The 72,089-nt window shown below is 38.6% G+C and overlaps 1 protein-coding gene and 2 long non-coding RNA genes across 4 annotated transcripts; all 3 read right to left on the bottom strand.

Annotated features, from left to right (window-relative positions):
* Positions 1-23,062: 23,062 nt before the first annotated feature.
* On the bottom strand, positions 23,063-24,637 carry LOC129354927 (uncharacterized). Its single transcript, XR_008605213.1, has 3 exons — positions 24,544-24,637; positions 23,603-23,658; positions 23,063-23,129 (listed from the first exon to the last, which is right to left on the bottom strand). It is a non-coding gene; the product is annotated as an uncharacterized LOC129354927 (long non-coding RNA).
* A 9,546-nt stretch (positions 24,638-34,183) lies between these two features.
* Positions 34,184-56,210, bottom strand: LOC129354925 (uncharacterized). 2 transcript variants are annotated; one of them, XR_008605212.1, is made up of 3 exons: positions 45,210-45,320; positions 44,276-44,331; positions 34,184-34,789 (listed from the first exon to the last, which is right to left on the bottom strand). XR_008605212.1 is itself a non-coding variant. In XM_055024478.1 (2 exons), exons 1-2 carry the CDS (start codon positions 56,084-56,086, stop codon positions 44,294-44,296), a joined length of 975 nt encoding a protein of 324 aa, XP_054880453.1. In that variant the 5' UTR covers positions 56,087-56,210; the 3' UTR covers positions 44,276-44,293. The 2 variants fall into 2 exon arrangements, 1 of the variants encoding a protein (XP_054880453.1); XM_055024478.1 differs by lacking the exons at positions 34,184-34,789; positions 45,210-45,320 and adding an exon at positions 55,150-56,210.
* A 1,080-nt stretch (positions 56,211-57,290) lies between these two features.
* LOC129354910 (uncharacterized) lies at positions 57,291-58,883 on the bottom strand. Its single transcript, XR_008605208.1, has 3 exons — positions 58,774-58,883; positions 57,829-57,884; positions 57,291-57,352 (listed from the first exon to the last, which is right to left on the bottom strand). It is a non-coding gene; the product is annotated as an uncharacterized LOC129354910 (long non-coding RNA).
* Between the last annotated feature and the right edge of the window lie 13,206 nt (positions 58,884-72,089).

Below are 72,089 nucleotides of genomic sequence, written 5' to 3'. Positions count from 1 at the left end.
GTGAACCAGTAGTGGAGCTCACTGTGCTAATTTGTGTTGACCATTTATTACAGAAAATTCAACCAACTGGCCTCCTTTGTGTGTATGACGGGACGGGCATAAGGGGAAGCTGTTACACATAACAAAACGTACATACAACAAGCTGTGGAGCTTGTTTTAACCTACTAGCTATTGCTTGGATTAATGCCACAAAATAATTATACATATTAACTTATTGAATTTTTGGAGTACAACTTCTTATCGCACTCTGACATAAAAACAATCTAATTAACGGACTACTTTAAAAAAAAACCTGTTAAATATGCTATAACAAGGTTAGCACGCTTTGACGGTTAACCTGCAGCTAGCTCATGTTGCTAAAACAACGAACTATGTACATAACACCACACGATCAAAAAGCATTCAAAACGAAGGAATCTAAACAAAATCAAAAAAGGTGAACCTACCTTTTACTGACTCTTAACGCAGTAGCAAAGGTTGGACCTTGGATTTAAGGTCATATTTAACTGGGAGTTGGAGCACGCTGTTATTCTACGGAGAATTGTCTCCAACTGCTCCGGTATCTCATAATTATGACTTTGAATCTCATATTTATGACTTTGAATCTCATAATTATGACTTTGAATCTCATAATTATGACTCTTAATCTCATAATTATGACTTTGAATCTCATAATTATGACTTTGAAAGTCGAAATTATGACTTTGAATCTCATAATTATGACTTTGAAAGTCGAAATTATGACTTTGAATTCATAATTATGACTTTGAAAGTCGAAATTATGACTTTGAATCTCATAATTATGACTTTGAATCTAATTATGACTTTGAACGTCGAAATTATGACTTTGAATCTCATAATTATGACTTCGAATCTCATAATTATGACTCTTAATCTCATAATTATGACTTTGAATCTCATAATTATGACTGAATCTCATAATTATTACTTTGAATCTCATAATTATGACTCTGAATCTCATAATTATGACTTTGAATCTCATAATTATGACTCTTAATCTCATAATTATGACTTTGAATCTAATAATTATGACTTTGAACGTCGAAATTATGACTTTGAATCTCATAATTATGACTTCGAATCTCATAATTATGACTCTTAATCTCATAATTATGACTTTGAATCTCATAATTATGACTGAATCTCATAATTATTACTTTGAATCTCATAATTATGACTCTGAATCTCATAATTATGACTCTGAATCTCATAATTATGACTTTGAATCTCATGATTATGACTTTGAATGTCATAATTATGACTCTGAATCTCATAATTATGACTCTGAATCTCATAATTATGACTTTGAAAGTCGAAATTATGACTTTGAATCTCATAATTATGACTTTGAATCTAATAATTATGACTTTGAATCTCATGATTATGACTTTGAATGTCATAATTATGACTCTGAATCTCATAATTATGACTCTGAATCTCATAATTATGACTTTGAAAGTCGAAATTATGACTTTGAATCTCAATTATGACTTTGAATCTAATAATTATGACTTTGAACGTCGAAATTATGACTTTGAATCTCATAATTATGACTTCGAATCTCATAATTATGACTCTTAATCTCATAATTATGACTTTGAATCTCATAATTATGACTTTGAAAGTCGAAATTATGACTTTGAATCTCATAATTATGACTTTGAAAGTCGAAATTATGACTTTGAATCTCATAATTATGACTTTGAAAGTCAAAATTATGACTTTGAATCTCATAATTATGACTTTCAAAGTCGAAATTATGACTTTGAATCTCATAATTATGACTTTGAATCTAATAATTATGACTTTGAACGTCGAAATTATGACTTTGAATCTCATAATTATGACTTCGAATCTCATAATTATGACTCTTAATCTCATAATTATGACTTTGAATCTCATAATTATGACTTTGAATCTCATAATTATGACTCTGAATCTCATAATTATGACTCTGAATCTCATAATTACGACTTTGAATCTCATGATTATGACTTTGAATGTCATAATTATGACTCTGAATCTCATAATTATGACTCTGAATCTCATAATTATGACCTTGAAAGTCGAAATTATGACTTTGAATCTCATAATTATGACTTTGAATCTCATAATTATGACTTTGAATCTAATAATTATGACTTTGAACGTCGAAATTATGACTTTGAATCTCATAATTATGACTTCGAATCTCATAATTATGACTCTTAATCTCATAATTATGACTGAATCTCATAATTATGACTTTGAATCTCATAATTGTGACTCTGAATCTCATAATTATGACTCTGAATCTCATAATTATGACTTTGAATCTCATGATTATGACTTTGAATGTCATAATTATGACTCTGAATCTCATAATTATGACTCTGAATCTCATAATTATGACTGAATCTCATGATTATGACTTTGAATTTCAGAATTGACTTTGAAAGTCAAATTTATGACTTTGAATCTCATAATTATGACTTTGAATCTCATAATTATAACTGAATCTCATAATTATGACTTTGAATCTCATAATTATGACTGAATCTCATAATTATGACTTTGAATCTCATAATTATGACTCTGGATCTCATAATTATGACTCTGAATCTCATGATTATGACTTTGAATCTCATAATTATGACTTTGAATCTCATAATTATGATTCTGAATCTCATAATTATGACTTTGAATCTCATAATTATGACTTTGGAAGTCAAAATTATGACTTTGAATATCATAATTATGACTTTGAATCTCATAATTATGACTGAATCTCATAATTATGACTTTGAATCTCATAATTATGACTCTGGATCTCATAATTATGACTCTGAATCTCATGATTATGACTTTGAATCTCATAATTATGACTTTGAATCATAATTATGACTGAATCTCATAATTATGACTTTGAATCTCATAATTATGACTTTGAAAGTCAAAATCATGACTTTGAATCTTATAATTATGACTGAATCTCATAATTATGACTTCAAATCTCATAACTATGACTTTGAATCTCATAATTATGACTTTGAAAGTCGAAATTATGACTTCCTGTTGGTCTTCTTTTTCCTTGGCGGAAATGGGCTTCCATATAAATTACTTTTTTTTTTTACCCATATCTTTGTTTTTGCTTCCTAAATTTTCAGCTGAATCCTGTTTTTTTTTTAAATCTTCCTGCATAAAATTTTACAGTAAGCAGCTGGTTGTGTCTTTCATTTAACTGATTGTAACATTAAAATCCAAATAGAGCTAAACTACATTGCATAGCCTCTATGAAAATGATTCATACAAATAGTCTTGGCAATAATTCTCATTTGTCTGCAGTTCACCGACTATCAGAGCTACGTTTTCAGAAATTATGACTATGACCACGATGGCTATATATCACAAGAAGACTTTGAGTATTGCAGCTAATTTCCCATTTCTGGACTCATTTTGTGTTTTGGATAAAGATCAGTGAGTGTGAAAAATAACTGACGCATCTGTCTGCTGTCATAGCAAATCAATTTAACTAATTTATGAACCATTTGGTGGATTATGGAAAACGTGTGGCGATTGGTCTATGCTTTACTTACAGTCTGCAGTAATGTTCAAGAAAGATGGAAGGTTTGCTTTTTAAAAATGAATTGATGATTGGGATTTCATCCCCTCAGTTTGCATTTCCTCATCACCAAACTCAAAGTAATGTTGATTTTGTGGGATTAAACAATTTGTCTGAGACATTCTTCTTTGAGAAAATGGCAAATTTGATGTGTGTTTGCAATCATTTACTAACTGGTAAACTCAGCTGGATTGAAGTTTTATTCATCAGACACAAAGTGACACTTCAACTAGAAACTAGACAGAATGAGAACAGCCTAGAAATCACAAAGGCACAACCCAATGTACGCACTTTTTATCTAAAAAATCTTTTTGTACTGTGGGAGGAAGCCGGAGTACCCGGAGAGAACCCACTCATGCTCATGGAGATCAAGAGGTCTTGGGTTTGAACCCAGGCCAGGATTCAAACCCAAGACCTCTGTTTCGCAAGTTTTTTCACTTTTCATCAAAATGAAAAGTGAAAAAACAAGATGCTACATACTTAAATCAGGCAGTCAAGATAATCGACAACATGCCTTCTTACTTCTCTTCACTGCCTTCTTATCATCCCAAATTTCCACAGGTGGTGGGGGAGGTAGAGGTGAAAACCTCCTAATCTTCAAAGCTTCCCCAGCCGGGGAAGTTTGTTTTGGAAGAAAACTAAAAGAATCCTTTTGAGTCCAATCTTCTAGGGCTCTTTTTGATGGAGGAGAAGCTTTCTGCTCTTTAGGCTTCTCTTTGTTTACATCTTCCACATCGATGTCTTTTACGTCCTCCTTTGTTGAAGATGTCGGCTCTTCTGGCTTTTCCTTGTTTAGTTCAGAGACTCCTGGCTGAGGAGTCTCTTCCACGCCGATGTCTTTTACGTCCTCTTTTGTTGCAGACGTCGGCTCTTCCGGCTTTTCCTTGTTTAGTTCAGAGACTCCTGGCTGAGGAGTCTCTTCCACACTGATATCTTTCACTTCATCTTTTCTTGAAGAGGTCGGCTCTTCCAGCTTTTCTTTGTTTAGATCAGAGACTCCTAGCTGAGGAGTCTCTTCCACACTGATGATTTTCGCTTCATCTTTGGTTGAAGCGACGCAAACTTCTCCAGCCGGAGAAGTTTGCGTCGCAGGTGGAGGAGGCCTGAAAAGATAGGCATCTATCACATCATAATCATCCATCCATTGTGCAGAGGGATGATTATCCTCTGAGCAATCCTCTCCAGCCGGAGAAGGATTGAAGAGAAAAGAATTGAAATCATCCGGCCACTCTTCCTGGTAGGGAAGTCTATCCTCGTCACTCTCTTCTCCAGCCGGAGAAGGATTGAAGAGGAAGGAATCAAGACATCCAGGTCCTCATCCTTAGATGGCATTCCAAATTGTAGGTTTGGCAGGATAACATTCAATGTTTTCCTGATGGCTGTGCTGGCCAAATAACCAAGCCCAAAAGACACAGGAAAGAAAAATGTCGTTCCAATCGCTTTCAGATCCAAAGACATGGCTAAACAGAATTGCAACTGAAAACTGAGGTTTTGAGATGCAAGTTTTTATAGCCTCAGAGGTTCTTAGATCTATGACATAGTACTATGTCATAGATCTAAGTCATTGATGAGGTCATAGCTACAATGAGCTCACTGTAGTTCTGGACAATGTCTTGCTTCTGATCGTTGCTATAGCAACAGTCAGATCAGTTCTGCATGATTGAAACTATTAACCCTTTGCAACTGCTTGACTTCATCATTGGAGGCGCCATGACGGACGTCGGCAGTGAAGGATGGGAGAACTGAACAGAGTGACTTCAGTTATTTATCCAAGTTGTTTTTACCAGTTTCTTGGTGGCTTCTTCTTGTTGGAGTGGAGATAACTTGTCTGTGAACGTAACAAACCTGATTGGGGATCATAGACGGTGATATTTACAAAAGTTGGAAATTGCTAGCTTCCAAACCGACCCATACTTCCTCCATCCTGATGTGTTCAAATTATTGATTTGTCCTGAATTCACACCAATTTATTTATATCACTATGTCATAAATAGAGTTTCCCCTTACACTGGAGCAACATTAAAAACAATCAAAAAAATCACCAGAGAGGAGCATTTGAAAGGCCAAAAGGTTATTTTATGCAATTGCTTGGCTGCTAGATTGTGGGATGTGTTGCCTCTATTTTTATGCTGCTTAGATTGTATTGATTCCTGCATTTTCTTTCAGTATAAAACAAATCATACAACTCTGCATTGATCTAAAGAAGCAAAACTGTCACAGAATGGTGGTGGTGGAGGGGGTGAGGCAGACGCTGGAGACCCAGGTAGGTGAATGGTGAGTAATTTAATGAAAATAATCCACAAAAACACAGTCAACAGAGTCCGCGGCCAGGCAGCACGGCTGAGCGGAAGCCAGGGCTCAACGCCGGTAGCAACTGGTCATACAGGCGGCTAAACACAAAACGGCAGACAGAGGCAAAAGTACAACAACGACAAGGACCCGACGAGGAACAAAGGACACAGGAGGGACTAAATACACTGAGGGCAATCAGGGGAACAAGACACACCTGGGAACAATCAAGGGGAAGACAGGACAACGAGGAGACTCAGGACACAGAAAACTCGGAATTAAAACACAGAAAAAACACAGAACCTGACAGTACCCCCCCTTAAAGGGCGGCTACCAGACGCCCAAAAACAAAATTCAAAAACCAGGTTGGGCGGAGGAGGGCCAGAGTCCAGAAAACAAAACTACCCACAAAAGGTGGGGAAACACAAGGAGGGGCCAAGAGTCCAAAACTAAACAGAAAGAGGGCAGAGGCGTCGAGGGGGGTCCGGAGGGCGTCCTTGGCGCCCGCGGCAGACCCCACAGGGGAAGTCCGGAGGGCGTCCTCGGCGCCCGCGGCAGACCCCACGGGCGAGGTCCGGAGGGCGTCCATGGTGCCGAGGAACACTAGGGGGCACTGGAGGAACACTAGGGGGCACTGGAGGAACACTAGGGGGCACTGGAGGAACACTAGGGGGCACTGGAGGAACACTGGGAGGCTCGGGAGGAGCACTGGAGGCTCGGGAGGAGCACTGGGAGGCTCGGGAGGAGCACTGGGAGTCTCGGGAGGAGCAGGAGCCGGAGCGGAATCCGGCGGAGCAGGAGCAGGAGCCGGAGCCGGAGCGGAATCCGGCGGAGCAGGAGCCGGAGCCGGAGCGGGATCCGGCGGAGCAGGAGCAGGAGCCGGAGCGGGATCCGGCGGAGCAGGAGCCGGAGCGGAATCCGGCGGAGCAGGAGCAGGAGCCGGAGCCGGAGCGGAATCCGGCGGAGCAGGAGCCGGAGCCGGAGCGGGATCCGGCGGAGCAGGAGCAGGAGCCGGAGCGGGATCCGGCGGAGCAGGAGCCGGAGCGGGATCCGGCGGAGCAGGAGCAGGAGCCGGAGCGGGATCCGGCGGAGCAGGAGCAGGAGCCGGAGCGGGGTCCGGCGGAGCAGGAGCCGAAGCCGGAGCGGGATCCGGCGGAGCAGGAGCCGAAGCCGGAGCGGAGTCCGGCCGAGCAGGAGCCGAAGCCGGAGCGGAGTCCGGCCGAGCAGGAGCCGAAGCCGGAGCGGAGTCCGGCCGAGCAGGAGCCGAAGCCGGAGCGGAGTCCGGCCGAGCAGGAGCCGAAGCCGGAGCGGAGTCCGGCCGAGCAGGAGCCGAAGCCGGAGCGGAGTCCGGCCGAGCAGGAGCCGAAGCCGGAGCGGAGTCCGGCCGAGCAGGAACGGCAGCCGGAGCGGGGTCCGGCGGAGCAGGAACGGCAGCCGGAGCGGGGTCCGGCGGAGCAGGAACGGCAGCCGGAGCGGGGTCCGGCGGAGCAGGAACGGCAGCCGGAGCGGGGTCCGGCGAAGCGGCACGAGGAGCAGAGGGTGGAGCTGGGGCTGGGCTGCCGGAGCGGATGTCTGGCCTGGGAGGCAGAGGTTTAGCATCCCAGGCCGCAAAGGCTGTCCGGCGTATCTCCTCTGCCTCCCGCTGCAGCTCCACCAGCGCGGGGTGCGGGAGACGAGGAACCCAATAGTCCAATAGCAGGCCCAGGCGTATCGCGAACCCTGGCCGTCTCAGGGCGAACGTGGACGTGCTCTTTGACTCCTCATACTCCTGGATAGTACGGAGTAGCTCCTCTAAACCCTCTGGGTCCATGCTGAATTCAGCTAGCCTCACCTTATTCTTGGTCGGGTCCTTCTGTCACAGAATGGTGGTGGTGGAGGGGGTGAGGCAGACGCTGGAAACCCAGGTAGGTGAATGGTGAGTAATTTAATGAAAATAATCCACAAAAACACAGTCAACAGAGTCCGCGGCCAGGCAGCACGGCTGAGCGGAAGCCAGGGCTCAACGCCGGTAGCAACTGGTCATACAGGCGGCTAAACACAAAACGGCAGACAGAGGCAAAAGTACGACAACGACAAGGACCCGACGAGGAACAAAGGACACAGGAGGGACTAAATACACTGAGGGCAATCAGGGGAACAAGACACACCTGGGAACAATCAAGGGGAAGACAGGACAACGAGGAGACTCAGGACACAGAAAACTCGGAATTAAAACACAGAAAAACACAGAACCTGACAAAAACGAAGCAAGCAGAAAAAAAGACTCCCTGTCCCCAAAACAATGAATATTTATCAATTTAAAAGCTAAACACATTTAAACCCACCTGTGTCCCTTGTTTCTGGTCAGGTCCCCGTCTGGTCACGTCTAGTCGGGTCCTTTCCTCCGTCCAGTCTGTGTGTTGTTTTTGAGGTTCACCAGTTGCCACCAGCAACCTGGACTTTTAGAGTTATTTGTGTGCCAATCAGCATTAAAACCATAATTTATGTCATTGCAACCTGGGTCCGCTGCATTTTTCCTCACCACCTTCATCGCACCTCATAACATTAACATTGTGAATAGGAAATAAGTTTCTTTGCCTGGTAGAAAATAGGTGAACTGAACCTTTTATGAGTTGTGTTTAGAAATGTGTCGTCATTTATGGGGTGATTAACAGACTTTTCAACAATCTAAGTTGTCTTGCCAAGAGTTAAAACAGTCACATTTCCTTCTCTGTTACATTTATATTTACGATTTCACTATTTTACTGGAATAAAATTCCTATTGAATGAGTAGCTTGGGATTCCCAAATACAAAGTAGAAAACGGCGCATAGAAATCCAGCTTAAGTTTGAATGTCTGAGGCTTAAAGCTGAGCACATCCTTAAATTCAGTTCTGCTGGAGAAAGAAACGTCACAGTTTTTATGTTTTCTGTCCTGTGAAACCATTAGCACACAATGAATCTCTTCATCAACTGATGTACTTTCTACAGTCATATGAAAAAGTTTGGGCGCCCTATTAATCTAAATTATTTTCATCTCTAAATTTTGGATGTTTGCAATAACTATTTCAGTTTGATATACCAATAACTTATGGACACAGTAACATTTCAATATTGAAATGAGGTTTATTGGACTAAAACTAAATGTGCAGTACACATAAACACAAAATTTGACAGGTGCAAAACTATGGGCACCTCAACAGAAAAGCAACATTAATATTTAGTAGATCCTCCTTTTGCAACAATAACAGCCTCTAGTCGCTTCCGGTAGCTTCTAATGAGTTCCTGGATCCTGGATGAAGGTATTTGTGACCACTCTTCTTTGCAAAACAATTCCAGTTCAGTTAAGTTTGATGGTCGCCGAGCATGGACAGCCCGCTTCAAATCATCCCACAGATGTTCAACAATATTCAGGTCTGGGGATTGGGATGGTCATTCCAGAACATTGTAATTGTTCCTCTGCATGAATGCCTAAGTAGATTTGGAGCGGTGTTTTGGATCATTGTCTTGCTGAAATATCCATCCCCGGCGTAGCTTCAACTTCATAACTGATTCTTGAACATTAGTCTCAAGAATCTGTTGATATTGAGTGGAATCCATGCAAAACTCAACTTTAACAATATTCCCAGCAGCATTGGCCACACAGCCCCAAAGCATGATGAAACCTCCACCAAATTTCACAGTGGGTAGGAAGTGTTTTTCTTGGAACGCTGTGTTTTTCTGCCGCCATGCATAACGCCTTTTTTTATGACCAAACCACTCAATCTTTGTTTCATCAGTCCACAGGACCTTATTCCAAAATGAAGTTGGCTTGTCCAAATGTGCTTTTGCATACCTCAATCGACTCCGTTTGTGGCGTGCTTGCAGAAAAGACTTCCGTCGCATCACTCTCCCATGCAGCTTCTGTTTCTGCAAAGTGCGCTGAATTGTTGTGACACCATCTGCAGCAAGATGATGCTGCAGGTCTTTGGAGGTGGTCTGTGGGTTGTCCTTCATAGTTCTCACCATTCTTCTTCTCTGCCTCTCTGATATTTTTCTTGGCCTGCCACTTCTGGGTTTAACATGTACTGTCCCTGTGGTCTTCCATTTCCTTACTATGTTCCTCACAGTGGAAACTGACAGTTTAAATCTCTGAGATAACTTTTTGTATCCTTCCCCTAAACAACTGTGTTGAACAATCTTTGTTTTCAGATCATTTGAGAGTTGTTTTGATGTGCCCATGATGCCACTCTTCATAGGAGATCCAGACTGGAGAACAACTTGCAATCGGCCACCTTAAATACCTTTTCTCATGATTGGATACACCTGGCTATGAAGTTCAAAGCTTAATGAGGTTGCCAAACCAATTTTGTGTTTCAGTAAGTCAGTGAAGAGTAGTTAGGAGTATTCAAATCAATTAAATGATAAGGGTACCCAAATTTTTTGCACCTGTCAAATTTTGTTTTTATGCATATTGCCCATTTTCTATTAGTACAATAAACCTCATTTCAGTACTGAAATATAACTGTGTGCATCGGTTATTAGATATATCAAACTGAGATAGCCGTTGCAAACACCCAAATATTTAGAAATAACAATAATAAAGATTAATGGGGGTGCCCAAACTTTTTCATATGACTGTATGTATGTTAAATGCAGAGAATCAGGGCAAGTACATTGTTATTAGAAAATATTATTGTTTTTGCAATCAGAACTATCATTAGGTTAAATGAATAATTATTTTTTTAAAAACAACATGATGACTTCAGGTGAAGCAAACTGAGTAGACGGTGTGTCGGAGCAGCGGCACGAGGAGCAGAGGCTGCCGAGCAGCGGCACAAGGAGCAGAGGCTGCCGTAGCAGCGGTACGAGGAGAAGACGCTGCCGGAGCAGCGGCACGAGGAGCAGAGGCTGTCGGAGCAGCGGCATAATGAGAACGAGGAGAAGATGCTGCCGGAGCAGCGGCACGAGGAGCAGAAGGAGCAATGGCTGCCGGAGCAGCGGCACGAGGAGCAGTGGCTGCCGGAGCAGCGGCATGAGGAGCAGAGGTTGCCGGAGCAGCGGTACGAGAAGAAAAGGCTGCCGGAGCAGCGGCTGCCTGAGCAGCAGCACGAGGAGCAGAGGCTGCCGGAGCAGCGGCACGAGAAGCAGAGGCTGCTGGAGCAGCGGCACGAGGAGCAGAAGGAGCAGAGGCAGCCGGAGCAGCGGCACGAGTAGCAGAAGGAGCAGAGGCTGCCCGAACAGCGGCACGAGAAGCAGAGGCTGCCGGAGCAGCGGCACGAGGAGCAGAAGGAGCAGAGGCTGCTGGAGCAGCGGCACGAGTAGCAGAAGGAGCAGAGGCTGCCGGAGCAGCGGCACGAGAAGCCCAAGGATGAGGTCCTGGACGAATTTGATTTCTTCCTCTTCAATCCTTCTTCGGCTGGAAAAGAGAGCTTAGCGAATACACTTCCCTTCCAGGAAGAGTGGCCTGATGACTTCAACGCCTATCTCTTCACTCCTACTCCGGCTGGAAAGGATCGCCCAGTTGAAAGTCCTTTGACTGAACTATGGATCGGGGAATATGACGACGATTTTGATAAATATCTTTTCAGCCCTTCCCCACCTGTGATGCAAACTTCTCCGGCTGGAGAAGTTTGTGAAGAGGACGTAAATGACATCGGTGTGGAAGAGACTCCTCAACTAAAAGTCTCTGATGGCAGTAAAGAAAATCCTGAAGAGCAGAAAGCTTCTGCTCCATCAAAACAGCCCTGAAAGACTGGACTCTAAAGGATTCTTCTAATGTTCTTACAAAACAAACTTCCCCGGCTGCGGAAACTTTGAAAATCAGGAAGTTTTCACCACTACCTCCCCCCCCCTATGGAAGTTTGGGGTGAGAAGAAGAAAGTGAAGGTTTTTTTAGGAGAACAGGCTGCCGGAGCAGCAGCACGAGGAGCAGAGGCTGCCGGAGCAGCGGTACGAGGAGAAGAGGCTGCCGTAGCAGCGGCACGAGAAGAAGAGGCTGCCGGAGCAGCGGCACGAGGAGCAGAGGCTGCCGGAACAGTGGCGCGAGAAGCAGAGGCTGCCGGAGCAGCGGCACGACGAGAACGAGGAGAAGATGCTGCCGGAGCAGCGGCACAAGGAGAACAGGCTGCCTGAGCAGCAGCACGAGGAGCAGAGGCTGCCGGAGCAGCGGTACGAGGAGAAGAGGCTGCCGGAGCAGCGGCACGAGACGCAGAGGCTGTCGGAGCAGCAGCATATTGAGAACGAGCAGAAGATGCTGCCGGAGCAGCGGCATGAGAAGCAGAGGCTGCCGGAGCAGCGGCACGAGAAGAAAAGGCTGCCGGAGCAGCGGCTGCCTGAGCAGCAGCACGAGAGAGCAGAGGCTGCCGGAGCAGCGGCATGAGAAGCAGAGGCTGCCGGAGCAGCGGCACGAGAAGCAGAGGCTGCCGGAGCAGCGGCACGAGGAGCAGAAGGAGCAGAGGCTGCTGGAGCAGCGGCACGAGTAGCAAGAAGGAGCAGAGGCTGCCCGAAAGCGGCACAAAGAGCAGAGGCTGCCGGAGCAGCGAACCGAGCAGAGACTGCCGGAGCAGCGGCACGTAGCAGAAGGAGCACAGGCTGCCGGAGCAGCGGCACGAGAAGCAGAGGCTGCCGGAGCAGCGGCACGAGGAGCCAAGGATGAGGACCTGGACGAATTTGATTCCTTCCTCTTCAATCCTTCTTCGGCTGGAAAAGAGAGCTTAGCGAATACACTTCCCTTCCAGGAAGAGTGCATTGACGACTTCAACGCTTATCTCTTCACTCCTTCTCCGGCTGGAGAAGAGAGCTCTGTTGAAAGTCCTTTGACCGAACTATGGATTGGGGAATATGACGACGATTTTGATAAATATCTTTTACCCTTTCCCCACCTGTGATGCAAACTTCTCCGGCTGGAGAAGTTTGTGAAGAGGACGTAAATGACATCGGTGTGGAAGAGACTCCTCACTAGAAGTCTCTGATGGCAGTAAAGAAATTCTGAAGAGCAGAAAGCTTCTGCTCCATCAAAAAGAGCCCTGAAAGACTGGACTCTAAAGGATTCTTCTAATGTTCTTACAAAACAACTTACCCGGCTGCGGAAACTTTGAAATCTGGAAGTTTTAACCACTACCTCCCCCACCACCTATGGAAGTTTGGGGGTGAGAAGAAGAAAGTGAAGTTTTTTTTAGGAGAAGAGGCTGCCGGAGCAGCGGCACGAGGAGAAGAGGCTGCCGGAGTAGAGGCTGCCGGAGCAGGGGCATGAGGAGCAGAGGCTGCCGGAGCAGCGTCACGAGGAGCAGAGGCTGTCGTAGCAGCGGCATAATGAGAACGAGGAGAAAGATGCTGCCGGAACAGCGGCACGAGGAGCAGAAGGAGCAGAGGCTGCGGAGCAGCGGCACGAGGAGCAGAGGCTGCCGGAGCAGCGGCATGAGGAGCAGAGGCTGCCGGAGCAGCGGTACGAGGAGAAGAGGCTGCCAGAGCAGCGGTACGAGGCTGCCGGAGCAGCGGCACGAGGAGCAGAAGGAGCAGTGGCTGCCGGAGCAGCGGCACGAGGAGCAGAGGCTGACGGAACAGCGGCACGAGGTGCAAAGGCTGCCGGAGCAGCGGTACGAGGAGAAGAGGCTGCCGAGCAGCGGCACGAGAAGCAGAGGCTGCCGGAGCAGCGGCATGAGGGAGAGAGCTGCCGGAGCAGCGGCACGAGGAGCAGAGGCTGCGGAGCAGCGTACGAGGGAGAAGAGGCTGCCGAGCAGCGGTATTAGGAGAAGAGGCTGCCGGAGCAGCGGTATGAGGCTGCCGGAGCATGCCGGAGCAGCGGCACGAGGAGCAGCCGCACGAGGAGCAGAGGCTGCCGAGCAGCGGCACGAGGAGCAGAGGCTGCCGGAACAGCGGCACGAGGAGCAGAGTCTGCCGGAGCAGCGGTACGAGGAGAAGACGCTGCCCCGGAACAGCGCACGAGGAGCAGAGGCTGTCGGAGCAGCGGCATAATGAGAATGAGGAGAAGATGCTGCCGGAGCAGCGGCACGAGGAGCAGAAGTAGCAGTGGCTGCCGGAGCAGCGGCACGAGGAGCAGTGGCTGCCGGAGCAGCGGTACGAGAAGAAAAGGCTGCCGGAGCAGCGGTAAGAGGCTGCCGGAGCAGCGGTACGAGGCTGCCGGAGCAGCGCACGAGGAGCAGAGGCTGACGGAACAGCGGCATGAGGAGCAAAGGCTGCCGGAGCAGCGGTACGAGGAGAAGAGGCTGCCGGAGCAGCGGCACGAGAAGCAGAGGCTGCCGGAGCAGTGGCTGAGGAGCAGAGGCTGCCGGAGCAGCGGCACGAGAAGAAAAGGCTGCCGGAGCAGCGGCTGCCGGAGCAGCGGCACGAGGAGCAAGGCTGCCGGAGCAGCGGTACGAGAGAAGAGGCTGCCGGAGCAGCGGTACGAGCGCCGGAGCAGCGGCACGAGGAGTAAGGCTGCCGAACAGCGGCACAAGGAGCAGAGGCTGTCGGAGCAGCGGCATATTGAGAACGAGCAGAAGATGCTGCCGGAGCAGCGGCACGAGGAGCAGAGGAGGGCAGCCGGAGCAGCGGCACAAGAAGCAGAGGCTGCCGGAGCAGCGGCACGAGGAGCAGAAGGAGCAGAGGCTGCTGGAGCAGCGGCACGAGTATCAAAGGAGCAGAGGCTGCCCGAACAGCGGCACAAGGAGCAGAGGCTGCCGGAGCAGTGGTACGAGGCTGCCGGAGCAGCGGTACGAGGCTGCCGGAGCAGCGGTACGAGGCTGCCGGAGCAGCGGCACGAGGATAGGCTGACGGAACAGCGCATGAGGAGCAAAGGCTGCCGGAGCAGCGGTACGGAGAAGAGGCTGCCGGAGCAGCGGCACGAGAAGCAGAGGCTGCCGAGCAGTGGCATGAGGAGCAGAGGCTGCCGGAGCAGCGGCACGAGAAGAAAAGGCTGCCGGAGCAGCGGCTTGCCGGAGCAGCGGCACGAGGAGCAGAGGCTGCCGGAGCAGCGGTACGAGGAGAAGAGGCTGCCGGAGCAGCGTACGAGGCTGCCGAGCAGCGGCACGAGGAGTAGAGGCTGCCGGAACAGCGGCACAAGGAGCAGAGGCTGTCGGAGCAGCGGCATATTGAGAACGAGCAGAAGATGCTGCCGGAGCAGCGGCACGAGGAGCAGAAAGAGCAGAGGCTGCCCGAACAGCGGCACGAGAAGCAGAGGCTGCCGGAGCAGCGGCACGAGGAGCAGAAGGAGCAGAGGCTGCTGGAGCAGCGGCACGAGTATCAGAAGGAGCAGAGGCTGCCCGAACAGCGGCACAAGAAGCAGAGCTGCCGGAGCAGCGGCACGAGTAGCAGAAGGAGCAGAGGCTGCCGGAGCAGCGGTACGAGGAGAAGACGCTGCCGGAGCAGCGGCACGAGAAGCAGAGGCTGTCGGAGCAGCGGCATAATGAGAACGAGGAGAAGATGCTGCCCGAACAGCGGCACAAGGAGCAGAGGCTGCCGGAGCAGTGGTACGAGGCTGCCGGAGCAGCGGCACGAGGCTGCCGGAGCAGCGGCACAAGTAGCAGAAGGAGCAGAGGCTGCCGGAGCAGCGGCACAAGTAGCAGAAGGAGCAGAGGCTGCCGGAGCAGCGGCACGAGGAGAAAAGGCTGCCGGAGCAGCGGCACGAGGAGCAGAGACTGCTGGAGCAGCGGCACGAGTAGCAGAAGGAGCAGAGGCTGCCGGAGCAGCGGCACGAGAAGCCCAAGGATGAGGACCTGGACGAATTTGATTCCTTTCTCTTCAATCCTTCTTCGGCTGGAAAAGAGAGCTTAGCGAATACACTTCCCTTCCAGGAAGAGTGGCCTGATGACTTCAACGCCTATCTCTTCACTCCTTCTCCGGCTGGAGAAGAGAGCTCTGTTGAAAGTCCTTTGACCGAACTATGGATTGGGGAATATGACATTGATGAATATCTTTTCAGCCCATCCCCACCTGTGACGCAATCTTCTCCGGCTGGAGAAGTTTTTGTGAAGAGGACGTAAATGACATCGGTGTGGAAGAGACTCCTCAACTAGAAGTCTCTGATGGCAGTAAAGAAAATCCTGAAGAGCAGAAAGCTTCTGCTCCATCAAAAACAGCCCTGAAAGACTGGACTCTAAAGGATTCTTCTAATGTTCTTACAAAACAAACTTCCCCGGCTGCGGAAACTTTGAAAATCAGGAAGTTTTCACCACTACCTCCCCCACCACCTGTGGAAGTTTGGGGTGAGAAGAAGAAAGTGAAGTTTTTTTTATTGAAAAAACGCTAAATAAACGTGCCCACAGCACAACGTTTCGACGATTTTCCGTCTTCCTCAGGCGTTTTGGCATAAAATCCAGTTGCTGCTACTGGTTCTCACTGCTGAAAAGGAATGAGGGGGGAGAGGGCTCACTCCCATTTATAACCTCTCCCCTGCGAGGCTCCTCCCCCTGCGTTCCTCTTCGTCTGTTTTTCTTTCTTTTCTTTTTCAGTACCACGTCCACTCCTTTCTTTCAATTATTTAATGAAATTGTTTTTAATTTTTCAAATAAAGAAATGAAAATAGAGAAAGATAAAAAATATTTTTTTTAAAAAAATACTGTTTTTTCATGTTTTCGTTTTGTCATTTAATTAACCGTTACCGTTTACGTATATTTTTCGCTGTGTTTATATTGTTGTAGAATATATGCATATACTGTGCTTTGTTTCAGAAAACGAAATGACTGAAACATCAGAGTAGCTTAAAGAAGAAAGTATTTCCTGCATATTCGTTTTTAGAAAATCAGACGGCAGTTATTCTTTTTCCCCAACTGACCACGAAAACTTAACGTATTCCAGCTCCTTTAATTGAAACTTATTGTATTGTTTAAAATTGTATCATGACTGCAGAATAAAATCAAATGCACCATTTTAACCAAAGATTGGAATGCACTTCTAAACCAGATGTAATCTGTGCAATAATTTTATAATATCTTTCATTTAAAACAAAACTAGTCGGGGGAACACCACAGACATTGCGATGAATGAGCCAAGATGATTAAACACACATTCAACATCCCTGATTTCAGATCAAAATGGTCCCGACGTTCCACGACTGGACCCGATCAGTCGTAACACACCACACACTACAGGATGATCGGTTACGATTGTCGGAAGCAAAAAATCGTTGTAGTGTGAACTGGGCATGAAGTGAAGCAGTTGCAAACGGTTAATAGTTTTGATGCAAAACTGATCTGACTGTTTCTATAGCAACGATCAGAAGCAAGACATTGCCCAGAACAACAGTAGGTATGACCTCATCAATGACATAAGAACCTCTGAGGCTATAAAAACTTGCATCTCAAAACCTCAGCTTTCAGTTGCAGTTCTGTTTAGCCATGGCTTTTGATATGAATGCGATTGGAGCCACATTTTTTCCCCCGTGTCTTTCGGGATTGGTTATTTGGCCACCACAGCCATCAGGAAAACTGTAAACCATTTCCTTCCGCACATCAAATTTGAAATACCAACGAAGGATGAGGACCTGGACGAATTTGACTCTTTCCTTTTCAACCTTCTCTGGCTGGAGAGGATAGCTAGAGTATTTTCTCTGAACAAAGGATTGGCGATATGATGATATCGATGAATATCTTTTCCGCCCTTCCCACCTGACGCAAACTTCTCCGGCTGGAGCTTTGAAGATCAGGAGGATTTCACCACTACCTTACCCACCCGTAGAAGTTTGAGGTGAAAAAAAGTGGTGTTTTGAATACATATGTCCTCCTGAGTGACACCTGGATCACAAAAATGTGAAATTAGTTCTTTCAGGATCTGGCCACGGTGAAGAACAAGGATTTTCTTAATCCCTTCTCTCTGAACAATTGGCTCGTTCAAAGAATCAAATTGTGAAGAAGAAAGCTGTGGAGACAGAGGAAGGGTGTCATCAAGACTGACACTATCTGTGTCAGAAATGTGTCCTGTGAAAAAGGTAACAGTGCCACTGTCTTCTAAAATGTCCCCATTGATTCCTGCATCTAGCTCTTGGACATTGGACAAATCACCCACGTCACCAGTAGAGTAAACTAGGTGAACATTATCACTGCTGCTGTTTGTCAGGACACTGCTGGTTCCAACATGGATGGCATCAATGCTGTCTGGTGCTTTGGATTGAGTCAGTGGTGTGCAAACTTGAGAGTGAGTAGAAAACCTTAAAGTGTCTTGGTCATTTCCACTGGGGTTGTCTGGTTCTGAGTCGCTGCCAGTGTCCTTCTTTTTGGTTGTTAGGTAAAACGCAAAACAGGTAGTTTTGTCTGCTCATAAAGTTTCTCCAACTATAATATGTTCATCAAGTAAATGTTCCTGGAAATCTGTCATGTCAACCTCAAAATCTGTAATTCTTCCATGTGAATTTCTTGAGACGGGGAAAACAACCCACTGCCTTTTCAATGAAGTCATTTTTTTCTACAGTCCTTTGACACATCAATTTTTCTTGATCCACCACCTTTCTTTGTCCGAACTTGAAAAAGCTTCCCATCTCAAGAATTCATCCATCCTATCTCAACTTTTCGAACAGTTTTTTTTTTTTTTTTTTAGCATTTCTGATGCTAACATTTCTGAGATCTGCTTTGATCGTTGCCTTTGTTCCTTGAAATCTTGGCTCTCAATCGGTCAAAAAGTTTGATTTTCCCTTCGTCTGCAACATCCGAGAAGTGCCAGTCGGTCACCATAAGATGGGAGATACTCCTTAAGCTGCTCATCTGTCATGAGCAGAAGGACACTGAGTCATCTAAAAACAAAAGTTAAAAACAGTTATTTAACCTATAAAAATGGGGGCGAAACCCAGTAAAAACAGTCACTGATAAAAGTGATCTGTCTTCACCATGTCTCTATAACAGTGTTGTATGATAACTTCTAAATGTACTGATTTTCCTGAGCAATCTAGCTACCTTATCCTTTTGCGTGTATGACTTCCTCTGAAACATCCTGTGACTTTAAAAGTCATATCTCATCCATCCTGTGACTATTACACACAATAACTAATGAATAATGTCTAATAAAACATAACATTGCAAAAAATTATTATGAACATGAGAATGGGTTGAATGATATTACTGAAAAACATTTCACGATACAAGCATATTTTATTTGTATTTTATATCTGAATACTGCCAAACTGGTGATGTGACCTTTCCCATTTGATCCACCGCTTTCACACCATAATGTTTTTTATAAACATTTATGAGGCACAGTGGTGAAACATTAAAGTTACTCAAACAGCTTGTTGCTAGTTCACCAGTGAGTTAAATGATGCCATCAACCTAGATGAGCCAGTCTGAAGAGGTTGAGAATAGGCCTGTCACGATAACAAATTTTGGCTGGGCGATATATTGTCTCAAAAATTATTGCGATGAGCAAATTGTTTTGAAGACTTTTTTACAGTGATTTAATGTAAATGATAATATGCATGTGACTCCTGCAAAGATAAATACTTTATTTCAAAGAACACTTAACACTGGAAATGGTTAACAAAATAAAACCATAAAATAAATAAAATGGACTTTTCAGTCTCTGTTAACAAAAAAAGCACTTGAAAAAAACTAAAGAGAAGATAAACCACAGTGGAAATAAAAACTACAAAAGAGTACAGATTATGAAGTCTGTGTATTATTAGATTTAAATAAAGATGGGCAAAACTGCCATTTTATAAACAAAAAGTGCAAAGGAACAAAAGCACATTCTTAAATAAGACCGATGCCTGAACAATCTTTAAGTAGATCTGTAGCTACTTTAGTCAGACAGATTCCGAGCAAGAAAATACTAACATGTTGAGTTTGTGTGGCTTAAAGGCAGGATCTCTCAGGAGTAGCAATGTTTCCAGCTGTGCTAACTTTTCTCCGAACTGGTGCTTGTTGCACAAATACACATGTATTTCTTAGCCAAGTTTTGCCATCAAAGGATATCCTTCTTTGATTGTCACACCACCACATCAAGGGATCACAAGAGCATCAATAGCATCTTCTTGAAGGAACTTTGTCAGTCTGCATCAGCCTGCTCTCTTTTTGAGTACATAGCCTGTGTCTGAACTGTGAGTTGAGCTCTTCTGTTTTGAAGAAGGTCCACTTAGCCTCTTCTTTTTGGTGGGTGGGGGCACTGTAGATTCATCTTTGTTTCCTCCAGCAGCTTGGCTGGAACCCTCACCACTTACACCTTTTTCACTTACTTCTGGTCCTTTTAAGTCCAGTAGCTCTTGCACCAGCTGATGTTTGATGTCAACCAATGACCTTGGATCCAAGATGGTGGCCTTTGTCAGGAGGTTTTGGATGGCAGGTGAGGTGTATTTTCCAGTCAGTATCGTGGATATGTTTTTTTTAATACTGGCAGTCAGTGTGCTGTCATCAGGGCCTGGAGAGAGAAGTCGCCTTTAATCAGTTCTAGCACAGGCTTAACAGAGGACACTGTGACGTATCTTTCTCCTGAAAGGACATCTGTAAAGTCAGCCAGTGGTTTAATAGCTGCGTTGATGGACTCTACACCGAAACATCCTGCCAGGTTGGGTTTGAGATGGCAGTGCTTTCTGTCTTGAACCAGGACTCGTCTAATGGCTGGAGTTGCTCCACACACCCTCTCCATCATCTTCTGTTTAGTGCCCATCGTGTGACAACATCCTGTGGAATATTGAAAATGTTTTTTAGTAGAAAAATACATATAATTATTATGTCACTCATTTAGGGCCAAACTTCACCAGTGATAAGTAAATTTATTCACCTTATGATGACAAGTAGAAATACCACCAAATGGCTCTAGCAAAAAATATTATTACTATATGAGAACTATTTTTTATTAGTTAATGAATTTCAACTTCTTAAAGAAATGCTACCAATTCTCCTTAATAATTTGTGTTGCTGTATGTAAAATTATTGCCAACAACTGTCTTAATTAGATTCTACAGGTCTACATGCTACAAAGAAAAATAAACATGGCTCTGAATATTTTGAGTTACAAATGAAATAATAAATGACTTTAAAAAACCACTCACCAGAATGAGATTGTGCTGAGGGAGATTAGCTTCATTCTGTGCCTTCCTCAGGTCTCTCTTTTAAGGAAGCTCAGGTTGAAAGTGTTGACCAAGCTTTTACAGAGTCCTATGGCACGTGCTGTCCGTTCTTTGTCACTGTCCTAGACCAGTGCTTCTCAAATAGTGGGGCGGGCCCCCTTTGGGGCGCGGTTGTGCGATACTTGGGGGGGCGTGTGATCCTGGGGAACAGGCTTTTTTTTTGGCCGTACTAGTAGAAAGTGTAATTGCGCACAGTAGGCGGCAGTGGCGCTCTCATTGTTACTTCTGTCACGTTTGCGACAGTGCAACATTTTACGACTTACAAGACAACAGGTTTGCCTTGGTTAGCAGTGTTAAGTCACAAAAAGCTCCGACTGCGTTCTGTCTATGGCCTCCGTTATTCAACAACCCCCAACATGAAAAAGTTTTTAACAGGGATGAAAAGAAAAGCGGAGAGAGACAAAGATAATGAGACAACAGAAAGTCAACCGAAAGCTAAGAGGAAATACACAAATCTTATTTAGCGCTTGGCTTCACTGTGACTACAGTTTGGAGAAGAGGAAAGACCGGTGTGTTTGCTGTGTCTAAAAATGCTCGCAGCGGACAGCATGAAGCCAAATAAATTAGTGCGTCACTTAATACGTTACATCCCAATCACGCCGATAAGCCGCTAGAGTTTTTTCAGCGAAAACGTGCTGAATATTGCCAACAGTCATCCCGCTTTGTGAAGGCTACTTCAGTAAAACCATCGAGCGCTGCTAGCATCATATAAGGTGGCGTACCAAATTGCGCAGTGCAAAAAGCCCCACACCATAGCAGAGGAGCTGATACTGCCTGCAGCAGTAGACATGATTTATTTATTTTTAATTTCAGGCATTGATGCACTTAAAATCTTTTTCTGTTGCAGACTTAAACAAATTTAATAAAGTTATTCTTTGTAAGTTTGACCATATGTCTTTCTTTTTTTCTTTAATGTTAATAAGGAAAAAATGTTATGCAGAGATGGATAGTCACGGTGGGAGTGGGGGACGCGAATAGTTTTCTTCTTGCTAGGGGGGGGGGGGCGTAACGGAAAATAATTGAGAAGCACTGGTCTAGACCATGGGAAACAGCAAGGTGGGGTTGTGGCCAAAGCAGTTGAGCCATGGCCAGCCAAGGTTTCTTATTGCAGTGACAATGTTAGCACCATTGTCTGTTGTAATGCAGACCAGTTTGTCTTCATCCAGTCCCCAGTCTGCTAAAGCAGATTTCAGGTTTTCTTCCAGGATGTCAACAGTATGGTTATCTGGGACATATCTGGTGTCTAAACATTTAGAGTGCAGGGTCCAGTCAGCAGCTATATAGTGAATGGTCAAGCTCATATAAGGGGTTCATATTTGAACTTGACCACATATCTGACGTAGCAGAGTAAAATGAAATGTCTTTTATCTCCTTCAGTACGTCGTCTTTAATACTGTGGTACAGTTGTGGATTGCTGTTTGTGATATGTATGTTTTTCCGGGGATTTTGTAATGTCTATCAAATGTTTGCAACTTTTTTCGAAATGTTGGCTTTTCAACTATATTAAATGGAGCATCTCTTTAGCAATTAATCGAACTATGCTGTCTGTGAGCTCGTTCCACTTTGCGCCGTCTTTTTGTACGCTATTTCTCGATTAATTGCTTCAAAGACAGTGGACTGTCGTGAACTTAAGACGGACACGGGCCACCGGTTGTATTTTTGTCCCCAGCCTTAAAAACTTTGCTGGATGGTTGTGCTTTAGGTGCACGTGCAAGTTGGTTGTATTGTTGCTCTTAGTTGCTACTGTTTTTATGACAAATGCGACATACGGCTCGCAAAGGTTCAGCGGTTCGCCTCGGTCATTTGGTTTGAATCCGAAATAGTCCCACACTGCTGCAGTTGCGTTCGGCTTTGAACCGGTTCCATTTCGAGCTTTGAGATATTATTTCTTTGCTTTGCTAACTCCTCACGGGCTCTAAAGCAATAGAAATACAAAGCGATCCGAGCACTTACTACCTGATGCAATAGTCCACTAATCCTCCCTCCTCATTTTTTAGGAAGGGAGGGGTCAGTGGATAGCACCAGAGTTGAGGCTTCTCATCCAGCGTCATCAATAGAAAGAGAAAAATACAGGCAGAGACGATAGCCGATAAATGAATGACGTCGATAGTTTTCATTTATCGTTCAATTTCTTGACTTACCGTTTATCGCGACAGGCCTAGTTGAGAAGCCTTGACTGTGCCTACATCCTCCAGAATGGTATGTGGTTCTGGATCAGAGTTCAGAGAATATTCTATTGAATATTCTGTCAGACTTACTATCTATTGATATCGATCACGTGTGTATCGTGATACATATAACTGATTTATTGTCCAACTCTACAAGACAGATAGAAACTGTATTTCAGACTCAAGCTCCTGCTAAATAAAGACAATAGACAACAAAACAGCTGCACAGATCTGCAAAAATAACCAATACATAAAGAAACTACATAAAAGTAATAAAGAAAAATCTACCAGTGTGTCCACAACTAAATGGTAAAGTGTAGAGCTTAGGTCTGAAAGTTCTGATTACATTTTTCCCCTAAAATATTTCAATGGTTGAACAATTGTTAAAATGAAATTTCCATCTTTATAAAAGAGTCAAGTGCATGAACATCATCAGAATATTAGTTTTGATCTCAATTATTTTCATTTAAACAGATAATATATAAAATTGGATTTCACAAGAGTTGCAACTTACCTCTGTTTAGGTTTAGGTTCAGGTGAAAGGAACCTCCTCTGTCTCTTGTAGGTATCCTGAAAGTTGAGTAAAGTTGAGGAGTTAAAATTTTCAACAGGGCCTGCCCGTTTTGGGGGATTTTTTAAGTTTCTTGTTTTTCAATTTTTCTTATTTTAAATTGCTTTTGTAAATATTGTCAATGTAAAGCTGCAGATGTCCAGCATTAGCATAAGTGTACATGAAAATGCTACGAAAACAGTTTGAAAACTGATGCATATTGTACTTCCATATTTTACTCTTGTCTGTGTATCGACAAAAACAATTTAATGGGAAAGATAGTGAATCACATTATGCATATGTAACGGGTAATAGATACAGATGAAATTCTTGCTAAAATATGTTTTGTAATTACTATGTGATGAATGGTTTTTGGCGCCCCCTACTGGTTGCCTATAAATAGAAAGCTAAACCGTAAATTAGACGCAGTCTGTTCAGCGCTCTACTGTGTATGCGGAGAGCTGGTGAACCAGTAGTGGAGCTCACTGTGCTAATTTGTGTTGACCATTTATTACAGAAAATTCAACCAACTGGCCTCCTTTGTGTGTATGACGGGACGGCATAAGGGGAAGCTGTTACACATAACAAACGTACATACAACAAGCTGTGGAGCTTGTTTTAACCTACTAGCTATTGCTTGGATTAATGCCACAAAATAATTATACATATTAACTTATTGAATTTTGGAGTACAAACTTCTTATCGCACTCTGACATAAAAACAATCTATTAACGGACTACTTTAAAAAAAACCTGTTAAATATGCTATAACAAGGTTAGCACGCTTTGACGGTTAACCTGCAGCTAGCTCATGTTGCTAAAACAACGAACTATGTACATAACACCACACGATCAAAAAGCATTCAAAACGAAGGAATCTAAACAAAATCAAAAAGATGAACCTACCTTTTACTGACTCTTAACGCAGTAGCAAAGGTTGGACCTTGGATTTAAGGTCATATTTAACTGGGAGTTGGAGCACGCTGTTATTCTACGGAGAATTGTCTCCAACTGCTCCGGTATCTCATAATTATGACTTTGAATCTCATAATTATGACTTTGAATCTCATAATTATGACTTTGAATCTCATAATTATGACTCTTAATCATAATTATGACTTTGAATCTCATAATTATGACTTTGAAAGTCGAAATTATGACTTTGAATCTCATAATTATGACTTTGAAAGTCGAAATTATGACTTTGAATCTCATAATTATGACTTTGAAAGTCGAAATGAAGACTTTGAATCTCATAATTATGACTTCGAATCTCATAATTATGACTCTTAATCTCATAATTATGACTTTGAATCTCATAATTATGACTGAATCTCATAATTATTACTTTGAATCTCATAATTATGACTCTGAATCTCATAATTATGACTTTGAATCTCATGATTATGACTGAATCTCATAATTATGACTTTGAATCTCATAATTATGACTCTTAATCTCATAATTATGACTTTGAATCTCATAATTATCACTTTGAAAGTCGAAATTATGACTTTGAATCTCATAATTATGACTTTGAAAGTCCAAATTATGACTTTGAATCTCATAATTATGACTTTGAAAGTCAAAATTATGACTTTGAATCTCATAATTATGACTTTGAATCTAATAATTATGACTTTGAACGTCAAAATTATGACTTTGAATCTCATAATTATTACTTCGAATCTCATAATTATGACTCTTAATCTCATAATTATGACTTTGAATCTCATAATTATGACTGAATCTCATAATTATTACTCTGAATCTCATAATTATGACTCTGAATCTCATAATTATGACTCTGAATCTCATAATTATGACTTTGAATCTCATGATTATGACTTTGAATGTCATAATTATGACTCTGAATCTCATAATTATGACTCTGAATCTCATAATTATGACTTTGAAAGTCGAAATTATGACTTTGAATCTCATAATTATGACTTTGAATCTAATAATTATGACTTTGAACGTCGAAATTATGACTTTGAATCTCATAATTATGACTTCGAATCTCATAATTATGACTCTTAATCTCATAATTATGACTTTGAATCTCATAATTATGACTTTGAATTTCATAATTATGACTCTGAATCTCATAATTATGACTCTGAATCTCATAATTATGACTTTGAATCTCATGATTATGACTTTGAATGTCATAATTATGACTCTGAATCTCATAATTATGACTCTGAATCTCATAATTATGACCTTGAAAGTCGAAATTATGACTTTGAATCTCATAATTATGACTTTGAATTTAATAATTATGACTTTGAACGTCGAAAATTATGACTTTGAATCTCATAATTATGACTTCGAATCTCATAATTATGACTCTTAATCTCATAATTATGACTTTGAATCTCATAATTATGACTGAATCTCATAATTATGACTTTGAATCTCATAATTGTGACTCTGAATCTCATAATTATGACTCTGAATCTCATAATTATGACTCTGAATCTCATAATTATGACTTTGAATCTCATGATTATGACTTTGAATGTCATAATTATGACTCTGAATCTCATAATTATGACTCTGAATCTCATAATTATGACTGAATCTCATGATTATGACTTTGAATTTCAGAATTGACTTTGAAAGTCAAATTTATGACTTTGAATCTCATAATTATGACTTTGAATCTCATAATTATAACTGAATCTCATAATTATGACTTTGAATCTCATAATTATGACTGAATCTCATAATTATGACTTTGAATCTCATAATTATGACTCTGGATCTCATAATTATGACTCTGAATCTCATGATTATGACTTTGAATCTCATAATTATGACTTTGAATCTCATAATTCTGACTCTGAATCTCATAATTATGACTTTGAATCTCATAATTATGACTTTGGAAGTCAAAATTATGACTTTGAATATCATAATTATGACTTTGAATCTCATAATTATGACTGAATCTCATAATTATGACTTTGAATCTCATAATTATGACTCTGAATCTCATAATTATGACTGAATCTCATAATTATGACTTTGAATCTCATAATTATGACTCTGGATCTCATAATTATGACTCTGAATCTCATGATTATGACTTTGATCTCATAATTATGACTTTGAATCTCATAATTATGACTGAATCTCATAATTATGACTTTGAATCTCATAATTATGACTTTGAAAGTCAAATCATGACTTTGAATCTTATAATTATGACTTCAAATCTCATAACTATGACTTTGAATCTCATAATTATGACTTTGAAAGTCGAAATTATGACTTCCTGTTGGTCTTCTTTTTCCTTGGCGGAAATGGGCTTCCATATAAATTACTTTTTTTTTTTACCCATATCTTTGTTTTTTGCTTCCTAAATTTTCAGCTGAATCCTGTTTTTTTTTTTAATCTTCCTGCATAAAATTTTACAGTAAGCAGCTGGTTGTGTCTTTCATTTAAGTGATTGTAACATTAAAATCCAAATAGAGCTAAACTACATTGCATAGCCTCTAAGAAAATGATTCATACAAATGAGTCTTGGCAATAATTCTCATTTGTCTGCAGTTCACCGACTATCAGAGCTACGTTTTCAGAAATTATGACTATGACCACGATGGCTATATATCACAAGAAGACTTTGAGAGTATTGCAGCTAATTTCCCATTTCTGGACTCATTTTGTGTTTTGGATAAAGATCAGTGAGTGTGAAAATAACTGACGCATCTGTCTGCTGTCATAGCAAATCAATTTAACTAATTTATTGTTACGCCTTTGTTTTGTTTGTATTACATGTCCACCCACTAGGGGCACTGTTATGCCAGGAGCATATGTTATTGGTTTGTGTTCTTCTTCGTGCTCTCTGTCTGTCTGTTCGTGGGATGCACATGGCGGAATAAAGTTGAGCAAAGAAACGAGTTATTTTTTTTACTGACTAACATTGGTAGCAGAGGATGGTTAGTAACTACAGAGTTCCGCCAACGTTTGAGGAAGGAAAGCCTTACGAAAGCTGGAAGAATGAAGTCAACATTTGGACGAGAGTTACAGATTTGGAGAAGAAAAAGCAAGCGCTGGCTGTCGCCCTGGCTCTGTCTGGAAGAGCGCGGGATACGGCGATGGAAATTCCGGTAGACGATCTAAATAAAGACACTGGAATGACCACATTGTTCGCTAAACTAGATGACTTGTTCTTAAAAGAGGAAAAGGACAGAATCTATGAAGCATACTCGATTTTGACCGGATAATAAAAGAAGTTAACATGTCGATGGCGGACTATATTATTGATTTCGAGCAGCGTTACTCGCGGATGAAGAAATACAACATGGAGCTACCTGACGCTGTTTTGGCTTTTAAGCTGTTGGACACCGCGTGTTTGGATATAACGGACAGGCAGTTGGCTTTAACGGCATGCTCAGATGTAACATTTGCTTCTATGAAGTCCGCTTTGAAGAGAATATTTGGCGAGAAAAGAGGTGCGGCAGCAGAAGGCATTAGCCAGGAGTCCGTGTTTGCAACGGAGCAACGGCGGCAAAAAGGCAAGTTCTGGCGGCAGAGTCTCCATCAGAAAACTCCACAGCCCCACACTCCGCAGCCCGGTACAAACCCGCTGGATAAGTACGGACGACGGTCAAAATGTGCAGTGTGCCAAAGTACTTTTCACTGGGTTAAAAACTGTCCGCACAAAGCTGATAGTGTTAAAATTGCTGATGATACAAAAGACGTGGAAGAGTGCAATTTAACTCTGTACACCAAAGAATCACCAACGGATGCAGAAATATTCATGACTGAATGTTTTGGCTCAGCAATAATAGACACTGCTTGCACTCGGACAGTTTGTGGACAAGAGTGGCTGGACAACTACAGTACTGTGTTACAAAAGAAAACTGTGAAGACTATGAAAGAGACAGAAACACAAAGTCACAGACCCTTCAAGTTTGGAGATGGAAAAATCGTCTACTCCATAAAAAAGGTAAAGATACCTGCTAAAATTGGCAACACAAAGTGTAATATAGAAACTGAAGTAGTACCTGCTAACATCCCACTGCTGCTGAGTAAAACCTCATTGAAAAGGGCAGGGACTGTTTTGGACATGGAAAGGGACAGTGCAGTGATGTTCAACCAGCCTGTCAAACTGGACTTTACTAGTTCAGGTCATTACTGTGTGAACATTGTGGACAGTGAAAATAGAAATTTCATTCACTCTGATAAGCTATTGCAAGCTAATGAGGAAGAAATACTGACTACAACAGACAAGATGAACACAAGTGAAAAGATGAAAGTTCTGGAGAAACTTCATAAACAGTTTGGACACGCCTCTGCTGACAAAATACAGAGACTTTTGGCTAATTCTGGCAACAAGGACACAGAATGTGACAGCCTGCTGAAAAACATCGTGAACCAGTGTGAAGTGTGTCAAAAATATTGTAAGACCAAACCAAAACCTGCTGTGGGCTTACCATTGGCATCTACATATAATGAAACTGTTGCTGTAGATCTGCACGAACTTGAACCTGGGGTTTGGTACCTACACATTATTGACCAGTTTACCCGTTTCAGTGCTGGTAGTGTCTTAACCACCAAGAGGTCTTCTGAAATAGTCAGACGTTTTATCCATGATTGGATCAGTGTGCATGGCCCACCACAAAAGTTATTCAGTGACAATGGTGGTGAGTTTAATAACGAGGAAGTGAGAGACATGGCCGAGAACTTTAATATTGAAGTTAAGACAACACCTGCTTACAGTCCGTGGAGCAATGGACTGTTAGAGCGCCACAATCAAACTCTGACGGAGATCCTACTGAAAGTCAAAGCAAGTACTGGATGTGACTGGAGCACTGCCATGGACTGGGCCCTGATGGCAAAGAACTCTATGCAAAGTGTCCATGGATACAGCCCACATCAGCTGGTGTTTGGGCAGAATCCTAACCTGCCTTCTGTATTAATAGACAAAGCTCCAGCTCTAGAGGGCACCACCAAAAGTGAATGGGTAGCTAAGCACATTTCAGCCTTGCATGCTGCAAGAAAAGCTTTTACAGAAGCAGAATGTTCAGAAAGGATACGCAGAGCACTAAAGAAACAGATGCGGCCCATAGATGAGCGATATGAAACTGGAGACAAAGTCTTTTACAAAAGAGTGGATTGTCCAGAGTGGAAAGGACCAGGAGTGGTGATTGGTCAAGATGGTGCAGTCGTTTTTGTTAGACACGGAGGCACCTGTGTCAGAGTGCATCAACTCAGATTGAGAAAAGTTACTCACGAAAATGAAGAACCTCAGATTACCTGCGATGAGAGAAAAATCAAGGACAACATACAGTGGACATCATTGAAGAGAATGTAGGAGGAGATATTATTGCAGTAAATCCTGAGAATCATCCTTTGCCTGCTCCTGAAAATGCAGAGGCTGAGAGACAGCTCTCTGGGAACACCATCATAAAGACAGGTCAAATTGTGACATTCAGAAATGCAGACGGTGTCTCACAAAAAGCCAAAGTGTTGGGACGTGCCGGCAAAGCAACTGGGAAATACAAGAACTGGTTTAACTTGGAACTGCTTGAGCCAGCAGAAGTGGCTGGCAACAGTGAGTCAGCTGATCTGTCACAGTTGGAGGATCTTCAGATCCAGGAAGATGCTGAGGATACAGATATGCATGAGGATGTTTTTGTGAGTAAGGACATATCGTTTGATGAAGCAAAAGAAAATGAAATAAAAAGCTGGAAACAGAACCAAGTGTTTTGAGGAAATTGAGGACAGAGGACAAAAGTGTGTCTCCACTCGTTGGGTGTGCACTCTGAAAGAGACTGAAAATGGAATATACCAAAAGCAAGACTTGTTGCACGAGGATTTTGAGGAGCTACAAGTTTCTGACCTACAAAAGGACTCTCCAACCTGTGCCTCTGAGTCACTGACTCTTGGTGGCAGTTATATGTCAAAAACAATGGGAACTTCACTCTATGGACATTAAATCTGCCTTTTTACAAGGAATGGAACTGTCCAGACACATTTTCATTAAACCTCCCCGAGAGGCCAATAGCACAGGTGTGCTTTGGAAACTGAGAAAATGTGTGTATGGTTTAGCTGATGCTTCACTGTATTGGTATAACAGGGTAAAAAGCATCATGACTGAAGCAGGAGGCATCATGTCTAAGGTTGACCCTGCAGTTTTCTATTGGCTGGATGAGCGAAAAAATGTTGCTGGTGTACTTGCTTGTCATGTTGATGATTTTATATGGGTGGATCACACATGTTTGCAGAGTCAGTCATACCTCACCTGAGGTCAAAGTTTAATGTCGGTCGTGAAGCACACAATAGCTTTTCCTATGTGGGGGTAGATATTGTTACTGAAGGTAAGAAGGTACAAATACACCAAGAAACATACATTCAGCACCTGCAGTCCATACACCTCTCACCCTCACGAGCAGCAGAGTCAGCTTCACCTCTCACTGAGAAGGAGACAGAGCAGCTCAGATCTAAGATTGGCCAACTTCTGTGGGTGGCAAGACAGAGCAGGCCTGATGTGATGTTTGATGCTAGTAATTTAGCATCCCGTCTCAAACATGCTACAGTACAAACCATTAATGAAGCAAACAGAGTTGTGTAAGCTCAAGGCCAAGTCAGTTGGATTGAATTTCCAACACCTTGGGGACGACAGTAACTTAAAGATGGTTACATTCACTGATGCATCTTTTGGAAATCTTTCAGATGGGGTACTCAAGGTGGGCACTTCATTGTTTTGATGGGTGACAACGGGCGGTTCTCCCCCATTGCATGGCAGTCAAAGAGAATTAAGAGAATTGTCAGAAGCACACTGCAGGTGAAACACTCGCCATGTCTGAGGGGATTGATAATGCCATTTTTCTTTCCACACTCTTTTCTGAACTCAGTGCCGGTAGTACTGCTTGTCCTACACCTATAATCTGTGTGACTGATAATTTCTCTCTTGTTGATGCACTTAAGTCAACTAAGTTTGTTGCAGAGAAAAGGTTACGCCTGGAAATCAGTTCAATTAAAGAACTGATGCAAACTAAGAAAGTTCATCAAGTGTTGTGGTCTCAAACAAAAGACCAACTTGCAGACTGTTTAACAAAGAAAGGAGCATCCGCAACCTCACTCCTTAGGGCTCTTTATGAAGGACTTTGGATTCTTCAATAAATTCAGTCACAAGATGTTTCACATTCTGTCATGTTGAAACTGTTCTATCAAAATCCTTAATGGCTGCGCTTTCTCATAAGCCCTGTGTTTTTTTTTTTTTTTTTTTTTAAAAAAGTGGGAGATTGTTACGCCTTTGTTTTGTTTGTATTACATGTCCACCCACTAGGGGCACTGTTATGCCAGGAGCATATGTTATTGGTTTGTGTTCTTCGGTGCTCTCTGTCTGTCTGTTCGTGGGATGCACATGGCGGAATAAAGTTGAGCAAAGAAACGAGTTATTTTTTTTACTGACTAACATTTATGAACCATTTGGTGGATTATGGAAAACGTGTGGCGATTGGTCTATGCTTTACTTACACTCTGCAGTAATGTTCAAGAAAGATGGAAGGTTTGCTTTTTAATGATTGATGATTGGGATTTCATCCCCTCAGTTTGCATTTCCTCATCACCAAACTCAAAGTAATGTTGATTTTGTGGGATTAAACAATTTGTCTGAGACATTCTTCTTTGAGAAAATGACAAATTTGATGTGTGTTTGCAATCATTTACTAACTGGTAAACTCAGCTGGATTGAAGTTTTATTCATCAGACACAAAGTGACACTTCAACTAGAAACTAGACAGAATGAGAACAGCCTAGAAATCACAAAGGCCCAACCCAATGTACGCACTTTTTATCTAAAAAATCTTTTTGTACTGTGGGAGGAAGCCGGAGTACCCGGAGAGAACCCACTCATGCTCATGAAGATCAAGAGGTCTTGGGTTTGAACCCAGGCCAGGATTCAACCCAAGACCTCTGTTTCGCAAGTTTTTTCACTTTTCATCAAAATGAAAAGTGAAAAAACAAGATGCTACATACTTAAAATCAGGCAGTCAAGATAATCGACAACATGCCTTCTTACTTCTCTTCACTGCCTTCTTATCATCCCAAATTTCCACAGGTGGTGGGGAGGTAGAGGTGAAAACCTCCTAATCTTCAAAGCTTCCCCAGCCGGGGAAGTTTGTTTTGGAAGAAAACTAAAAGAATCCTTTTGAGTCCAATCTTCTAGGGCTCTTTTTGATGGAGGAGAAGCTTTCTGCTCTTTAGGCTTCTCTTTGTTTACATCTTCCACATCGATGTCTTTTACGTCCTCCTTTGTTGAAGATGTCGGCTCTTCTGGCTTTTCCTTGTTTAGTTCAGAGACTCCTGGCTGAGGAGTCTCTTCCACACTGATATCTTTCACTTCATCTTTTCTTGAAGAGGTCGGCTCTTCCAGCTTTTCTTTGTTTAGATCAGAGACTCCTAGCTGAGGAGTCTCTTCCACACTGATGATTTTCGCTTCATCTTTGGTTGAAGCGACGCAAACTTCTCCAGCCGGAGAAGTTTGCGTCGCAGGTGGAGGAGGCCTGAAAAGATAGGCATCTATCACATCATAATCATCCATCCATTGTGCAGAGGGATGATTATCCTCTGAGCAATCCTCTCCAGCCGGAGAAGGATTGAAGAGAAAAGAATTGAAATCATCCGGCCACTCTTCCTGGTAGGGAAGTCTATCCTCGTCACTCTCTTCTCCAGCCGGAGAAGGATTGAAGAGGAAGGAATCAAAGACATCCAGGTCCTCATCCTTAGATGGCATTCCAAATTGTAGGTTTGGCAGGATAACATTCAATGTTTTCCTGATGGCTGTGCTGGCCAAATAACCAAGCCCAAAAGACACAGGAAAGAAAAATGTCGTTCCAATCGCTTTCAGATCCAAAGACATGGCTAAACAGAATTGCAACTGAAAACTGAGGTTTTGAGATGCAAGTTTTTATAGCCTCAGAGGTTCTTAGATCTATGACATAGTACTATGTCATAGATCTAAGTCATTGATGAGGTCATAGCTACAATGAGCTCACTGTAGTTCTGGACAATGTCTTGCTTCTGATCGTTGCTATAGCAACAGTCAGATCAGTTCTGCATGATTGAAACTATTAACCCTTTGCAACTGCTTGACTTCATCATTGGAGGCGCCATGACGGACGTCGGCAGTGAAGGATGGGAGAACTGAACAGAGTGACTTCAGTTATTTATCCAAGTTGTTTTTACCAGTTTCTTGGTGGCTTCTTCTTGTTGGAGTGGAGATAACTTGTCTGTGAACGTAACAAACCTGATTGGGATCACAGACGGTGATATTTACAAAAGTTGGAAATTGCTAGCTTCCAAACCGACCCATACTTCCTCCATCCTGATGTGTTCATCAAATTATTGATTTGTCCTGAATTCACACCAATTTATTTATATCACTATGTCATAAATAGAGTTTCCCCTTACACTGGAGCAACATTAAAAACAATCAAAAAATCACCAGAGAGGAGCATTTGAAAGGCCAAAAGGTTATTTTATGCAATTGCTTGGCTGCTAGATTGTGGGATGTGTTTGCTTCAAAGACAGTGGACTGTCGCGAACTTAAAGACGGACACGGGCCACCGGTTGTATTTTTTGTCCCCAGCCTTAAAAACTTTGCTGGATGGTTGTGCTTTAGGTGCACGTGCAAGTTGGTTGTATTGTTGCTCTTAGTTGCTACTGTTTTATGACAAATGCGACATACCGGCTCGCAAAGGTTCAGCGGTTCGCCTCGGTCATTTGGTTTGAATCCGAAATAGTCCCACACTGCTGCAGTTGCGTTCGGCTTTGAAACCGGTTCCATTTCGAGCTTTGAGATATTGTTTCTTTGCTTTGCTAACTCCTCACGGGGCTCTAAAGCAATAGAAATACAAAGCGATCCGAGCACTTACTACCTGATGCAATAGTCCACTAATCCTCCCTCCTCATTTTTTAGGAAGGGAGGGGTCAGTGGATAGCACCAGAGTTGAGGCTTCTCATCCAGCGTCATCAATAGAAAGAGAAAAATACAGGCAGAGACGATAGCCGATAAATGAAATGACGTCGATAGTTTTCATTTATCGTTCAATTTCTTGACTTACCGTTTATCGCGACAGGCCTAGTTGAGAAGCCTTGACTGTGCCTACATCCTCCAGAATGGTATGTGGTTCTGGATCAGAGTTCAGAGAATATTCTATTGAATATTCTGTCAGACTTACTATCTATTGATATCGATCACGTGTGTATCGTGATACATATAACTGATTTATTGTCCAACTCTACAAGACAGATAGAAACTGTATTTCAGACTCAAGCTCCTGCTAAAATAAAGACAATAGACAACAAAACAGCTGTACAGATCTGCAAAAATAAACCAATACATAAAGAAACTACATAAAGTAATAAAGAAAAATCTACCAGTGTGTCCACAACTAAATGGTAAAGTGTAGAGCTTAGGTCTGAAAGTTCTATTACATTTTTCCCCTAAATATTTCATGGTTGACAATTGTTAAAATGAAATTTCCATCTTTATAAAGAGTCAAGTGCATGAACATCATCAGAATATTAGTTTTTGATCTCAATTATTTTCATTTAAACGATAATATAATAAATTGGATTTTCACAAGAGTTGCAACTTACCTCTGTTTAGGTTTAGGTTCAGTGAAGGAACCTCCTCTGTCTCTTGTAGGTATCCTGAAAGTTGAGTAAAGTTGAGAGTTAAAATTTCAACAGGGCCTGCCCGTTTTGGGGGATTTTTTAAGTTCTTGTTTTTCAATTTTTCTTATTTTAAATTGCTTTTGTAATATTGTCAATGTAAAGCTGCAGATGTCCAGCATTAGCATAAGTGTACATGAAAATGCTACGAAAACAGTTTGAAACTGATGCATATTGTACTTCCATATTTTACTCTTGTCTGTGTATCGACAAAACAATTTAATGGGAAGATAGTGAATCACATTATGCATATGTAACGGGTATAGATACAGATGAAATTCTTGCTAAAATATGTTTTGTAATTACTATGTGATGAATGGTTTTTGGCGCCCCCTACTGGTTGCCTATAAATGAAAGCTAAACCGTAAATTAGACGCAGTCTGTTCAGCGCTCTACTGTGTATGCGGAGAGCTGGTGAACCAGTAGTGGAGCTCACTGTGCTAATTTGTGTTGACCATTTATTACAGAAAATTCAACCAACTGGCCTCCTTTGTGTGTATGACGGGACGGGCATAAGGGGAAGCTGTTACACATAACAAACGTACATACAACAAGCTGTGGAGCTTGTTTTTAACCTACTAGCTATTGCTTGGATTAATGCCACAAAATAATTATACATATTACTTATTGAATTTTGGAGTACAAACTTCTTATCGCACTCTGACATAAAAACAATCTAATTAACGGACTACTTTAAAAAAAAACCTGTTAAATATGCTATAACAAGGTTAGCACGCTTTGACGGTTAACCTGCAGCTAGCTCATGTTGCTAAAACAACGAACTATGTACATAACACCACGATCAAAAAGCATTCAAAACGAAGGAATCTAAACAAAATCAAAAAAGGTGAACCTACCTTTTACAGACTCTTAACGCAGTAGCAAAGGTTGGACCTTGGATTTAAGGTCATATTTAACTGGGAGTTGGAGCACGCTGTTATTCTACGGAGAATTGTCTCCAACTGCTCCGGTATCTCATAATTATGACTTTGAATCTCATAATTATGACTTTGAATCTCATAATTATGACTTTGATCTCATAATTATGACTCTTAATCTCATAATTATGACTTTGAATCTCATAATTATGACTTTGAAGTCGAAATTATGACTTTGAATCTCATAATTATGACTTTGAAAGTCGAAATGAAGACTTGAATCTCATAATTATGACTTCGAATCTCATAATTATGACTCTTAATCTCATAATTATGACTTTGAATCTCATAATTATGACTTTGAATCTCATAATTATGACTCTTAATCTCATAATTATGACTCTGAATCTCATAATTATGACTTTGAAAGTCGAAATTATGACTTTGAATCTAATAATTATGACTTTGAACGTCAAAATTATGACTTTGAATCTCATAATTATTACTTCGAATCTCATAATTATGACTCTTAATCTCATAATTATGACTTTGAATCTCATAATTATGACTGAATCTCATAATTATTACTTTGAATCTCATAATTTGACTCTGAATCTCATAATTATGACTCTGAATCTCATAATTATGACTTTGAATCTCATGATTATGACTTTGAATCTCATAATTATGACTCTGAATCTCATAATTATGACTTTGAAAGTCGAAATTATGACTTTGAATCTCATAATTATGACTTTGAATCTAATAATTATGACTTTGAACGTCGAAATTATGACTTTGAATCTCATAATTATGACTTCGAATCTCATAATTATGACTCTTAATCTCATAATTATGACTTTGAAAGTCAAAATTATGACTTTGAATCTCATAATTATGACTTTGAATCTAATAATTATGACTTTGAACGTCGAAATTATGACTTTGAATCTCATAATTATGACTTCGAATCTCATAATTATGACTCTTAATCTCATAATTATGACTTTGAATCTCATAATTATGACTTTGAATTTCATAATTATGACTCTGAATCTCATAATTATGACTCTGAATCTCATAATTATGACTTTGAATCTCATGATTATGACTTTGAATGTCATAATTATGACTCTGAATCTCATCATTATGACTCTGAATCTCATAATTATGACCTTGAAAGTCGAAATTATGACTTTGAATCTCATAATTATGACTTTGAATTTAATATTTATGTCTTTGAATTTCGTAATTATGACTTTGAATCTCATAATTATGACTTCGAATCTCATAATTATGACTCTTAATCTCATAATTATGACTTTGAATCTCATAATTATGACTGAATCTCATAATTATGACTTTGATCTCATAATTATGACTGAATCTCATAATTATTACTTTGAATCTCATAATTATGACTCTGAATCTCATAATTATGACTCTGAATCTCATAATTATGACTTTGAATCTCATGATTATGACTTTGAATGTCATAATTATGACTCTGAATCTCATAATTATGACTCTGAATCTCATAATTATGACTTTGAAAGTCGAAATTATGACTTTGAATCTCATAATTATGACTTTGAATCTAATAATTATGACTTTGAACGTCGAAATTATGACTTTGAATCTCATAATTATGACTTCGAATCTCATAATTATGACTCTTAATCTCATAATTATGACTTTGAAAGTCGAAATTATGACTTTGAATCTCATAATTATGACTTTGAATTTAATATTATGACTTTGAACGTCGAAATTATGACTTTGAATCTCATAATTATGACTTCGAATCTCATAATTATGACTCTTAATCTCATAATTATGACTTTGAATCTCATAATTATGACTGAATCTCATAATTATGACTTTGAATCTCATAATTATGACTGAATCTCATAATTATTACTTTGAATCTCATAATTATGACTCTGAATCTCATAATTATGACTCTGATCTCATAATTATGACTTTGAATCTCATGATTATGACTTTGAATGTCATAATTATGACTCTGAATCTCATAATTATGACTCTGAATCTCATAATTATGACTTTGAAAGTCGAAATTATGACTTTGAATCTCATAATTATGACTTTGAATCTAATAATTATGACTTTGAACGTCGAAATTATGACTTTGAATCTCATAATTATGACTTCGAATCTCATAATTATGACTCTTAATCTCATAATTATGACTTTGAAAGTCGAAATTATGACTGAATCTCATAATTATGACTTTCAAAGTCGAAATTATGACTTTGAATCTCATAATTATGACTTTGAATCTAATAATTATGACTTTGAACGTCGAAATTATGACTTTGAATCTCATAATTATGACTTCGAATCTCATAATTATGACTCTTAATCTCATAATTATGACTTTGAATCTCATAATTATGACTTTGAATTTTATAATTATGACTCTGAATCTCATAATTATGACTCTGAATCTCATAATTATGACTTTGAATCTCATGATTATGACTTTGAATGTCATAATTATGACTCTGAATCTCATAATTATGACTCTGAATCTCATAATTATGACCTTGAAAGTCGAAATTATGACTTTGAATCTCATAATTATGACTTTGAATTTAATAATTATGACTTTGAACGTCGAAATTATGACTTTGAATCTCATAATTATGACTTCGAATCTCATAATTATGACTCTTAATCTCATAATTATGACTTTGAATCTCATAATTATGACTGAATCTCATAATTATGACTTTGAATCTCATAATTGTGACTCTGAATCTCATAATTATGACTCTGAATCTCATAATTATGACTCTGAATCTCATAATTATGACTCTGAATCTCATGATTATGACTTTGAATCTCATAATTATGACTTTGAAAGTCAAAATTATGACTTTGAATCTCATAATTATGACTTTCAAAGTCGAAATTATGACTTTGAATCTCATAATTATGACTTTGAATCTAATAATTATGACTTTGAACGTCGAAATTATGACTTTGAATCTCATAATTATGACTTCGAATCTCATAATTATGACTCTTAATCTCATAATTATGACTTTGAATCTCATAATTATGACTTTGAATTTTATAATTATGACTCTGAATCTCATAATTATGACTCTGAATCTCATAATTATGACTTTGAATCTCATGATTATGACTTTGAATGTCATAATTATGACTCTGAATCTCATAATTATGACTCTGAATCTCATAATTATGACCTTGAAAGTCGAAATTATGACTTTGAATCTCATAATTATGACTTTGAATTTAATAATTATGACTTTGAACGTCGAAATTATGACTTTGAATCTCATAATTATGACTTCGAATCTCATAATTATGACTCTTAATCTCATAATTATGACTTTGAATCTCATAATTATGACTGAATCTCATAATTATGACTTTGAATCTCATAATTGTGACTCTGAATCTCATAATTATGACTCTGAATCTCATATTATGACTCTGAATCTCATAATTATGACTCTGAATCTCATAATTATGACTTTGAATCTCATGATTATGACTTTGAATGTCATAATTATGACTCTGAATCTCATAATTATGACTCTGAATCTCATAATTATGACTGAATCTCATGATTATGACTTTGAATTTCAGAATTGACTTTGAAAGTCAAATTTATGACTTTGAATCTCATAATTATGACTTTGAATCTCATAATTATAACTGAATCTCATAATTATGACTTTGAATCTCATAATTATGACTGAATCTCATAATTATGACTTTGAATCTCATAATTATGACTCTGGATCTCATAATTATGACTCTGAATCTCATGATTATGACTTTGAATCTCATAATTATGACTTTGAATCTCATAATTCTGACTCTGAATCTCATAATTATGACTTTGAATCTCATAATTATGACTTTGGAAGTCAAAATTATGACTTTGAATATCATAATTATGACTTTGAATCTCATAATTATGACTGAATCTCATAATTATGACTTTGAATCTCATAATTATGACTCTGAATCTCATAATTATGACTGAATCTCATAATTATGACTTTGAATCTCATAATTATGACTCTGGATCTCATAATTATGACTCTGAATCTCATGATTATGACTTTGAATCTCATAATTATGACTTTGAATCTCATAATTATGACTGAATCTCATAATTATGACTTTGAATCTCATAATTATGACTTTGAAAGTCAAAATCATGACTTTGAATCTTATAATTATGACTGAATCTCATAATTATGACTTCAAATCTCATAACTATGCTTTGAATCTCTAATTATGAACTTTGAAAGTCGAATTATGACTTCCTGTTGGTCTTCTTTTTCCTTGGCGGAAATGGGCTTCCATATAAATTACTTTTTTTTTTTTACCCATATCTTTGTTTTTTTGCTTCCTAAATTTTCAGCTGAATCCTGTTTTTTTTTTTAATCTTCCTGCATAAAATTTTACAGTAAGCACTGGTTGTGTCTTTCATTTAAGTGATTGTAACATTAAAATCCAAATAGAGCTAAACTACATTGCATAGCCTCTAAGAAAATGATTCATACAAATGAGTCTTGGCAATAATTCTCATTTGTCTGCAGTTCACCGACTATCAGAGCTACGTTTTCAGAAATTATGACTATGACCACGATGGCTATATATCACAAGAAGACTTTGAGAGTATTGCAGCTAATTTCCCATTTCTGGACTCATTTTGTGTTTTGGATAAAGATCAGTGAGTGTGAAAAATAACTGACGCATCTGTCTGCTGTCATAGCAAATCAATTAACTAATTTATGAACCATTTGGTGGATTATGGAAACGTGTGGCGATTGGTCTATGCTTTACTTACAGTCTGCAGTAATGTTCAAGAAAGATGGAAGGTTTGCTTTTTTAAAAATGAATTGATGATTGGGATTTCATCCCCTCAGTTTGCATTTCCTCATCACCAAACTCAAAAGTAATGTTGATTTTGTGGGATTAAACAATTTGTCTGAGACATTCTTCTTTGAGAAAATGGCAAATTTGATGTGTGTTTGCAATCATTTACTAACTGGTAAACTCAGCTGGATTGAAGTTTTATTCATCAGACACAAAGTGACACTTCAACTAGAAACTAGACAGAATGAGAACAGCCTAGAAATCACAAAGGCACAACCCATGTACGCACTTTTTATCTAAAAAATCTTTTTGTACTGTGGAGGAAGCCGGAGTACCCGGAGAGAACCCACTCATGCTCATGAAGACAAGAGGTCTTGGGTTTGAACCCAGGCCAGGATTCAAACCCAAGACCTCTGTTCGCAAGTTTTTTCACTTTTCATCAAAATGAAAAGTGAAAAAACAAGATGCTACATACTTAAAATCAGGCAGTCAAGATAATCGACAACATGCCTTCTTACTTCTCTTCACTGCCTTCTTATCATCCCAAATTTCCACAGGTGGTGGGGGAGTAGAGGTGAAAACCTCCTAATCTTCAAAGCTTCCCAGCCGGGGAAGTTTGTTTTGGAAGAAAACTAAAAGAATCCTTTTGAGTCCAATCTTCTAGGGCTCTTTTTTGATGGAGGAGAAGCTTTCTGCTCTTTAGGCTTCTCTTGTTTACATCTTCCACATCGATGTCTTTTACGTCCTCCTTTGTTGAAGATGTCGCTCTTCTGGCTTTTCCTTGTTTAGTCAGAGACTCCTGGCTGAGGAGTCTCTTCACGCCGATGTCTTTTTACGTCCTCTTTTGTTGCAGACGTCGGCTCTTCCGGCTTTTCCTTGTTTAGTTCAGAGACTCCTGGCTGAGGAGTCTCTTCCACACTGATATCTTTCACTTCATCTTTTCTTGAAGAGGTCGGCTCTTCCAGCTTTCTTTGTTTAGATCAGAGACTCCTAGCTGAGGAGTCTCTTCCACACTGATGATTTTCGCTTCATCTTGGTTGAAGCGACGCAAACTTCTCCAGCCGGAGAAGTTTGCGTCGCAGGTGGAGGAGGCCTGAAAAGATAGGCATCTATCACATCATAATCATCCATCCATTGTGCAGAGGGATGATTATCCTCTGAGCAATCCTCTCCAGCCGGAGAAGGATTGAAGAGAAAAGAATTGAAATCATCCGGCCACTCTTCCTGGTAGGAAGTCTATCCTCGTCACTCGCTTCTCCAGCCGGAGAAGGATTGAAGAGGAAGGAATCAAAGACATCCAGGTCCTCATCCTTAGATGGCATTCCAAATTGTAGTTTGGCAGGATAACATTCAATGTTTTCCTGATGGCTGTGCTGGCCAAATACCAAGCCCAAAAGACACAGGAAAGAAAATGTCGTTCCAATTCGCTTTCAGATCCAAAGACATGGCTAAACAGAATTGCAACTGAAAACTGAGGTTTTGAGATGCAAGTTTTTATAGCCTCAGAGGTTCTTAGATCTATGACATAGAACTATGTCATAGATCTAAGTCATTGATGAGGTCATAGCTACAATGAGCTCACTGTATCTGGACAATGTCTTGCTTCTGATCTTTGCTATAGCAACAGTCAGATCAGTTCTGCATGATTGAAACTATTAACCCTTTGCACTGCTTGACTTCATCATTGGAGGCGCCATGACGGACGTCGGCAGTGAAGGATGGGAACTGAACAGAGTGACTTCAGTTATTTATCAAGTTGTTTTTACCAGTTTCTTGGTGGCTTCTTCTTGTTGGAGTGGAGATAACTTGTCTGTGAACGTAACAAACCTGATTGGGGATCATAGACGTGATATTTACAAAAGTTGGAAATTGCTAGCTTCCAAACCGACCCATACTTCCTCCATCCTGATGTTTTCAAATTATTGATTTGTCTGAATTCACACAATTTATTTATATCACTATGTCATAAATAGAGTTTCCCCTTACACTGGAGCAACATTAAAAACAATCAAAAATCACCAGAGAGGAGCATTTGAAAGGCCAAAAGGTTATTTTATGCAATTGCTTGGCTGCTAGATTGTGGGATGTGTTTGCTTCAAAGACAGTGGACTGTCGCGAACTTAAAGACTGACACGGGCCACCGTTGTATTTTTTGTCCCCAGCCTTAAAAACTTTGCTGGATGGTTGTGCTTTAGGTGCACGTGCAAGTTGGTTGTATTGTTGCTCTTAGTTGCTACTGTTTTATGACAAATGCGACATACCGGCTCGCAAAGGTTCAGCGGTTCGCCTCGGTCATTTGGTTTGAATCCGAAATAGTCCCACACTGCTGCAGTTGCGTTCGGCTTTGAAACCGGTTTCCATTTCGAGCTTTGAGATATTGTTTCTTTGCTTTGCTAACTCCTCACGGGCTCTAAGCAATAGAAATACAAAGCGATCCGAGCACTTACTACCTGATGCAATAGTCCACTAATCCTCCCTCCTCATTTTTTAGGAAGGGAGGGGTCAGTGGATAGCACCAGAGTTGAGGCTTCTCATCCAGCGTCATCAATAGAAAGAGAAAAATACAGGCAGAGACGATAGCCGATAAATGAAATGACGTCGATAGTTTTCATTTATCGTTCAATTTCTTGACTTACCGTTTATCGCGACAGGCCTAGTTGAGAAGCCTTGACTGTGCCTACATCCTCCAGAATGGTATGTGTTCTGGATCAGAGTTCAGAGAATATTCTATTGATATTCTGTCAGACTTACTATCTATTGATATCGATCACGTGTATCGTGATACATATAACTGATTTATTGTCCAACTCTACAAGACAGATAGAAAACTGTATTTCAGACTCAAGCTCCTGCTAAATAAAGACAATAGACAACAAAACAGCTGTACAGATCTGCAAAAATAAACCAATACATAAAGAAACTACATAAAGTAATAAAGAAAAATCTACCAGTGTGTCCACACTAAATGGTAAAGTGTAGAGCTTAGGTCTGAAAGTTCTGATTACATTTTTCCCCTAAAATATTTCAATGGTTGAACATTGTTAAAATGAAATTTCCATCTTTATAAAAGAGTCAAGTGCATGAACATCATCAGAATATTAGTTTTGATCTCAATTATTTTCATTTAAACAGATAATATAATAAATTGGATTTTCACAAGAGTTGCAACTTACCTCTGTTTAGGTTTAGGTTCAGGTGAAAGGAACCTCCTCTGTCTCTTGTAGGTATCCTGAAGTTGAGTAAAGTTGAGGAGTTAAAATTTTCAACAGGGCCTGCCGTTTTGGGGATTTTTTAAGTTTCTTGTTTTTCATTTTTCTTATTTTAAATTGCTTTTGTAAATATTGTCAATGTAAAGCTGCAGATGTCCAGCATTAGCATAAGTGTACATGAAAATGCTACGAAAACAGTTTGAAAACTGATGCTATTGTACTTCCATATTTTACTCTTGTCTGTGTATCGACAAAAACAATTTAATGGAAGATAGTGAATCACATTATGCATATGTAACGGTAATAGATACAGATGAAATTCTTGCTAAAATATGTTTTGTAATTACTATGTGATGAATGGTTTTTGGCGCCCCCTACTGGTTGCCTATAAAGAGAAAGCTAAACCGTAAATTAGACGCAGTCTGTTCAGCGCTCTACTGTGTATGCGGAGAGCTGGTGAACCAGTAGTGGAGCTCACTGTGCTAATTTGTGTTGACCATTTATTACAGAAAATTCAACCAACTGGCCTCCTTTGTGTGTATGACGGGACGGGCATAAGGGAAGCTGTTACACATAACAAAACGTACATACAACAAGCTGTGGAGCTTGTTTTAACCTACTAGCTATTGCTTGGATTATGCCACAAAATAATTATACATATTAACTTATTGATTTTGGAGTACAAACTTCTTATCGCACTCTGACATAAAACAATCTAATTAACGGACTACTTTAAAAAAAAACCTGTTAAATATGCTATAACAAGGTTAGCACGCTTTGACGGTTAACCTGCAGCTAGCTCATGTTGCTAAAACAACGAACTATGTACATAACACCACACGATCAAAAAGCATTCAAAACGAAGGAATCTAAACAAAATCAAAAAAGGTGAACCTACCTTTTACTGACTCTTAACGCAGTAGCAAAGGTTGGACCTTGGATTTAAGGTCATATTTAACTGGGAGTTGGAGCACGCTGTTATTCTACGGAGAATTGTCTCCAACTGCTCCGGTATCTCATAATTATGACTTTGAATCTCATAATTATGACTTTGAATCTCATAATTATGACTTTGAATCTCATAATTATGACTCTTAATCTCATAATTATGACTTTGAATCTCATAATTATGACTTTGAAAGTCGAAATTATGACTTTGAATCTCATAATTATGACTTTGAAAGTCGAAATTATGACTTTGAATCTCATAATTATGACTTTGAAAGTCGAAATTATGACTTTGAATCTCATAATTATGACTTTGAATCTAATTATGACTTTGAACGTCGAAATTATGACTTTGAATCTCATAATTATGACTTTGAATCTCATAATTATGACTGAATCTCATAATTATTACTCTGAATCTCATAATTATGACTCTGAATCTCATAATTATGACTCTGAATCTCATAATTATGACTTTGAATCTCATGATTATGACTTTGAATGTCATAATTATGACTCTGAATCTCATAATTATGACTCTGAATCTCATAATTATGACTTTGAAAGTCGAAATTATGACTTTGAATCTCATAATTATGACTTTGAATCTAATAATTATGACTTTGAACGTCGAAATTATGACTTTGAATCTCATAATTATGACTTCGAATCTCATAATTATGACTCTTAATCTCATAATTATGACTTTGAATCTCATAATTATGACTGAATCTCATAATTATTACTTTGAATCTCATAATTATGACTCTGAATCTCATAATTATGACTCTGAATCTCATAATTATGACTTTGAATCTCATGATTATGACTTTGAATCTCATAATTATGACTTTGAAAGTCGAAATTATGACTTTGAATCTCATAATTATGACTTTGAATCTAATAATTATGACTTTGAACGTCGAAATTATGACTTTGAATCTCATAATTATGACTTTGAAGTCAAAATTATGACTTTGAATCTCATAATTATGACTTTCAAAGTCGAAATTATGACTTTGAATCTCATAATTATGACTTTGAATCTAATAATTATGACTTTGAACGTCGAAATTATGACTTTGATCTCATAATTATGACTTCGAATCTCATAATTATGACTCTTAATCTCATAATTATGACTTTGAATCTCATAATTATGACTTTGAATCTCATAATTATGACTCTGAATCTCATAATTTTGACTCTGAATCTCATAATTACGACTTTGAATCTCATGATTATGACTTTGAATGTCATAATATGACTCTGAATCTCATAATTATGACTTTGAATCTCATAATTATGACTCTTAATCTCATAATTATGACTTTGAATCTCATAATTATGACTTTGAAAGTCGAAATTATGACTTTGAATCTCATAATTATGACTTTGAAGTCGAAATTATGACTTTGAATCTCATAATTATGACTTTGAAAGTCGAAATTATGACTTTGAATCTCATAATTATGACTTTGAATCTAATTATGACTTTGAACGTCGAAATTATGACTTTGAATCTCATAATTATGACTTCGAATCTCATAATTATGACTCTTAATCTCATAATTATGACTTTGAATCTCATAATTATGACTGAATCTCATACTTATTACTTTGAATCTCATAATTATGACTCTGAATCTCATAATTATGACTTTGAATCTCATAATTATGACTCTTAATCTCATAATTATGACTTTGAATCTCATAATTATGACTTTGAAAGTCGAAATTATGACTTTGAATCTCATAATTATGACTTTGAATCTAATAATTATGACTTTGAACGTCGAAATTATGACTTTGAATCTCATAATTATGACTTCGAATCTCATAATTATGACTCTTAATCTCATAATTATGACTTTGAATCTCATAATTATGACTGAATCTCATAATTATACTTTGAATCTCATAATTATGACTCTGAATCTCATAATTATGACTCTGATCTCATAATTATGACTTTGAATCTCATGATTATGACTTTGAATGTCATAATTATGACTCTGAATCTCATAATTATGACTCTGAATCTCATAATTATGACTTTGAAAGTCGAAATTATGACTTTGAATCTCATAATTATGACTTTGAATCTAATAATTATGACTTTGAACGTCGAAATTATGACTTTGAATCTCATAATTATGACTTCGAATCTCATAATTATGACTCTTAATCTCATAATTATGACTTTGAATCTCATAATTATGACTTTGAAAGTCGAAATTATGACTTTGAATCTCATAATTATGACTTTGAAAGTCGAAATTATGACTTTGAATCTCATAATTATGACTTTGAAAGTCAAAATTATGACTTTGAATCTCATAATTATGACTTTCAAAGTCGAAATTATGACTTTGAATCTCATAATTATGACTTTGAATCTAATAATTATGACTTTGAACGTCGAAATTATGACTTTGAATCTCATAATTATGACTTCGAATCTCATAATTATGACTCTTAATCTCATAATTATGACTTTGAATCTCATAATTATGACTTTGAATCTCATAATTATGACTCTGAATCTCATAATTTTGACTCTGAATCTCATAATTACGACTTTGAATCTCATGATTATGACTTTGAATGTCATAATTATGACTCTGAATCTCATAATTATGACTCTGAATCTCATAATTATGACCTTGAAAGTCGAAATTATGACTTTGAATCGCATAATTATGACTTTGAATCTAATAATTATGACTTTGAACGTCGAAATTATGACTTTGAATCTCATAATTATGACTTCGAATCTCATAATTATGACTCTTAATCTCATAATTATGACTTTGAATCTCATAATTATGACTGAATCTCATAATTATGACTTTGAATCTCATAATTGTGACTCTGAATCTCATAATTATGACTCTGAATCTCATAATTATGACTCTGAATCTCATAATTATGACTTTGAATCTCATAATTATGACTGAATCTCATACTTATTACTTTGAATCTCATAATTAAGACTCTGAATCTCATAATTATGACTTTGAATCTCATAATTATGACTCTTAATCTCATAATTATGACTTTGAATCTCATAATTATGACTTTGAATCTCATAATTATGACTGAATCTCATAATTATTACTCTGAATCTCATAATTATGACTCTGAATCTCATAATTATGACTCTGAATCTCATAATTATGACTTGAATCTCATGATTATGACTTTGAATGTCATAATTATGACTCTGAATCTCATAATTATGACTCTGAATCTCATAATTATGACTTTGAAAGTCGAAATTATGACTTTGAATCATAATTATGACTTTGAATCTAATAATTATGACTTTGAACGTCGAAATTATGACTTGAATCTCATAATTATGACTTCGAATCTCATAATTATGACTCTTAATCTCATAATTATGACTTTGAATCTCATAATTATGACTGAATCTCATAATTATTACTTTGAATCTCATAATTATGACTCTGAATCTCATAATTATGACTCTGAATCTCATAATTATGACTTTGAATCTCATGATTATGACTTTGAATCTCATAATTATGACTTTGAAAGTCGAAATTATGACTTTGAATCTCATAATTATGACTTTGAATCTAATAATTATGACTTTGAACGTCGAAATTATGACTTTGAATCTCATAATTATGACTTTGAATCTCATAATTATGACTCTTAATCTCATAATTATGACTTTGAATCTCATAATTATGACTTTGAAAGTCAAAATTATGACTTTGAATCTCATAATTATGACTTTGAAAGTCGAAATTATGACTTTGAATCTCATAATTATGACTTTGAAAGTCAAAATTATGACTTTGAATCTCATAATTATGACTTTCAAAGTCGAAATTATGACTTTGAATCTCATAATTATGACTTTGAATCTAATAATTATGACTTTGAACGTCGAAATTATGACTTTGAATCTCATAATTATGACTTCGAATCTCATAATTATGACTCTTAATCTCATAATTATGACTTTGAATCTCATAATTATGACTCTGAATCTCATAATTATGACTCTGAATCTCATAATTACGACTTTGAATCTCATGATTATGACTTTGAATGTCATAATTATGACTCTGAATCTCATAATTATGACTTGAATCTCATAATTATGACTCTTAATCTCATAATTATGACTTTGAATCTCATAATTATGACTTTGAAAGTCGAAATTATGACTTTGAATCTCATAATTATGACTTTGAAAGTCGAAATTATGACTTTGAATCTCATAATTATGACTTGAAAGTCGAAATTATGACTTTGAATCTCATAATTATGACTTTGAATCTAATTATGACTTTGAACGTCGAAATTATGACTTTGAATCTCATAATTATGACTTCGAATCTCATAATTATGACTCTTAATCTCATAATTATGACTTTGAATCTCATAATTATGACTGAATCTCATACTTATTACTTTGAATCTCATAATTATGACTCTGAATCTCATAATTATGACTTTGAATCTCATAATTATGACTCTTAATCTCATAATTATGACTTTGAATCTCATAATTATGACTTTGAAAGTCGAAATTATGACTTTGAATCTCATAATTATGACTTTGAATCTAATAATTATGACTTTGAACGTCGAAATTATGACTTTGAATCTCATAATTATGACTTCGAATCTCATAATTATGACTCTTAATCTCATAATTATGACTTGAATCTCATAATTATGACTGAATCTCATAATTATTACTTTGAATCTCATAATTATGACTCTGAATCTCATAATTATGACTCTGAATCTCATAATTATGACTTTGAATCTCATGATTATGACTTTGAATGTCATAATTATGACTCTGAATCTCATAATTATGACTCTGAATCTCATAATTATGACTTTGAAAGTCGAAATTATGACTTTGAATCTCATAATTATGACTTTGAATCTAATAATTATGACTTTGAACGTCGAAATTATGACTTTGAATCTCATAATTATGACTTCGAATCTCATAATTATGACTCTTAATCTCATAATTATGACTTTGAATCTCATAATTATGACTTTGAAAGTCGAAATTATGACTTTGAATCTCATAATTATGACTTTGAAAGTCGAAATTATGACTTTGAATCTCATAATTATGACTTTGAAAGTCAAAATTATGACTTTGAATCTCATAATTATGACTTCAAAGTCGAAATTATGACTTTGAATCTCATAATTATGACTTTGAACGTCGAAATTATGACTTTGAATCTCATAATTATGACTTCGAATCTCATAATTATGACTCAATCTCATAATTATGACTTTGAATCTCATAATTATGACTTTGAATCTCATAATTATGACTCTGAATCTCATAATTTTGACTCTGAATCTCATAATTACGACTTTGAATCTCATGATTATGACTTTGAATGTCATAATTATGACTCTGAATCTCATAATTATGACTCTGAATCTCATAATTATGACCTTGAAAGTCGAAATTATGACTTTGAATCGCATAATTATGACTTTGAATCTAATAATATGACTTTGAACGTCGAAATTATGACTTTGAATCTCATAATTATGACTTCGAATCTCATAATTATGACTCTTAATCTCATAATTATGACTTTGAATCTCATAATTATGACTGAATCTCATAATTATGACTTTGAATCTCATAATTGTGACTCTGAATCTCATAATTATGACTCTGAATCTCATAATTATGACTCTGAATCTCATAATTATGACTTTGAATCTCATAATTATGACTGAATCTCATACTTATTACTTTGAATCTCATAATTATGACTCTGAATCTCATAATTATGACTTTGAATCTCATAATTATGACTCTTAATCTCATAATTATGACTTTGAATCTCATAATTATGACTTTGAAAGTCGAAATTATGACTTTGAATCTCATAATTATGACTTTGAATCTAATAATTATGACTTTGAACGTCGAAATTATGACTTTGAATCTCATAATTATGACTTCGAATCTCATAATTATGACTCTTAATCTCATAATTATGACTTTGAATCTCATAATTATGACTGAATCTCATATTATTACTTTGAATCTCATAATTATGACTCTGAATCTCATAATTATGACTCTGAATCTCATAATTATGACTTTGAATCTCATGATTATGACTTTGAATGTCATAATTATGACTCTGAATCTCATAATTATGACTCTGAATCTCATAATTATGACTTTGAAAGTCGAAATTATGACTTTGAATCTCATAATTATGACTTTGAATCTAATAATTATAACTTTGAACGTCGAAATTATGACTGAATCTCATAATTATGACTTCGAATCTCATAATTATGACTCTTAATCTCATAATTATGACTTTGAATCTCATAATTATGACTTTGAAAGTCGAAATTATGACTTTGAATCTCATAATTATGACTTTGAAAGTCGAAATTATGACTTTGAATCTCATAATTATGACTTTGAAAGTCAAAATTATGACTTTGAATCTCATAATTATGACTTTCAAAGTCGAAATTATGACTTTGAATCTCATAATTATGACTTTGAATCTAATAATTATGACTTTGAACGTCGAAATTATGACTTTGAATCTCATAATTATGACTTCGAATCTCATAATTATGACTCTTAATCTCATAATTATGACTTTGAATCTCATAATTATGACTTTGAATCTCATAATTATGACTCTGAATCTCATAATTTTGACTCTGAATCTCATAATTACGACTTTGAATCTCATGATTATGACTTTGAATGTCATAATTATGACTCTGAATCTCATAATTATGACTCTGAATCTCATAATTATGACCTTGAAAGTCAAATTATGACTTTGAATCGCATAATTATGACTTTGAATCTAATAATTATGACTTTGAACGTCGAAATTATGACTTTGAATCTCATAATTATGACTTTGAATCTCATAATTATGACTCTTAATCTCATAATTATGACTTTGAATCTCATAATTATGACTGAATCTCATAATTATGACTTTGAATCTCATAATTGTGACTCTGAATCTCATAATTATGACTCTGAATCTCATAATTATGACTCTGAATCTCATAATTATGACTTTGAATCTCATGATTATGACTTTGAATGTCATAATTATGACTCTGAATCTCATAATTATGACTCTGAATCTCATAATTATGACTGAATCTCATGATTATGACTTTGAATTTCAGAATTGACTTTGAAAGTCAAATTTATGACTTTGAATCTCATAATTATGACTTTGAATCTCATAATTATAACTGAATCTCATAATTATGACTTTGAATCTCATAATTATGACTGAATCTCATAATTATGACTTTGAATCTCATAATTATGACTCTGGATCTCATAATTATGACTCTGAATCTCATAATTATGACTTTGAATCTCATAATTATGACTTTGAATCTCATAATTATGACTGAATCTCATAATTATGACTTTGAATCTCATAATTATGACTCTGGATCTCATAATTATGACTCTGAATCTCATGATTATGACTTCGAATCTCATAATTATGACTCTTAATCTCATAATTATGACTTTGAATCTCATAATTATGACTTTGAATTTTATAATTATGACTCTGAATCTCATAATTATGACTCTGAATCTCATAATTATGACTTTGAATCTCATGATTATGACTTTGAATGTCATAATTATGACTCTGAATCTCATAATTATGACTCTGAATCTCATAATTATGACCTTGAAAGTCGAAATTATGACTTTGAATCTCATAATTATGACTTTGAATTTAATAATTATGACTTTGAACGTCGAAATTATGACTTTGAATCTCATAATTATGACTTCGAATCTCATAATTATGACTCTTAATCTCATAATTATGACTTTGAATCTCATAATTATGACTGAATCTCATAATTATGACTTTGAATCTCATAATTGTGACTCTGAATCTCATAATTATGACTCTGAATCTCATAATTATGACTCTGAATCTCATAATTATGACTCTGAATCTCATAATTATGACTTTGAATCTCATGATTATGACTTTGAATGTCATAATTATGACTCTGAATCTCATAATTATGACTCTGAATCTCATAATTATGACTGAATCTCATGATTATGACTTTGAATTTCAGAATTGACTTTGAAAGTCAAATTTATGACTTTGAATCTCATAATTATGACTTTGAATCTCATAATTATAACTGAATCTCATAATTATGACTTTGAATCTCATAATTATGACTGAATCTCATAATTATGACTTTGAATCTCATAATTATGACTCTGGATCTCATAATTATGACTCTGAATCTCATGATTATGACTTTGAATCTCATAATTATGACTTTGAATCTCATAATTCTGACTCTGAATCTCATAATTATGACTTTGAATCTCATAATTATGACTTTGGAAGTCAAAATTATGACTTTGAATATCATAATTATGACTTTGAATCTCATAATTATGACTGAATCTCATAATTATGACTTTGAATCTCATAATTATGACTGAATCTCATAATTATGACTGAATCTCATAATTATGACTTTGAATCTCATAATTATGACTCTGGATCTCATAATTATGACTCTGATCTCATGATTATGACTTTGAATCTCATAATTATGACTTTGAATCTCATAATTATGACTTTGAATCTCATAATTATGACTTTGAAAGTCAAAATCATGACTTTGAATCTTATAATTATGACTGAATCTCATAATTATGACTTCAAATCTCATAACTATGACTTTGAATCTCATAATTATGAACTTTGAAAGTCGAAATTATGACTTCCTGTTGGTCTTCTTTTTCCTTGGCGGAAATGGGCTTCCATATAAATTACTTTTTTTTTTTACCCATATCTTTGTTTTTGCTTCCTAAATTTTCAGCTGAATCCTGTTTTTTTTTTAATCTTCCTGCATAAAATTTTACAGTAAGCAGCTGGTTGTGTCTTTCATTTAACTGATTGTAACATTAAAATCCAAATAGAGCTAAACTACATTGCATAGCCTCTAAGAAAATGATTCATACAAATGAGTCTTGGCAATAATTCTCATTTGTCTGCAGTTCACCGACTATCAGAGCTACGTTTTCAGAAATTATGACTATGACCACGATGGCTATATATCACAAGAAGACTTTGAGAGTATTGCAGCTAATTTCCCATTTCTGGACTCATTTTGTGTTTTGGATAAAGATCAGTGAGTGTGAAAAATAACTGACGCATCTGTCTGCTGTCATAGCAAATCAATTTAACTAATTTATGAACCATTTGGTGGATTATGGAAAACGTGTGGCGATTGGTCTATGCTTTACTTACAGTCTGCAGTAATGTTCAAGAAAGATGGAAGGTTTGCTTTTTAAAATGAATTGATGATTGGGATTTCATCCCCTCAGTTTGCATTTCCTCATCACCAAACTCAAAGTAATGTTGATTTTGTGGATTAAACAATTTGTCTGAGACATTCTTCTTTGAGAAAATGGCAAATTTGATGTGTGTTTGCAATCATTTACTAACTGGTAAACTCAGCTGGATTGAAGTTTTATTCATCAGACACAAAGTGACACTTCAACTAGAAACTAGACAGAATGAGAACAGCCTAGAAATCACAAAGGCACAACCCAATGTACGCACTTTTTATCTAAAAAATCTTTTTGTACTGTGGGAGGAAGCCGGAGTACCCGGAGAGAACCCACTCATGCTCATGAAGATCAAGAGGTCTTGGGTTTGAACCCAGGCCAGGATTCAAACCCAAGACCTCTGTTTCGCAAGTTTTTTCACTTTTCATCAAATGAAAAGTGAAAAAACAAGATGCTACATACTTAAAATCAGGCAGTCAAGATAATCGACAACATGCCTTCTTACTTCTCTTCACTGCCTTCTTATCATCCCAAATTTCCACAGGTGGTGGGGGAGGTAGAGGTGAAAACCTCCTAATCTTCAAAGCTTCCCCAGCCGGGGAAGTTTGTTTTGGAAGAAAACTAAAAGAATCCTTTTGAGTCCAATCTTCTAGGGCTCTTTTTGATGGAGGAGAAGCTTTCTGCTCTTTAGGCTTCTCTTTGTTTACATCTTCCACATCGATGTCTTTTACGTCCTCCTTTGTTGAAGATGTCGGCTCTTCTGGCTTTTCCTTGTTTAGTTCAGAGACTCCTGGCTGAGGAGTCTCTTCCACGCCGATGTCTTTTACGTCCTCTTTTGTTGCAGACGTCGGCTCTTCCGGCTTTTCCTTGTTTAGTTCAGAGACTCCTGGCTGAGGAGTCTCTTCCACACTGATATCTTTCACTTCATCTTTTCTTGAAGAGGTCGGCTCTTCCAGCTTTTCTTTGTTTAGATCAGAGACTCCTAGCTGAGGAGTCTCTTCCACACTGATGATTTTCGCTTCATCTTTGGTTGAAGCGACGCAAACTTCTCCAGCCGGAGAAGTTTGCGTCGCAGGTGGAGGAGGCCTGAAAAGATAGGCATCTATCACATCATAATCATCCATCCATTGTGCAGAGGGATGATTATCCTCTGAGCAATCCTCTCCAGCCGGAGAAGGATTGAAGAGAAAAGAATTGAAATCATCCGGCCACTCTTCCTGGTAGGGAAGTCTATCCTCGTCACTCTCTTCTCCAGCCGGAGAAGGATTGAAGAGGAAGGAATCAAAGACATCCAGGTCCTCATCCTTAGATGGCATTCCAAATTGTAGGTTTGGCAGGATAACATTCAATGTTTTCCTGATGGCTGTGCTGGCCAAATAACCAAGCCCAAAAGACACAGGAAAGAAAAATGTCGTTCCAATCGCTTTCAGATCCAAAGACATGGCTAAACAGAATTGCAACTGAAAACTGAGGTTTTGAGATGCAAGTTTTTATAGCCTCAGAGGTTCTTAGATCTATGACATAGAACTATGTCATAGATCTAAGTCATTGATGAGGTCATAGCTACAATGAGCTCACTGTAGTTCTGGACAATGTCTTGCTTCTGATCGTTGCTATAGCAACAGTCAGATCAGTTCTGCATGATTGAAACTATTAACCCTTTGCAACTGCTTGACTTCATCATTGGAGGCGCCATGACGGACGTCGGCAGTGAAGGATGGGAGAACTGAACAGAGTGACTTCAGTTATTTATCCAAGTTGTTTTTACCAGTTTCTTGGTGGCTTCTTCTTGTTGGAGTGGAGATAACTTGTCTGTGAACGTAACAAACCTGATTGGGGATCATAGACGGTGATATTTACAAAAGTTGGAAATTGCTAGCTTCCAAACCGACCCATACTTCCTCCATCCTGATGTGTTCAAATTTTGATTTGTCCTGAATTCACACCAATTTATTTATCACTATGTCATAAATAGAGTTTCCCCTTACACTGGAGCAACATTAAAAACAATCAAAAAATCACCAGAGAGGAGCATTTGAAAGGCCAAAAGGTTATTTTATGCAATTGCTTGGCTGCTAGATTGTGGGATGTGTTTGCTTCAAAGACAGTGGACTGTCGCGAACTTAAAGACGGACACGGGCCACCGGTTGTATTTTTTGTCCCAGCCTTAAAAACTTTGCTGGATGGTTGTGCTTTAGGTGCACGTGCAAGTTGGTTGTATTGTTGCTCTTAGTTGCTACTGTTTTATGACAAATGCGACATACCGGCTCGCAAAGGTTCAGCGGTTCGCCTCGGTCATTTGGTTTGAATCCGAAATAGTCCCACACTGCTGCAGTTGCGTTCGGCTTTGAAAACCGGTTCCATTTCGAGCTTTGAGATATTGTTTCTTTGCTTTGCTAACTCCTCACGGGGCTCTAAAGCAATAGAAATACAAAGCGATCCGAGCACTTACTACCTGATGCAATAGTCCACTAATCCTCCCTCCTCATTTTTTAGGAAGGGAGGGGTCAGTGGATAGCACCAGAGTTGAGGCTTCTCATCCAGCGTCATCAATAGAAAGAGAAAAATACAGGCAGAGACGATAGCCGATAAATGAAATGACGTCGATAGTTTCATTTATCGTTCAATTTCTTGACTTACCGTTTATCGCGACAGGCCTAGTTGAGAAGCCTTGACTGTGCCTACATCCTCCAGAATGGTATGTGGTTCTGGATCAGAGTTCAGAGAATATTCTATTGAATATTCTGTCAGACTTACTATCTATTGATATCGATCACGTGTGTATCGTGATACATATAACTGATTTATTGTCCAACTCTACAAGACAGATAGAAACTGTATTTCAGACTCAAGCTCCTGCTAAAATAAAGACAATAGACAACAAAACAGCTGTACAGATCTGCAAAAATAAACCAATACATAAAGAAACTACATAAAAGTAATAAAGAAAAATCTACCAGTGTGTCCACAACTAAATGGTAAAGTGTAGAGCTTAGGTCTGAAAGTTCTGATTACATTTTTCCCCTAAAATATTTCAATGGTTGAACAATTGTTAAAATGAAATTTCCATCTTTATAAAAGAGTCAAGTGCATGAACATCATCAGAATATTAGTTTTGATCTCAATTATTTTCATTTAAACAGATAATATAATAAATTGGATTTTCACAAGAGTTGCAACTTACCTCTGTTTAGGTTTAGGTTCAGGTGAAAGGAACCTCCTCTGTCTCTTGTAGGTATCCTGAAAGTTGAGTAAAGTTGAGGAGTTAAAATTTTCAACAGGGCCTGCCCGTTTTGGGGATTTTTTAAGTTTCTTGTTTTTCAATTTTTCTTATTTTAAATTGCTTTTGTAAATATTGTCAATGTAAAGCTGCAGATGTCCAGCATTAGCATAAGTGTACATGAAAATGCTACGAAAACAGTTTGAAAACTGATGCATATTGTACTTCCATATTTTACTCTTGTCTGTGTATCGACAAAAACAATTTAATGGGAAAGATAGTGAATCACATTATGCATATGTAACGGGTAATAGATACAGATGAAATTCTTGCTAAAATATGTTTTGTAATTACTATGTGATGAATGGTTTTTGGCGCCCCCTACTGGTTGCCTATAAATAGAAAGCTAAACCGTAAATTAGACGCAGTCTGTTCAGCGCTCTACTGTGTATGCGGAGAGCTGGTGAACCAGTAGTGGAGCTCACTGTGCTAATTTGTGTTGACCATTTATTACAGAAAATTCAACCAACTGGCCTCCTTTGTGTGTATGACGGGACGGGCATAAGGGGAAGCTGTTACACATAACAAAACGTACATACAACAAGCTGTGGAGCTTGTTTTAACCTACTAGCTATTGCTTGGATTAATGCCACAAAATAATTATACATATTAACTTATTGAATTTTTGGAGTACAAACTTCTTATCGCACTCTGACATAAAAACAATCTAATTAACGGACTACTTTAAAAAAAACCTGTTAAATATGCTATAACAAGGTTAGCACGCTTTGACGGTTAACCTGCAGCTAGCTCATGTTGCTAAAACAACGAACTATGTACATAACACCACACGATCAAAAAGCATTCAAAACGAAGGAATCTAAACAAAATCAAAAAAGGTGAACCTACCTTTTACTGACTCTTAACGCAGTAGCAAAGGTTGGACCTTGGATTTAAGGTCATATTTAACTGGGAGTTGGAGCACGCTGTTATTCTACGGAGAATTGTCTCCAACTGCTCCGGTATCTCATAATTATGACTTTGAATCTCATAATTATGACTTTGAATCTCATAATTATGACTTTGAATCTCATAATTATGACTCTTAATCTCATAATTATGACTTTGAATCTCATAATTATGACTTTGAAAGTCGAAATTATGACTTTGAATCTCATAATTATGACTTTGAAAGTCGAAATTATGACTTTGAATCTCATAATTATGACTTTGAAAGTCGAAATTATGACTTTGAATCTCATAATTATGACTTTGAATCTAATTATGACTTTGAACGTCGAAATTATGACTTTGAATCTCATAATTATGACTTCGAATCTCATAATTATGACTCTTAATCTCATAATTATGACTTTGAATCTCATAATTATGACTGAATCTCATACTTATTACTTTGAATCTCATAATTATGACTCTGAATCTCATAATTATGACTTTGAATCTCATAATTATGACTCTTAATCTCATAATTATGACTTTGAATCTCATAATTATGACTTTGAAAGTCGAAATTATGACTTTGAATCTCATAATTATGACTTTGAATCTAATAATTATGACTTTGAACGTCGAAATTATGACTTTGAATCTCATAATTATGACTTCGAATCTCATAATTATGACTCTTAATCTCATAATTATGACTTTGAATCTCATAATTATGACTGAATCTCATAATTATTACTTTGAATCTCATAATTATGACTCTGAATCTCATAATTATGACTCTGAATCTCATAATTATGACTTTGAATCTCATGATTATGACTTTGAATCTCATAATTATGACTTTGAAAGTCGAAATTATGACTTTGAATCTCATAATTATGACTTTGAATCTAATAATTATGACTTTGAACGTCGAAATTATGACTTTGAATCTCATAATTATGACTTCGAATCTCATAATTATGACTCTTAATCTCATAATTATGACTTTGAATCTCATAATTATGACTTTGAAAGTCGAATTATGACTTTGAATCTCATAATTATGACTTTGAAAGTCGAAATTATGACTTTGAATCTCATAATTATGACTTTGAAAGTCAAAATTATGACTTTGAATCTCATAATTATGACTTTCAAAGTCGAAATTATGACTTTGAATCTCATAATTATGACTTTGAATCTAATAATTATGACTTTGAACGTCGAAATTATGACTTTGAATCTCATAATTATGACTTCGAATCTCATAATTATGACTCTTAATCTCATAATTATGACTTTGAATCTCATAATTATGACTTTGAATCTCATAATTATGACTCTGAATCTCATAATTTTGACTCTGAATCTCATAATTACGACTTTGAATCTCATGATTATGACTTTGAACGTCATAATTATGACTCTGAATCTCATAATTATGACTTTGAATCTCATAATTATGACTCTTAATCTCATAATTATGACTTTGAATCTCATAATTATGACTTTGAAAGTCGAAATTATGACTTTGAATCTCATAATTATGACTTTGAAAGTCGAAATTATGACTTTGAATCTCATAATTATGACTTTGAAAGTCGAAATTATGACTTTGAATCTCATAATTATGACTTTGAATCTAATTATGACTTTGAACGTCGAAATTATGACTTTGAATCTCATAATTATGACTTCGAATCTCATAATTATGACTCTTAATCTCATAATTATGACTTTGAATCTCATAATTATGACTGAATCTCATACTTATTACTTTGAATCTCATAATTATGACTCTGAATCTCATAATTATGACTTTGAATCTCATAATTATGACTCTTAATCTCATAATTATGACTTTGAATCTCATAATTATGACTTTGAAAGTCGAAATTATGACTTTGAATCTCATAATTATGACTTTGAATCTAATAATTATGACTTTGAACGTCGAAATTATGACTTTGAATCTCATAATTATGACTTCGAATCTCATAATTATGACTCTTAATCTCATAATTATGACTTTGAATCTCATAATTATGACTGAATCTCATAATTATTACTTTGAATCTCATAATTATGACTCTGAATCTCATAATTATGACTCTGAATCTCATAATTATGACTTTGAATCTCATGATTATGACTTTGAATGTCATAATTATGACTCTGAATCTCATAATTATGACTCTGAATCTCATAATTATGACTTTGAAAGTCGAAATTATGACTTTGAATCTCATAATTATGACTTTGAATCTAATAATTATGACTTTGAACGTCGAAATTATGACTTTGAATCTCATAATTATGACTTCGAATCTCATAATTATGACTCTGAATCTCATAATTATGACTTTGAAAGTCGAAATTATGACTTTGAATCTCATAATTATGACTTTGAATCTAATAATTATGACTTTGAACGTCGAAATTATGACTTTGAATCTCATAATTATGACTTCGAATCTCATAATTATGACTCTTAATCTCATAATTATGACTTTGAATCTCATAATTATGACTTTGAAAGTCGAAATTATGACTTTGAATCTCATAATTATGACTTTGAAAGTCGAAATTATGACTTTGAATCTCATAATTATGACTTTGAAAGTCAAAATTATGACTTTGAATCTCATAATTATGACTTTCAAAGTCGAAATTATGACTTTGAATCTCATAATTATGACTTTGAATCTAATAATTATGACTTTGAACGTCGAAATTATGACTTTGAATCTCATAATTATGACTTCGAATCTCATAATTATGACTCTTAATCTCATAATTATGACTTTGAATCTCATAATTATGACTTTGAATCTCATAATTATGACTCTGAATCTCATAATTTTGACTCTGAATCTCATAATTACGACTTTGAATCTCATGATTATGACTTTGAATGTCATAATTATGACTCTGAATCTCATAATTATGACTCTGAATCTCATAATTATGACCTTGAAAGTCGAAATTATGACTTTGAATCGCATAATTATGACTTTGAATCTAATAATTATGACTTTGAACGTCGAAATTATGACTTTGAATCTCATAATTATGACTTCGAATCTCATAATTATGACTCTTAATCTCATAATTATGACTTTGAATCTCATAATTATGACTGAATCTCATAATTATGACTTTGAATCTCATAATTGTGACTCTGAATCTCATAATTATGACTCTGAATCTCATAATTATGACTCTGAATCTCATAATTATGACTTTGAATCTCATATTATGACTGAATCTCATACTTATTACTTTGAATCTCATAATTATGACTCTGAATCTCATAATTATGACTTTGAATCTCATAATTATGACTCTTAATCTCATAATTATGACTTTGAATCTCATAATTATGACTTTGAAAGTCGAAATTATGACTTTGAATCTCATAATTATGACTTTGAATCTAATAATTATGACTTTGAACGTCGAAATTATGACTTTGAATCTCATAATTATGACTTCGAATCTCATAATTATGACTCTTAATCTCATAATTATGACTTTGAATCTCATAATTATGACTGAATCTCATAATTATTACTTTGAATCTCATAATTATGACTCTGAATCTCATAATTATGACTCTGAATCTCATAATTATGACTTTGAATCTCATGATTATGACTTTGAATGTCATAATTATGACTCTGAATCTCATAATTATGACTCTGAATCTCATAATTATGACTTTGAAAGTCGAAATTATGACTTTGAATCTCATAATTATGACTTCGAATCTCATAATTATGACTCTTAATCTCATAATTATGACTTTGAATCTCATAATTATGACTTTGAAAGTCGAAATTATGACTTTGAATCTCATAATTATGACTTTGAAAGTCGAAATTATGACTTTGAATCTCATAATTATGACTTTGAAAGTCAAAATTATGACTTTGAATCTCATAATTATGACTTTCAAAGTCGAAATTATGACTTTGAATCTCATAATTATGACTTTGAATCTAATAATTATGACTTTGAACGTCGGAATTATGACTTTGAATCTCATAATTATGACTTCGAATCTCATAATTATGACTCTTAATCTCATAATTATGACTTTGAATCTCATAATTATGACTTTGAATCTCATAATTATGACTCTGAATCTCATAATTTTGACTCTGAATCTCATAATTACGACTTTGAATCTCATGATTATGACTTTGAATGTCATAATTATGACTCTGAATCTCATAATTATGACTCTGAATCTCATAATTATGACCTTGAAAGTCGAAATTATGACTTTGAATCGCATAATTATGACTTTGAATCTAATAATTATGACTTTGAACGTCGAAATTATGACTTTGAATCTCATAATTATGACTTCGAATCTCATAATTATGACTCTTAATCTCATAATTATGACTTTGAATCTCATAATTATGACTGAATCTCATAATTATGACTTTGAATCTCATAATTGTGACTCTGAATCTCATAATTATGACTCTGAATCTCATAATTATGACTCTGAATCTCATAATTATGACTTTGAATCTCATGATTATGACTTTGAATGTCATAATTATGACTCTGAATCTCATAATTATGACTCTGAATCTCATAATTATGACTGAATCTCATGATTATGACTTTGAATTTCAGAATTGACTTTGAAAGTCAAATTTATGACTTTGAATCTCATAATTATGACTTTGAATCTCATAATTATAACTGAATCTCATAATTATGACTTTGAATCTCATAATTATGACTGAATCTCATAATTATGACTTTGAATCTCATAATTATGACTCTGGATCTCATAATTATGACTCTGAATCTCATAATTATGACTTTGAATCTCATAATTATGACTTTGAATCTCATAATTATGACTGAATCTCATAATTATGACTTTGAATCTCATAATTATGACTCTGGATCTCATAATTATGACTCTGAATCTCATGATTATGACTTTGAATCTCATAATTATGACTTTGAATCTCATAATTATGACTCTGGATCTCATAATTATGACTCTGAATCTCATGATTATGACTTTGAATCTCATAATTATGACTTTGAATCTCATAATTATGACTGAATCTCATAATTATGACTTTGAATCTCATAATTATGACTTTGAAAGTCAAAATCATGACTTTGAATCTTATAATTATGACTGAATCTCATAATTATGACTTCAAATCTCATAACTATGACTTTGAATCTCATAATTATGACTTTGAAAGTCGAAATTATGACTTCCTGTTGGTCTTCTTTTTCCTTGGCGGAAATGGGCTTCCATATAAATTACTTTTTTTTTTACCCATATCTTTGTTTTTTGCTTCCTAAATTTTCAGCTGAATCCTGTTTTTTTTTAAATCTTCCTGCATAAAATTTTACAGTAAGCAGCTGGTTGTGTCTTTCATTTAACTGATTGTAACATTAAAATCCAAATAGAGCTAAACTACATTGCATAGCCTCTATGAAAATGATTCATACAAATGAGTCTTGGCAATAATTCTCATTTGTCTGCAGTTCACCGACTATCAGAGCTACGTTTTCAGAAATTATGACTATGACCACGATGGCTATATATCACAAGAAGACTTTGAGAGTATTGCAGCTAATTTCCCATTTCTGGACTCATTTTGTGTTTTGGATAAAGATCAGTGAGTGTGAAAAATAACTGACGCATCTGTCTGCTGTCATAGCAAATCAATTTAACTAATTTATGAACCATTTGGTGGATTATGGAAAACGTGTGGCGATTGGTCTATGCTTTACTTACAGTCTGCAGTAATGTTCAAGAAAGATGGAAGGTTTGCTTTTTAAAAATGAATTGATGATTGGGATTTCATCCCCTCAGTTTGCATTTCCTCATCACCAAACTCAAAGTAATGTTGATTTTGTGGGATTAAACAATTTGTCTGAGACATTCTTCTTTGAGAAAATGGCAAATTTGATGTGTGTTTGCAATCATTTACTAACTGGTAAACTCAGCTGGATTGAAGTTTTATTCATCAGACACAAAGTGACACTTCAACTAGAAACTAGACAGAATGAGAACAGCCTAGAAATCACAAAGGCACAACCCAATGTACGCACTTTTTATCTAAAAAATCTTTTTGTACTGTGGGAGGAAGCCGGAGTACCCGGAGAGAACCCACTCATGCTCATGAAGATCAAGAGGTCTTGGGTTTGAACCCAGGCCAGGATTCAAACCCAAGACCTCTGTTTCGCAAGTTTTTTCACTTTTCATCAAAATGAAAAGTGAAAAAACAAGATGCTACATACTTAAAATCAGGCAGTCAAGATAATCGACAACATGCCTTCTTACTTCTCTTCACTGCCTTCTTATCATCCCAAATTTCCACAGGTGGTGGGGGAGGTAGAGGTGAAAACCTCCTAATCTTCAAAGCTTCCCCAGCCGGGGAAGTTTGTTTTGGAAGAAAACTAAAAGAATCCTTTTGAGTCCAATCTTCTAGGGCTCTTTTTGATGGAGGAGAAGCTTTCTGCTCTTTAGGCTTCTCTTTGTTTACATCTTCCACATCGATGTCTTTTACGTCCTCCTTTGTTGAAGATGTCGGCTCTTCTGGCTTTTCCTTGTTTAGTTCAGAGACTCCTGGCTGAGGAGTCTCTTCCACGCCGATGTCTTTTACGTCCTCTTTTGTTGCAGACGTCGGCTCTTCCGGCTTTTCCTTGTTTAGTTCAGAGACTCCTGGCTGAGGAGTCTCTTCCACACTGATATCTTTCACTTCATCTTTTCTTGAAGAGGTCGGCTCTTCAGCTTTTCTTTGTTTAGATCAGAGACTCCTAGCTGAGGAGTCTCTTCCACACTGATGATTTTCGCTTCATCTTTGGTTGAAGCGACGCAAACTTCTCCAGCCGGAGAAGTTTGCGTCGCAGGTGGAGGAGGCCTGAAAAGATAGGCATCTATCACATCATAATCATCCATCCATTGTGCAGAGGGATGATTATCCTCTGAGCAATCCTCTCCAGCCGGAGAAGGATTGAAGAGAAAAGAATTGAAATCATCCGGCCACTCTTCCTGGTAGGGAAGTCTATCCTCGTCACTCTCTTCTCCAGCCGGAGAAGGATTGAAGAGGAAGGAATCAAAGACATCCAGGTCCTCATCCTTAGATGGCATTCCAAATTGTAGGTTTGGCAGGATAACATTCAATGTTTTCCTGATGGCTGTGCTGGCCAAATAACCAAGCCCAAAAGACACAGGAAAGAAAAATGTCGTTCCAATCGCTTTCAGATCCAAAGACATGGCTAAACAGAATTGCAACTGAAAACTGAGGTTTTGAGATGCAAGTTTTTATAGCCTCAGAGGTTCTTAGATCTATGACATAGAACTATGTCATAGATCTAAGTCATTGATGAGGTCATAGCTACAATGAGCTCACTGTAGTTCTGGACAATGTCTTGCTTCTGATCGTTGCTATAGCAACAGTCAGATCAGTTCTGCATGATTGAAACTATTAACCCTTTGCAACTGCTTGACTTCATCATTGGAGGCGCCATGACGGACGTCGGCAGTGAAGGATGGGAGAACTGAACAGAGTGACTTCAGTTATTTATCCAAGTTGTTTTTACCAGTTTCTTGGTGGCTTCTTCTTGTTGGAGTGGAGATAACTTGTCTGTGAACGTAACAAACCTGATTGGGGATCATAGACGGTGATATTTACAAAAGTTGGAAATTGCTAGCTTCCAAACCGACCCATACTTCCTCCATCCTGATGTGTTCAAATTATTGATTTGTCCTGAATTCACACCAATTTATTTATATCACTATGTCATAAATAGAGTTTCCCCTTACACTGGAGCAACATTAAAAACAATCAAAAAAATCACCAGAGAGGAGCATTTGAAAGGCCAAAAGGTTATTTTATGCAATTGCTTGGCTGCTAGATTGTGGGATGTGTTGCCTCTATTTTTATGCTGCTTAGATTGTATTGATTCCTGCATTTTCTTTCAGTATAAAACAAAAATCATACAACTCTGCATTGATCTAAAGAAGCAAAACTGTCACAGAATGGTGGTGGTGGAGGGGGTGAGGCAGACGCTGGAGACCCAGGTAGGTGAATGGTGAGTAATTTAATGAAAATAATCCACAAAAACACAGTCAGAGTCCGCGGCCAGGCAGCACGGCTGAGCGGAAGCCAGGGCTCAACGCCGGTAGCAACTGGTCATACAGGCGGTAAACACACAACGGCAGACAGAGGCAAAAGTACGACAACGACAAGGACCCGACGAGGAACAAAGGACACAGGAGGGACTAAATACACTGAGGGCAATCAGGGGAACAAGACACACCTGGGAACAATCAAGGGGAAGACAGGACAACGAGGAGACTCAGGACACAGAAAACTCGGAATTAAAACACAGAAAAACACAGAACCTGACAGTACCCCCCCCTTAAAGGGCGGCTACCAGACGCCCAAAAACAAAATTCAAAAACCAGGTTGGGGGAGGAGGGCCAGAGTCCAGAAAACAAAAAACTACCCACAAAAGGTGGGCGGAAACACAAGGAGGGGCCAAGAGTCCAAAACTAAACAGAAAGAGGGCAGAGGCGTCGAGGGGGGTCCGGAGGGCGTCCTTGGCGCCCGCGGCAGACCCCACAGGGGAAGTCCGGAGGGCGTCCTCGGCGCCCGCGGCAGACCCCACGGGCGAGGTCCGGAGGGCGTCCTCGGCGCCCGCGGCAGACCCCACGGGCGAGGTCCGGAGGGCGTCCATGGTGCCTAGGAACACTAGGGGGCACTGGAGGAACACTAGGGGGCACTGGAGGAACACTAGGGGGCACTGGAGGAACACTAGGGGAACACTGGGAGGCTCGGGAGGAACACTGGGAGGCTCGGGAGGAACACTGGGAGGCTCGGGAGGAACACTGGGAGGCTCGGGAGGAACACTGGGAGGCTCGGGAGGAGCACTGGGAGGCTCGGGAGGAGCACTAGGGATCTCGGGAGGAGCACTAGGGATCTCGGGAGGAGCAGGAGCCGGAGCGGAATCCGGCGGAGCAGGAGCCGGAGCCGGAGCGGAATCCGGCGGAGCAGGAGCAGGAGCCGGAGCGGGGTCCGGCGGAGCAGGAGCAGGAGCCGGAGCGGGGTCCGGCGGAGCAGGAGCCGAAGCCGGAGCGGGATCCGGCGGAGCAGGAGCCGAAGCCGGAGCGGGATCCGGCGGAGCAGGAGCCGAAGCCGGAGCGGGATCCGGCGGAGCAGGAGCCGAAGCCGGAGCGGGATCCGGCGGAGCAGGAGCCGAAGCCGGAGCGGAGTCCGGCCGAGCAGGAGCCGAAGCCGGAGCGGAGTCCGGCCGAGCAGGAGCCGAAGCCGGAGCGGAGTCCGGCCGAGCAGGAGCCGAAGCCGGAGCGGAGTCCGGCCGAGCAGGAGCCGAAGCCGGAGCGGAGTCCGGCCGAGCAGGAGCCGAAGCCGGAGCGGAGTCCGGCCGAGCAGGAGCCGAAGCCGGAGCGGAGTCCGGCCGAGCAGGAACGGCAGCCGGAGCGGGGTCCGGCGGAGCAGGAACGGCAGCCGGAGCGGGGTCCGGCGGAGCAGGAACGGCAGCCGGAGCGGGGTCCGGAGCAGGAACGGCAGCCGAGCGGGGTCCGGCGGAGCAGGAACGGCAGCCGGAGGCGGGGTCCGGCGGAGCAGGAACGGCAGCCGGAGCGGGGTCCGGCGGAGCAGGAACGCAGCCGGAGCGGGGTCCGGCGGAGCAGGAACGGCAGCCGGAGCGGGGTCCGGCGAAGCGGCACGAGGAGCAGAGGGTGGAGCTGGGGCTGGCTGCCGGAGCGGATGTCTGGCCTGGGAGGCAGAGGTTTAGCATCCCAGGCCGCAAAGGCTGTCCGGCGTATCTCCTCTGCCTCCCGCTGCAGCTCCACCAGCGCGGGGTGCGGGAGACGAGGAACCCAATAGTCCAATAGCAGGCCCAGGCGTATCGCGAACCCTGGCCGTCTCAGGGCGAACGTGGACGTGCTCTTTGACTCCTCATACTCCTGGATAGTACGGAGTAGCTCCTCTAAACCCTCTGGGTCCATGCTGATTCAGCTAGCCTCACCTTATTCTTGTCGGGTCCTTCTGTCACAGAATGGTGGTGGTGGAGGGGGTGAGGCAGACGCTGGAAACCCAGGTAGGTGAATGGTGAGTAATTTAATGAAAATAATCCACAAAAACACAGTCAACAGAGTCCGCGGCCAGCCAGCACGGCTGAGCGCAAGCCAGGGCTCAACGCCGTAGCAACTGGTCATACAGGCGGCTAAACACAAAACGGCAGACAGAGGCAAAAGTACGACAACGACAAGGACCCGACGAGGACAAAGGACACAGGAGGGACTAAATACACTGAGGGCAATCAGGGGAACAAGACACACCTGGAACAATCAAGGGAAGACAGGACAACGAGGAGACTCAGGACACAGAAAACTCGGAATTAAAACACAGAAAAACACAGAACCTGACAAAAACGAAGCAAGCAGAAAAAAAGACTCCCTGTCCCCAAAACAATGAATATTTATCAATTTAAAAGCTAAACACATTTAAACCCACCTGTGTCCCTTGTTTCTGGTCAGGTCCCCGTCTGGTCACGTCTAGTCGGGTCCTTTCCTCCGTCCAGTCTGTGTGTTGTTTTTGAGGTTCACCAGTTGCCACCAGCAACCTGGACTTTTAGAGTTATTTGTGTGCCAATCAGCATTAAAACCATAATTTATGTCATTGCAACCTGGGTCCGCTGCATTTTTCCTCACCACCTTCATCGCACCTCATAACATTAACATTGTGAATAGGAAATAAGTTTCTTTGCCTGGTAGAAAATAGGTGAACTGAACCTTTTATGAGTTGTGTTTAGAAATGTGTCGTCATTTATGGGTGATTAACAGACTTTTCAACAATCTAAGTTGTCTTGCCAAGAGTTAAAACAGTCACATTTCCTTCTCTGTTACATTTATATTTACGATTTCACTATTTTACTGGAATAAAATTCCTATTGAATGAGTAGCTTGGGATTCCCAATACAAAGTAGAAAACGGCGCATAGAAATCCAGCTTAAGTTTGAATGTCTGAGGCTTAAAGCTGAGCACATCCTTAAATTCAGTTCTGCTGGAGAAAGAAACGTCACAGTTTTTATGTTTTCTGTCCTGTGAAACATTAGCACACAATGAATCTCTTCATCAACTGATGTACTTTCTACAGTCATATGAAAAAGTTTGGGCGCCCCTATTAATCTAAATTATTTTCATCTCTAAATATTTGGATGTTTGCAATAACTATTTCAGTTTGATATAACCAATAACTTATGGACACAGTAACATTTCAATATTGAAATGAGGTTTATTGGACTAAAACTAAATGTGCAGTACACATAAACACAAAATTTGACAGGTGCAAAACTATGGGCACCTCAACAGAAAAGCAACATTAATATTAGTAGATCCTCCTTTTGCAACAATAACAGCCTCTAGTCGCTTCCGGTAGCTTCTAATGAGTTCCTGGATCCTGGATGAAGGTATTTGTGACCACTCTTCTTTGCAAAACAATTCCAGTTCAGTTAAGTTTGATGGTCGCCGAGCATGGACAGCCCGCTTCAATCATCCACAGATGTTCAACAATATTCAGGTCTGGGGATTGGGATGGTCATTCCAGAACATTGTAATTGTTCCTCTGCATGAATGCCTAAGTAGATTTGGAGCGGTGTTTTGGATCATTGTCTTGCTGAAATATCCATCCCGGCGTAGCTTCAACTTCATAACTGATTCTTGAACATTAGTCTCAAGAATCTGTTGATATTGAGTGGAATCCATGCAAAACTCAACTTTAACAATATTCCCAGCAGCATTGGCCACACAGCCCCAAAGCATGATGAAACCTCCACCAAATTTCACAGTGGGTAGGAAGTGTTTTCTTGGAACGCTGTGTTTTTCTGCCGCCATGCATAACGCCTTTTTTTATGACCAAACCACTCAATCTTTGTTTCATCAGTCCACAGGACCTTATTCCAAAATGAAGTTGGCTTGTCCAAATGTGCTTTTGCATACCTCAATCGACTCCGTTTGTGGCGTGCTTGCAGAAAAGACTTCCGTCGCATCACTCTCCCATGCAGCTTCTGTTTCTGCAAAGTGCGCTGAATTGTTGTGACACCATCTGCAGCAAGATGATGCTGCAGGTCTTTGGAGGTGGTCTGTGGGTTGTCCTTCATAGTTCTCACCATTCTTCTTCTCTGCCTCTCTGATATTTTTCTTGGCCTGCCACTTCTGGGTTTAACATGTACTGTCCCTGTGGTCTTCCATTTCCTTACTATGTTCCTCACAGTGGAAACTGACAGTTTAAATCTCTGAGATAACTTTTTGTATCCTTCCCCTAAACAACTGTGTTGAACAATCTTTGTTTTCAGATCATTTGAGAGTTGTTTTGATGTGCCCATGATGCCACTCTTCATAGGAGATCCAGACTGGAGAACAACTTGCAATCGGCCACCTTAAATACCTTTTCTCATGATTGGATACACCTGGCTATGAAGTTCAAAGCTTAATGAGGTTGCCAAACCAATTTTGTGTTTCAGTAAGTCAGTGAAGAGTAGTTAGGAGTATTCAAATCAATTAAATGATAAGGGTACCCAAATTTTTTGCACCTGTCAAATTTGTTTTTATGCATATTGCCCATTTTCTATTAGTACAATAAACCTCATTTCAGTACTGAAATATAACTGTGTGCATCGGTTATTAGATATATCAAACTGAGATAGCCGTTGCAAACACCCAAATATTTAGAAATAACAATAATAAAGATTAATGGGGTGCCCAAACTTTTTCATATGACTGTATGTATGTTAAATGCAGAGAATCAGGGCAAGTACATTGTTATTAGAAAATATTATTGTTTTTGCAATCAGAACTATCATTAGGTTAAATGAATAATTATTTTTTTAAAAACAACATGATGACTTCAGGTGAAGCAAACTGAGTAGACGGTGTGTCGGAGCAGCGGCACGAGGAGCAGAGGCTGCCGAGCAGCGGCACAAGGAGCAGAGGCTGCCGTAGCAGCGGTACGAGGAGAAGACGCTGCCGGAGCAGCGGCACGAGGAGCAGAGGTTGTCGGAGCAGCGGCATAATGAGAACGAGGAGAAGATGCTGCCGGAGCAGCGGCACGAGGAGCAGAAGGAGCAATGGCTGCCGGAGCAGCGGCACGAGGAGCAGTGGCTGCCGGAGCAGCGGCATGAGGAGCAGAGGTTGCCGGAGCAGCGGTACGAGAAGAAAAGGCTGCCGGAGCAGCGGCTGCCTGAGCAGCAGC

Source organism: Poeciliopsis prolifica, unplaced genomic scaffold (assembly GCF_027474105.1).
Source record: "Poeciliopsis prolifica strain line A6 unplaced genomic scaffold, Auburn_PproV2 SCAFFOLD120, whole genome shotgun sequence".
Classification (NCBI taxonomy): Eukaryota; Metazoa; Chordata; class Actinopteri; order Cyprinodontiformes; family Poeciliidae; genus Poeciliopsis; species Poeciliopsis prolifica.
The sequence above is the reverse complement of the archived record's forward strand: the minus strand, read 5'-3'. Positions and strand labels throughout refer to the sequence as shown.

What these genes read in the sequence shown, in the direction of transcription:
- LOC129354925 (XM_055024478.1), bottom strand. Translation starts at nt 56,086, where the DNA reads ATGTCTTTGGATCTGAAAGCGATTGGAACGACATTTTTCTTTCCTGTG. An exon ending in TAAGAAGGCAGTGAAGAGAA is followed by an intron (nt 44,332 to 55,149) that starts GTAAGAAGGCAT and finishes ACTCAACTTCAG; the next exon opens with GATACCTACAAGAGACAGAG.